We start from the raw sequence: 70,785 nt of genomic DNA, 5'->3' as shown, positions 1-70,785 counted from the left end.
AATGCTGACTTTTGGAGATGTAGAGGGTCTGGCATGTTTGCCTTGGAATTCATACTGTGTCAAACTCTTTCTTACCAGCTGGAATTAACTATGGAGAAGGAAGTGGCCAGCTTCTGGGTCAAAGTCCCATGTGTGGAACAAATTGGTAGCTGCACCTATGAAGACTTCTGCCAAATACTTGGTGCTTTAATCCCCCCTGGACAGCCCTGCCCGGAGCCCCTGCACACCTATGGGCTTCCCTGCCACTGTCCCATCAAAGTAGTAAGTACTTAGGGAAGGAGAGTATTATTTCTGTGGCTGGAGTAAAGACAGGGGTCCTGCATTCTCCTCCTGCAGATCTGGATGTCTGTGGCTGTAAATTGGTGTGATCTATCCCAAATTGCTTGTGTTTGGAGGGCCTTGGTTTATCCATCTGTGAATGGGGAGACTTGAATTGCAGTGTGCCCTCCAGTGCCTGTGAGCTGTAACATTCCATGCTCTGTAGACCTCCGGCGATCTCTAATCTCACGTGGCTCTTGGGAGAGTGGGAGGAGGGGCAGTTCATGACTGCAGTCTTACAGGAGAGCTCCAGGAGAGTCCCATCAGTAGGGTCCCACTGACTGTGATCCATTGGTTTTCCCACAGGGCATCTATTCACTGCCCAAGACTGAGTTCACCCTGCCCAGCATGGAGCTGCCCAGCTGGCTCAGCTCCGGGTCCTACCGCATCAAGAGCATCCTCAGCAGTGGTGGGAAACGCCTGGGCTGTATCAAGATCTCTGCCTCTCTGAAGGGCAAATAATGTAGCACCAGCCACAGCAGAATGAAGGGGTATGAGGAAGATGTCCCTCTTCTTCTGTCTTGCATTTGCCAAGGTCAAATTCTGACTCTCTGTCCCCCTTCAAGCCCCTTTCTACAATGATGCCACTTCCCTCACTGAAAATCCTTTTGTGCCACCTACGTTTTAGGCACGGGCAGGCAGCCCTAACCTAGGGAGGAGCTTGGCAGTTCTTGATAGCCCACGACACCTGCCAGGCCGGCTGCTTCATTTTCCTCATCAAACCTATGATTTTCTAAGAGCTTAACTCATTTTCTAAATAATCAAGGAATGGGACGAATATATTTTGTGAACCCAAGTTCAGACTGACCCAATCTTGGTTTCCTGAAGTACCTTCATGATTTTCTTAAAATTTTTTTTTTTTTTTTTTGGTCACTGACTTAAAAGCAGAATGAGAGTATTAATAGTTTTTGTTTTACTCCAGGCCCCTCTTACGATGAAGGGACTGAAGTAGTTCACCTTAGTCTATTCCTCCATTAACTTCTATGATTAATTCAGTATTCTTTTCTAGATTTGCCCAATGAACAGTGGGGCCTAGCGTATCCTAGGGAGGTAGGGCATGTGGTGGAGGGCTTCACTAGGAGAGGTATTTAAGAATGCTCTATGTATTTAAAATAGTTTACAAACTCAGGTGCCTTCTGGGCCAAGCACAAGACCTAAACGAGTGAGGATGACCACAAGGAACATATTGCTTCCAGGCATGTCTTTTTTCCCCCCTTTGTATAGCAGCTCATATCCACTGTTACAAGGCAGCTGATGTCCAGGCTTGAGCTTGGTAATATTAGCAGGGATGATGGGGCCTGAACTGAGTTAGAGAGGGTGCATTCAGCCCTTAGGGGCACCTGCTGTAGGGCTCTGGCAGTTGGTGCCACCTGAGGATGTTGTGGGCCCAATATTACCAAATAGTCTCCATTGTTTTTCCTTGGAGAAGCCAGAAATCCAGACTTTTATATGAAATCTTATAGTTTTTAAATATTGGCAACTAATTATTTTTTAAAACACTGTGCAGGCCAAAAGGGCCAAACAGACTTGTCAGTGAGGAAATCTGGCCCAATGTGGCCAGTTTGCAACCTCTGACGTAAGAACATGCATTCCTTGTCCTTTTGGTCTTGAGACAACTCCTCCAGTGCCGTTTCTCCCTCCCTAGGGCCAAATCCATAGTGTCTGACCCACGGAGCAGGCTCTTCCAGGGCTTGAGGAGGGGGAGGCAGCCTCTCAGAGATGTGAGCTGCAGGGATCACAAGGCTGCCTGCCCCAGCCTAAGAGTGTTGTTGGGGTGAATGGGGCAAACACTGAAGAGTTGGAACCCACCAGCAGCTGCTCTGTGGAGCAAGGATCCCACGAAGAGGGGTGGACTCACATCAGGTGCCTGGGTTTGTCCATCATCCCATCCTCCATGACAGCCTACTGACCCATGGATCGTCCCCAGTTTCTGGGCTCATTTGAAGCCTGAAATGGCAATAAAACTTTGACTTGCTGAGAATTCCTCCTTTGTCTTGGCTGCATATTTGTCCACCTTGGGGTTTTTGGAGCTTCTTCACGGTGGGCTGTTCCTGCTGGAAAGTTTTGTTGGTGGTACAGACGAGCCGAGGTGATTTCAGGGACTGTCTCTTCTGTTTCTGCCTTGTGAGCTGCTCGTTATCCCTGCTTCATTCGGCCTCATCACCATACAGTGTCCTTGGTTTGCTTTTTTGCTTTCCTATTGCTCTGTGACCATGCCAGCCTTTTCCCTTTTTGGCTTTTTTGACCTGATTCTCACAGTTGTTCTCAGTTCATATCCTATAATGGAATCTCATTGGCTCAGTATATCTTTCCATGTCATGCCAAGCTCTTGGGTCCAATGTTCCCCCCGGTCTCACTGAGGAGGGGATGAGAAATCTCAAAATCACAGGCAAAATAGACTTTTTAAGGAATGGTATTGAGCCAACTGGAAAGCCATTTGGAAAAAGTTGAAATTAGATTCATTCTTCACACCATATGCAGAATAAACTCCAAATGTATCCAGGGTCTAAATGTCAGAAAGTGAAATCATACAAGTACTAAAAGAAAACATAGGTGAAAAATCTAGAGGTGATAAAAGACTGATACATTTAGCTACATTAAAAAAAAAGTCACTTAAGAAATACCATAAAGTCAAAAGACTGGAAGAAAACATTTACAGCACATATCATAGACAAAGTGTTAATATTTCTACTATATAAAGAAAGAAACATTGAAGGGACTAAAAACCTGATAGAAAAATTGAGAAAAGACAACTCTCTCTCTCACACACATTCACACTAAAATGTGAAAATGGCCCTTAAACACGAAAAGTGTACACACTTACCCATGATTAGAAAAATGTCAATTGAAACAATAGAGAGGATGTCATGTCTCAGACTGGTGAACAATGGAAATACAACCACACTGCTAGGCAAAGCTGTAGGGAGACAGGTATTCCTACACAGCTGGTGGGAATGCAAAGTGGTACAATTCTTGACAAGGATTTGTCAGTACCTACCTAAACAAACCAAAAATGCTTACTCTTTGACCCAACATCTACCGCTGGGAATTTCCTCTGAAGTTACACTGCCAAAAATACAAAATTATGCCCACATGTTGATTATTCATTGCAGCATTGTGATTGCAAAGACTGGAAATGTAAATGTCTATAAGAAAGTGACTGAATAGGGGCACCTGAGTGGCTCAGTCGTTAAGTGTCTGCCTTTGGCTCAGGTCATGATCCTGGGGTCCTGGGATCAAGCCCCACATCGGGTTCTCTGCTCCACGGGAAGCCTGCTTCTCCTTCTCCCACTCCCCTTGCTTGTGTTCCCTCTCTCACTGTGTCTCTCTCTGTCAAATAAATAAATAAAATCTTAAAAAAAAAAAGAAAGTGGCTGAATAACAAATTGGATAATCTGGAAGAACTGGATGCATTCCTAGAGTTGTATAAACTACCAAAACTGAACCAGGAAGAAATAGAAAACCTGAACAGACCCATAATCAGCAAGGAAATTGAAGCAGTCATCAAAAATCTCCCAACAAACAAGAGCCCAGGGCCAGATGGCTTCCCAGGGGAAGTCTACCAAACACTGAAAGAAGAATTAATACCAATTCTTTGGAAACTGTTCCAAAAAATAGAAACAGAAGGAAAACTTCCAACTCTTTCTATGAGGCCAGCATTACCTTGATTCCAAAACCAGACAAAGACCCCACCAAAAAGGAGTATTACAGACCAATAGCCCTGATAAACATGGATGCAAAAATTCTCACCAAGATACTAGCCAATAGGATCCAACAGTACATTAAAAGGATTATTCACCATGACCAAGTGGATTTTATTCCTGGGCTACAAGGTTGGTACAACATCTGCAAATCAATCAATATGATACACTCCATAAATAAAAGAAAGGACAAGAACCATATGATACTCTCAATAGATGCAGAAAACACATTTGACAAAGTACAGCATCCTTTTTTGATTAAAACTCTTCACAGTGTAGGGATAGAGGGTACATACCTCAATATCATAAAAGCCATCTATGAAAAACCCACAGCAACTATCATTCTCAATAGGGAAAAACAGAGCTTTTCCCCTAAGGTGAGGAACACGGCAGGGATGTCCACTATCACCACTGCTGTTCAACATAGTACTGGAAGTCCTAGCCTCAGCAATCAGACAATAAAAAAAAAAAGGCATCCAAATTGGCAAATAAGTCAAACTCTCACTTTTCACAGATGATATGATACTTTATGTGGAAAACCCAAAAGACTCCTCCCCAAAACTGCTAGAACTCCTACAGGAACTCAGTAAAGTGGCAGGATATAAAATCAATGCACAGAAATCAGTTGCATTCCTATACACCAACAACAACAGAAGAAAGAGAAATTAAGGAGTTGATCCCATTTACAACTGCACCCAAAACCATAAGATACTTAGGAATAAACCTAACCAAAGAGGTAAAGGATCTGTACTCAGAATACTATAGACTACTCATGATAGAAATTGAGGAAGACACAAAGAAATGGAAAAACGTTCCATGCTCATGGATTGGAAGAAAAAATATTGTGAAAATGTCTATGCTACCTAAAGCAATCTACACATTTAATGCAATCCCTATCAAAATACCATCACCTTTTTTCACAGAGCTGGAACAAATAATCCTAAAATTTGTATGGAACCAGAAAACACCCCGAATAGCCAGAGGAATGTTGAAAAAGAAAAGCAAAGCTGGTGTCATCACAATTCTGGAAGCTGTGATCATCAAGACAGTATGGTACTGGCACAAAAACAGACACATAGATCAATGGAACACAATAGAGAACTCAGAAATGGACTCTCATCTCTATGATCAACTAATCTTCCACAAAGCAGGAAAGAATATCCAATGGAAAAAAGACAGTCTCTTCAACAAATGGTGTGGGAAAACTGGACAGCCACATGCAGAAGAATGAAACTGGACCATTTCCTTATACCATACACAAAAATAGACTCAAAAGGGATGAAAGACCTAAATGTGAGACAGGAATCCATCAAAATTCTTGAGGAGAACACAGGCAGCAACCTCTTTGACCTCAGCAGCAGCAACTTCTTTCTGGACACATTGTGAAAGGCAAGGGAAGCAAGGGCAAAAATGAACTATTGGGACTTCATCAAGATAAAAAGCTTTTGCACAGCAAAGGAAACAGTCAACAAAACCAAAAGACAACCAACAGAATGGGAGAAGATATTTGCAAATGACATCTCAGATAAAGGGCTAGTATCCAAAATCTATAAAGAACATATCAAACTCAACACCCAAGGAACAAATAATCCAATTAAGAACTGGGCAGAAGACATGAACAGACATTTCTGCAAAGAAGACATACAAATGGCCGACAGGCACATGAAAAAGTGCTCCACATCACTGGGCATCAAGGAAATACAAATCAAAACCACAATGAGATACCACCTCACACCAGTCAGAATGGCTAAAATTAACAAGTCAGGAAACGACAGATGTTCGTGGGGATGCGGAGAAAGGGGAACGCTGCTACACTGTTGGTGGGAATGCAAGCTGGTGCAACCACTCTGGAACACAGTATGGAGGTTCTTCAGAAAGTTGAAAATAGAGCTACCCTATGTCCCAGCAATTGCATTACTGGGTATTTACCCTAAAGATACAAATGTAGTGATCCAAAGGGGCACCTGCCCCCCATGTTCATAGCAGCAATGTCCACAGTAGCCAAAAAATGGAAAGAGCCTAGATGTCCATCAAGAGATGAATGGATAAAGAAGATGTGGTATATGTATACAATGGAATACTACTCAGGCATAAAAAAAATGACATCTTGCCATTTGCAACAACATGGATGGAACTAGAGGGTATTGTGCTAAGGGAAATAAGTCAATCAGAGAAAGACAATTATCATATGATCTCACTCATATGTGGAATGTGAGAAACAAGAGAGAGGATCATAGGGGAAGGGAGGGAAAAATGAAACAAGACAAAACCAGAGAGGGGGATAAACCATAAGAGACTCTTAATCTCAGGAAACAAACTGAGGGTTGCTGGAGTGGTAGGGGCGTGGGAGGGATGGGGTGGCTGGGTGATGGACATTGGGGACGGGATGTGTTGTGGTGAGCGCTGTGTATTGTGCAAGACTGTTGAATCACAGATCTGTACCTCTGAAACAAATATTACATTATATGTTAATAATAAAAAAAAAAGAATGAGGAAGATCTTTGAACTGATATAGAGTTATTTCCAGGGTATAGTGTTAAGTGCAAAGCAAAGTGCAGAGAAGTGTAATGTGCTACTTTTCACGTAAGGCAGAAGGGGTGGGTATAAATAAATATACGTGCATTTGCTCATTTGTAAAGATGAGCCAGGACTAATGAGATTAGTGATTTACAGAGTTTAGGTAGGAATAATGTGGAAAGAGGGGGAAATGATAACAGGGTGTAGAGGACGAAATGGGTGGGACACTTCTGAGTATATCTTTTTGTGTAACTGTGACTCTTAGAACCATAATAATGTTCCTCATGCCCAGAACATGAGTAAGATCATCCAGGAGATGAGGGGAATTCAATATGAAATACAAACAATAACCAACAAATGGTATTTCAAATGAGGAATGCAACCACACTGAAGGAAGTGATAAGAAATATAACTAACTGATGTTACAGTATTTTGATGGGATACTATACAGCTAAAGACCAATGGATCTGCACACAAATATTGGACTTAATTAGTCAATCTGTTTTTCACAGGAGTAGGGGTTAGAAATTCTGAAAATATTTGGAATTGAAGGATTGAAAAAATAAATATATTGTGGATAATGAGAGCATGGGGGCATACTGAAAGGACATAGGAGCCAACTTGAAGGAGCTCTCAATAGCCAAATCTTGGACATTTTGAGCAATAAAATAAATGATGACAATAATGTATTCTAATCCACAGGATAAAAAAAAAAATCCATGAGTCCATACACAATAGAATCCCAGTTAAATGTAGAAGGAATGTCAGGAAGAGAAAAAAAAATCACCATTAGGCAAATAGCATTGTAATAGCAAGGAACACCTATGAATGCTAAAATTATTGGGTCAAAATATGATTAAAAACAGGATTTCACAGGGCACCTGGGTGGCTCAGTCGGTTCAGCGACCAAGTCTCGATTTTGGCTCAGATCATGATCTCAGGGTCATGAAATCAAGCCCCCCATTGGGCTCCACACTCAGCAGGGAGTTCACTTGAGATTCTGTCTCTCCCTCTGCTCTCCCTATCTCCTCCCACTCTCCCCATTCCAGCTTGTGTGCTTGCGCCCTCTCTCTCTCTAAAACAAAACAAAACAAAACAAAATAGGATTTTCATGGTTTCAAGGTATTTCCTTACAAGATATCAGCTGCAAAGGGGAAAATAGTCACTATAGTGAGAAAACTGGCAGGTGCCATCTTAACCAAATGTACATCACCAAGTTAACATCACTAGTAATAAGACATTGACCATGTGCACCTCCTGATATGATGCACTGATAAAGCACAATGAGACTTCTGTGGGCTTGTCAAAAGTGGGTTAACCTCAGTGAGGAGGAAAGAGGAGACAAACCCAGATTGAGAGACCAGTACAAAATAAATGGCCAGTATTCCTCAAAAGTGTGGGGCCATGAACAATAAGGAAAGACTGAGGAACGGTCACAGATTGGAGAGAATAAAGAAACTGTGGGCTCTTGAATTGGTTGCTGGATTAGAAAAAGGCCCAGAAACAGGATTTCACCAATGTTAATTACTTGGCTTTGATCATTGTATTCGAGTTCTGTAAGATGTTAACATTTGTGAAAACAAGGTGAAAGGTATATTGGGAACTCTGTATTATTTTTGCCACCTTAAAGTTTTTTTAAAATAAAAAGTTGTAAAAATATATTGCTGAAGTTTCCATTTTGAGGGACAAAAGGGTATGAGCTAGCTCTCATGCAACTTCAGTCCAGGAAGGGAGACAAACATGTATGCAAATAAATACCACAACTGTGGTGGGTTACTAAATAGAAGTTCCTGGGGACCGCAGAGTCTGGGTCGGTGCATGAAGTCAGAAGAGGGTTTTCTTGAGGAAGTGGTAGCTGACATCTGAGACATGAGGAGGGATGAATCAGGGAAAGAGAGAGAGGAATAGTGTACGTGGAAGCTCTGCAGCAAGGGGCAACATGGTGCTTTTAGGCAACTGCATGAGGGCCGTTAGGACTGGAAGGAAAATGTGATGCTGGTGCAGGAAGAAGCTGGAGAGGTGGGGAGGGACCAGATCACCCAGGGCCTTGTAATTGGGTCCCAGTTTTTGCCAAAGCAGCACAGACAGCAGAGAATTTATCCTCCATTGTTGCAACTAGACTGATCAGTTTGGGTCCTATCGGTGATCTTCAGAGTGCTGATTGCAATCAGCCAGTGTACGTTGTACCCATTACATGGTGCCTGAGGTTCCTTGTCTGGTAGCTTACCTAAACTCCCTGACCTGTAAGTCCAGCTTCTTAAGTTGGAGTCCTCCTAAATATTTTCTCTTTCAAGAGTCATATCACCTCAATGTCACTTTTAAGTGGTATTGGCATACCAGGCAGAAGTTCTGCCCCCTCACCCATTTTTTTTTATCTTTGAACTCAGGGACTTGCTCGAGGCGCTCCTATGTAGGTCTAAGTCAGCCTGGACATTATTTGCCAAGAACAAATCTTGTGCGTCCTTAGGAATTTGCCTTTCAGTCTCGTTGCCAGGGCCACTGTGGCTTATAAACCGCTGCACTTGTGTCACTAATGTCTACTTGGAGTCAACTCTGAATGCCTCCATTTCACATGGGTGACTTCTGCTGCCCGCCACCCCCACCCACCCAGGCAGGGCTTGTGTTGCTTTAGCAATCTCAACTTGAGTTCTGTAGCAATCCCAGTTCTCTTATTGCTCCTTCTTTCAGTGGACTTGCTGAAGATCCAAATTAAGCCTCTCTTTAAAATGACTTTGTGTCTCATTCCACTCTTCGCCCCAATTGTAGTCCAGCTCTGTCATTTTAAGAGAGATCACATTTGTCCAGCAGAGAACTGCAATGGGAAATATCTCTGAAGGTCCTGGGGCAAGGGCAGGAATCCCCCTCCATCCTTGGTATCCTCTAAAATATCTCTATTCCAGCTACCAGGTCCCAGTTTTTGCCAAGGAAGCACATAGCAGTAGAGAATTCAGCTTACACTGATGCAACTGGAATGGCCAGTTTGGGTCCTATCAGTGATCTTCAGAATGCAGGTTGCAATCAGATAACATGTGTCGCGCCAGTCACATGGTGCCTGACGTTCATTGTCTGGTGGCTTACCTCCCTAATTTGATTTTGCATTGCTTTATTTTGCATGCAAACCTTTGTGCCAAGCTTGGCTATCCACTATCTGTAGATTGTTCAATGTTATGAGAAGCAGAGATTCTTGCATTTCTTTTTCCAGAGGTTCTTTTGCAACCCAGGGTCTATTAACTTCATGGACTTTTTGTTCCTCAAATTGCACGTAAAACTTAGCATGTGTGCATATGTGTGAATTTTATGAAAGAGGATCTATTATCCTCTTATATCCTATTATATCACTTCCATTAGAATTTCAACAAGGTGTATGACCATCCCCTACCCCAAAGTCATAAACCACACTGTCTTACCTGCATTTTATTGCTCTATATTCTATAGGAAGGCTTCCATATATTCCCCAAAGCCTCACTTTCTCCACGCTTGTGGTCTGGGTCTCAAAAGGGCAAAGATTTTATTATTGGCTTATAGTTTTCTTATCTAGTGATAGGATGCTCCTCTCTACCTCCCTCTCTTTCATAGCTACTTCACATCTCCTCCAGGAGCTTGTTGCTTGACATCTGACTATTGGTAAATGGATGGTGACACACAGAGGATGAGAGCTCTCCTGACTCCAGCTGGGATTTCTGGTGTTCCATAGCATCAATTATGTTATAGAAGGGGAGGTTGAAAAGTGACATTACTTACAAGTATTCACTATACTGTACATTTATGCTTTATGTACTTTCCCATATGGGTTAAAAATAAAAAGTGTTTTTTTTAAGATTTTATTTATTTGACAGAGAGAGACACAGCGAGAGAGGGAACACAAGCAGGGGGAGCAGGAGAGGGAGAAGCAGGCTCCCCATTGAGCAGGGAGCCTGATGCGGGGCTCAATCCCAGGACTCTGGGACCATGACCCGAGCCAAAGGCAGACGTTTAATGACTGAGCCACCCAGGCGCCCCAAAAATAAAAAGTTTTTTTAACATTGTGTTTCCATTATAGTGAAACAAATCATCATTAAAATTTCCCCTCACATGAAGTTTCTTTAGCTGTAAAGTCAATACATTACTATTAAAAATACAGTAACACAGGCAAGCAAAAAAAAAAAAAGCATAAAATTTCACTCCTAACTCAACCAACTTGGTGAAAATTCCTATAACGTTTTATGTTCTGCATACCCTTCAAAATTGCTTGACTATATGCAAATGACCTCTTTTTAAAAAAGAACCAGAATGGAATCATGCTTTACATTTTATTTTTAACAGCTGTATTGAGGTATAGTTAATATTAAACTGCACATATCTAAAGTGTATAATTGGTAAGTTTTGAAATATATACACATCCATGGGAAACCATCCTCACAATAAAAATTATAAAGACATTATCCATAACATCAAAAATTTTCCTCATGCCCCTTTGTAATATCTCCCACCCACTCCACCCACTCCTTCTCCTTTCAGAAACCAGATTTGCCTTCTGTCTCTACAGAACAGGTTGCATATTATCTACTATGATAAAGCTACCATGAACATTTATGTACAAGTGTTTTTTATAGGTATATGCTTCCTTTTCTTTTATGGGAGTTCCAGTTCCTCCACATCTTTGCCAACACCAATATGGTCAATCTTTTAAATTTTAGATATAAAGTAGTATCTCATTATGGCTTTTATTTGGATTTCCCTAATTACTAATGATGTTGAACATATTCTCATATGCTTTTTTACCAACCATATATCTTCTTTGGTAATGGGTCTATTCAAACCTTTGCCTATTAAAAAAATAAGTTGTTTCCTTATCACTGGGCTTTGAGAGTTCTTCATGTATTCTGGGTATGAGTGTTTAAATAGACGTAACTTTGCAAAGATTTTTCTCTCAGACTGTGGCTTTTCCTTCCATCCTTTTAACAGTGTCTTTTGAAGAGAAAAAGTTTTAATTTTGATGAAGTCTACCTCAGTGATTTGTTCTTTAATGGATTGTGCTTTGGGTGTTGTAGCTAAGAAATCTTTGCCTAACCCAAGGTCACAAAATTTTTCTCCTATGATTTCTTCTAAAAATTTTATAGTTTTAGGTTTTATATTTAGGCCTAAGACCCATAGGTCTATTTTGAGTTGATTAATAAATATAATGTAAAGTATGGATCTTTTTTTTTTTTTTGCATATGGATATCCAATTTTTGTAGCTTCATTTCTTGAAAAGGCAATCCTTTCCCCACTACTTTGCCTCTGCATCTTTGTCAAAAATCAGTTGACCACATATGGGTAGACTTTATTCCAGGCTCTATTCTGGTCTATTCATCTACTTGTCTATCTTGGCACCAACACCATGCAGTTTTGGTTATTACAGCTCTGTTATAATTCTTGAAATCGGTGTTAGCCCTCGATTTTTGTTCTTCTTTTTCAAAGATATCTTGGCCATTCTAGGTCCTTTACATTTTCATAGAATCAGCTAGTCAGCTTATAAAAAAAAAAAAAAGCCTGCTGAATTTGGTGAGAATTGATATCTTGACCACAAAAAATCTTCTGAGTCATGAACAAGGTGTATCTCTCCATTTTTTAGGCATCAATTTCTTTTAGCAGTATATTATTGTCTTTATAAAGATTATATATGATAGCCTTTAACAGGTGTTTCATATCTTTCATCAGATTTATCCCCCATTATTGCATATTTTTGATGCAATTATAAGTGCAATTTCGGATTGTTCTCAGCTAGTACAGAGAAATACAATGGATTTTGTATATTGACCTTGTGTCCTGAAGCATTGTAAACCAATTAGTAGTAGCTTTTTTGTAGATTCCATTGGGTTTTCTACATTGGTATCATGCCATCTTCATAAAGACAGTTCTTTCTTCCTTTCTGATCTGGATGCCATTTATTTCTTTTTCTTGCCTAATTTCATTGTGTAGATATCTGACACAATATCGAATAGAACTGGCTAGAATAAGTGTCTCTGATTGCTTCTGATCTTTCTTACAGGAAAAGCATTCAATTTTTTCCATCAAGTATGATATTAGCTACATGTATTCATAGATGCTTTTTACTGGTTGTGAAAGTTCCCTTCTATTCCTAGTTGCTGGGAGTTTTATATTAGGAGTAGATGTTGGATTTTGCCAAATGCTTTTCTGTGTCTATTGAGATGATTATTTCTTTTTTTAGTTTGTTAATAATGGTGAATTACACTGATTTCAAACATTAAACCAACCCTGTATTCCTAGGATAAATCCCATTCTGTCATGATGTATTACCCTTTTAATATATTATTGAATTGCTAAAATTTTGTTTACAATTTTTACATGTATATCCATGAAAGATTTTGATCTGTAGCTTTATTTTCTCATACTGTCTTTGTCTAGTTTTGGTTTGCATGTTTTTAATAAACCAGCCTTTTCCCACTGATCAATCACAAATATATTTGCCTATCGATAGATGCATTTTTGCAGTGTGGGGGGGCATCACACCATTTTATTTTGGATGAGTCATAATTTAACCTAATGTTGGATGTTTGTTTCCAACTTTTTAGTATTATAAAAAATACAAGCTCTCCTTTCACATAAACTTTTGCAAACACAAAATATTCTTAGGATAAATTCCCAGAATTAGTGGGTCAGAGGGCCACTAATTATCCCTCAGAAAAGCCATAACAATGTATACTCCCAACTGCAGAGTACAAGATTATCTGTTTTTCAAAACCCTTCCCAAAACTCGGTATAATTTTTTTAAGTAGGTCAGTAGTCCTTGCACATGATGAAATCCTTTCTCACACAAATCGCACAGCCTCTTCAGCCTAAATAGCTCTAAGTGGCCTTGAGATGTGAGAGAAAAAAGAGAGAGAAAGAAAGAGGTAATGTCCTTCTAGGTAGGGAAGTCACCATAATGACAGTTTGCTAAGACATATGTTTGTATCCCTTACCCTACTTCTGGTAGGCCCATATCTCCAGGGCAGTACTGTGGTTTGCTAGATGGCAAACACTTTGATTTTCACACATGTGGTTAAAGGATAAATTAATTTCTTGGTTTAATATTTGAAATCAGTGTAATTCACTCAGAATGTTAGATCTAGATGAATCCTTAACAACCAATTCGTCCAGTCCCTCATTTCATAGATGGGAAAACTGAGACAGAGAGAGGGAAAAACTTGCCCAAGATCCCATAGGAAATTAGTGGCAGAGCCAAATGGTTGGATAAAATTACTGCTAAGTTCTGTTTTTGTTCTGTCTGTGACTCTTCCACTTAGAAGCATATTCAAATAGAAAACCTCACTTCCCCAACATATACTTCTCTAAATCCCATGCTTTAAGAGAAGCAACTGTAGAATAGAGAAAAAAATTGCTTTTGCATTTACATGCTTGGTCTGTTTCCAGGGATATCATGGGCAAATGGCATCCCTTTCCCCAATAAATGAGGCTGATGGTACAAATAGTTGAATGTGGTTTTGGTTCATAGGTACAAAAGACCTCTGAAGAAATCCAAAACCAAAAAAGGCATAGTCTGAGAGGTGTGAGTACTGACTTGTGTCATGTACATTTCTCGTGGAAAGATAAAGAAGCCGCTAATTAACATAGAGATGTTGGGGTTTGATGAATGTATATAACATCCACAATGGAAGTCAAGTTGGGGATGAGAGGAAGGGAGAGCTATTAGAATAAAAATAGATAATTATGCATAGACACCTGTGGAGTTGGCTATGGAATGGTTGATGGGTTGGATCAACTCATAGAGGGCTTGGTATGTTCCAAATACACACCCCAACAGGCCCAGGATACTGATCATGATGTCCTTTGCAATGGTCACACAGCTCATGTCTTCAACATAAAAGGTGATGAGCTCCAGGAGGGGCGGGATGATGAGGGCCAGGGCACTGCTGCTCACGGAGCCCACAAAGGAGATGACCAGGTCCAGGCGGGGAATGAGGATGGCTGAGACACCTGCAGAGAGAGAAGAAATTTAGAATCACTGATTGTTTCTGCAGCAAGGAAGTTCAGAAACCAATCATTTCCTTGGAGCCTTATAATCCCACAGATGCCAGACTATTTCGGAAATGTGGGAAGGAGTCCCAGTGCAGATGTGGGCAGTAGGTCAGGTACTGTGGTTCTGGATTCCCCCCTGTTTTAAAGGCCAATATAGATGCTCTCCTTTTATGTTTTATCTATTGGGTTTTTCTCATATAATGGTTATTAGAAAGGTTCCTCTACCACCTATCTATTATCACCTTCTCATTAAAGAGATGGGAGAATCTAGAGCTCTAGAGGGAATGGGATGTGGCCAAGGTCACACATTCTCTGAGGTGAGAATCCATTGAAATGCCTGTCTAAGGCTCTTTCCACTCTACTATGCTGCCTCCCTTATATATGAAAGAACTTGTACATCATAGGTGCTCTTACTCAGACACTGAATCTACTGTGAATTTGTACTACTCTACAAAATACAGCAACCGTCTAGAAGCAAGAATGAATAAAAAATGAGAGATTTTTTTTTTGTCAGAATCTCAACTACGTGTTTTCCTACTCCTAGAATGATCCTGGTAATTAAAAAGAACATAAACATGAAGACAGCAATAGGCTGCTCCCTCCCCATCTCTTCTAAAACACCATTTTCTTAAATCTCCATCTTTTATACAGATGATGAACATACATTATGAATTGTCCAGGGGAGTCCAATTTCAATAATGTATGAATGAATAACTATACCACTTATGTGATTTCACTTTGCACAACGGTATGATTTTCCTATGAACAAATTAGGGAAAAACTGTCCTGGAAAGCACTCATACTAGCTTGCTGGATTTGAAGAAAACTTCACCTCTTTCTGAAATTGCTGCAGCACATCTAATTCAGAGAATGAGAGAGACTCATCAACTCTCGCAGTTGAGAATTTGTCACCCCTCTGATAGGATGGTCCCGTCCACAGCTTTCCCTTCTCAGATATTTAATAAATTGTTTACTGGACAAGGCACAGAGAAGAATCTGTCTGTTCTCCAGGAGACCTCACACTGACAGGGCAGAGAAAATATTTTAAAGGAAAACTATAATGCAAGTTAGACTGGAGGAGTTCTCTAGAAAGATCCTATCTGGTGATGCCAGCCCATTGCTCACAGACGTTCCATGGCTCCCCATTTCCAGATCTCCTTAGCCAGATGTCTCTGACAACGTGGGCCCCGCAAGGTCCTCTGGCCTCATGTCTTATCTCTCCCCACTGCTTTTAGTTCTCCAAAGAGGCCATACGTAAGTACTTGCCTCTGATCTGTGCACAGCCTGCTTCCTACACGTGGTACATTTTTCATTCCTCCATCTACCTTCTACTTAGCTCTTAGGTCATTTTTAAAAAATTTATTTATTTATTTGGGAGAGAAAGAAAGAAAGAGAGAGAGAGCACAAGAGGGTGGAGGGGCAGAGGGAGAGAGGAAAAACAGACTCATTGCTGAGCAGGGAGCCTGACTCAGAGCTCCATCCCACTGGGATCATGACCTGAACTGAAGGCAGATGCTCAACCAACTGAGCCACTCAGGCGCCCCTATCTCTTAGGTCTTAACTGAAATATCATTCCATTGAAGAGGACTCCCTGATCTGGCCTTGGCTAAAGTATAGGACCTTCTAATGTGCTCTCAGAGCATCCTCTTCTTATCTGAACCATCATATGGTACATCATTAGGTACTATCTTAACATTCATCACAATGTGTTGTAGTTATTTCCTTGCATATATTTCTTACTCAACATGTCTTCTTTATTATTCATTATTGTAACCCCAGTGCCTAGCACAATGCCAGGCATACAGTAGGTGCTCAACAAATGACTGTTGAATGAATGAAGGATAATGGAATTGACAGCTGAATAAAGGAGGAGGAAGTGGTCATCCGGCATATAACAGAAACAGAGCCTCTCATTAGATGGTCGGCTCTGTCTAGCACTGCCTTCCCTGACCTGAAGTGGCCTGAACTACTCAGTTTTTCTCTTCAACTTAGACCCTTCCTATTAGGAATGATCTCAAAACAATAGAGCTACAGGTCCCTAATGTCTTGGTACAGACCGGAAACTCTGTAATACCTTAAACCAGCAGGTGTGTTGTTTCTGTTTCTAGAAATCCATTTATGTGAAGCATAACATCTGATAGCATATTCTTCTGCTGAAAGGCTCCAACAATTACACACTTTCTCCAGACCTTGAACTGAAACTGCATTTCCTCAACTTTAAACTCCTGGAAACTTTAAGACTAAATTTTCTCTCTCTCTTGCACAATATACCACAGGTGTTTTGAGGACAGATAGAGAAGTTCCCCAAGCCTTTGCGTCTCCAGGCAAAACGTCCCTAGTTCTTTCCCTCTTTCCTCAGGAGGCACCTTTTCTGATGTTCTTTCTCTGAACATGCTTCAGAGAAAAAAGTCCCCAGCCCTGTTCATGATGTTTCCCAAACATCTACAACAGTGCCTAATGTAGAATGAATGAGTGAATCAGTGAATGAAGGAAGCCTTAAGGAAGGAAGATGAGAAGAGGAGAGGAGAAAAGATTGCATCCAAAAAATGATCGCCAAGACTTTAACAAATCAGCCCCTTGTTTTCTCCTACAGTTCGAGGCCACTTTATGATAAGGGACTCAATCTTAATTTATAATAGGAAGGAATATGGCACGTGATGGAAAACAGGCTTAGGTGCTCTACAACCTGTGCTCAATTCCCAGCTCTGTCACTTAGCAGCTATATGATTTGAGTGTGTTACCTAAACACTCTGGACCGTCGTTCCTCCAGTTGGTAATATTACGTTGCTAGGCTGTCATGAGTATAAGGCAATGCCAGTATGGCACCTGGCGTCCAGCAGGCACATGGGAATATGATTGAATGAATGGTACTTCTTTCTCCCATAAACCAGCCAATGGAGACTTTCCATGTGTAAGCCCATTTTTCAGGTGGAAAGTTGAGGTTCAGGGAGGTGAAGTATCTTGCCCAAGGTCACAGAGACGGTAAGTGGCTGAGCCAATGATAGCGGGGTAGATGTCAATGCGACTAGCAGCCACAGCTTTGGGCAACGAGTGCCCTTTTATCCTACTCACAGGTCAGACAGACCAAGGCTGTGCGGACAGACAGGTCTATAAACAGTGTCCAGCTCTCTGACCCCTGGGAGATGATGAAGGGGATGATGATCTCGGCTGGGACGTGGAACTGGAGGGCATAGGTGAAGAAGATGCCGATGGAGTACATCAGCTTGACCGACTGGTACAGCCTGCAGACAGACGGATAGGACGTGAAATTTGACGTGGCTCCTGGGCAGGGCCAATCAGGATTCACTCATTGCTCAGAAGTTGGTCCCTACCCCTGAGTTACAGAACCGGCTCAGGCCTGACCTGCCATCTGGGCCACCTGGGAAGCTCGTTAAAAGTGCACATTCCTGGAGATTCTGATTCAATAGGCCTGTGGCTCAGGCATCTGTGCCTTTTATTCTTTTACTTTCTAAAAGGGTCTATCTGTATAGAGTAAAAGTTCTAGCTCAAAAGTCATACAGTGAAAAGCTTTCCTCCGACCCTTGATTCCCATTCTTCTTTCCATAGGCAGCTCCTCTAAGAATTTTCCTGTAGCCCTTTCAGAAATAACCAGTGTATATAAAAGCTTATAGCAATGTAAGGTACACCTACACACACCGTAGCATCCTTTATGCACTGCTGAGTTCCATTTTTGTTCATTAAATATTTCTTGGAGATTGTTTCTTATCAGTACATAGAGATTTGGCTCCTCTATTTAATAGATGCTTGGTATAGATAGTTACCATAGATACACTATAATTACATAGATAATTACATAGATACACTATAATTTTTTTTGACCAGTCCCCAATTAATGGATATTTAGATTATTCCCAGTCTTTTGCTAGTAAATGATGCTGCAAAATATATCCTATTACACAGATATCTACGCACATTTAGCATACAACCTGAGAGGTAAAAATGCTGGCTAAAAGTATAGGTGATTTAAACTTTGGTTAGCTACTGACATATTTCCCCTTTGTTGTTCTAGCATATTGGGATGCTTGCTTCCCCACATCCTTGTCAAAACACAATGTGTGAACATGTGTTGGTCTTTGCCATTCTGTTTTTTTCTGGCATTTCTGTTATTATGAGGGAAACAGTATTTTTTCAAATATATAAAATGCCATTTAAAAAGTCTGCCTGTGAACTGTGTGCTCATGCTCATTTTTTCCTTGGGTTGTTGGTTTTTTTCTTATTGGGAAGGGGTATTTGTCTAAGGCTCCTCTGGGGAATCTGGTGGCCAGCCAAGTTCAGAGCAGATGTGCAGTCCTCATGGTACCTGATGCCCACGTTTTCCAGCTGAGGCCCCCACAAGGAAAGTGCCCTGCCCAAGGTAGCCAATGGCAGCCCGAATGGCCCGGAATAGGAAGAGCATATTAGAATGATATCTTACTTGCATAAAGTAAGTTGTGACTTCAAAGAAATTCCACATTATTATAGCACCTAGTCATTACCACAACACAATGAGGTGGGTGGGGCTGGTGGTATTTTTTCTCATTTTATAGCTGTAGCCTTGTGGGAAATGAATACCCTACCACTCTATTCACCTCTGAAAGAATAAGGCTGTGGGGAGACTTAACAATGACAATAGCTAATCCTTGATGAGTACTTACTATGTGCCAGGCACTTTTCTTTTCTTTTTTTAAGTGGACTCCACACCCAGCATGGAGCCCAACGTGGGTCTTGAACTCATGACCCTGAGATCAAGACCTGAGTTGAGATGAGAGTGGGACGCTTAACCAACTGAGCCACCCAGGCATCCTTGTGCCAGACACTTTTCAAAGCATTATATATATATTAAAGCAGTTAGGGTGGGGCGCCTGGGTGGCTCAGTCGTTGGGCGTCTGCCTTCAGCTCAGGTCATGATCCCAGGGTCCTGGGATCGAGTCCCGCATCAGGCTCCCTGCTCAGCGGGAAGCCTGCTTCTCCCTCTCCCACTCCCCCTGCTTGTGTTCCTGCTCTCGCTGTCTCTCTCTGTCAAATAAATAAATAAAATCTTAAAAAAATAAATAAATACATAAATAAATAAATAAAGCAGTTAGGGTGCCTGGGTGGCTCAGTTGGTTAAGCGACTGCCTTCGGCTCAGGTCATGATCCTGGAGTCCCGGGATCGAGTCCCACATCGGGCTCCCTGCTCAGCAGGGAGTCTGCTTCTCCCTCTGACCCTCTTCCCTCTCATGCTCTCTATCTCTCATTCTCTCTCTCTCAAATAAATAAATAAAATCTTAAAAAATATATATTAAAGCAGTTAATCCTCACAACCACCCCCGCCCGAGACAATGAGACAACCATTTATTTACGATGGTCATCAATACTTCCTGTTCTTTCAGGCAATGGTAGATTTTCATTTCCTTGCCCTTTGGAGTGGGATGTGGCCATGGGACTTGCTTTGACCAATGGATTGCAAGCAGAGGAGATGTATGTCAATTCCCAGCAAACCTTTAGCAGCTTCATGGTGAAGGGCATGATTCACTGCACTCTCTGCCATGGCAACATTTGAGGGAGCGGCTGTCATCATTCTGTGTCCTTGAGTGGGGATGGTGCGGAGCCGAGCCCCAGCCACCCCGTAATGGGCATGTAGCATGAGCATAGAATTAAGCGTTTGTGTGTGTTCAGCCATTAAGATTTTGGAGTTGTTTATTACTGGAGCATAACCAAGCCTATATACACAGGCATTAGTATTATCCCCATTCTACTGATGATGGAAATGAGGTCTGCAAGATTAAGTTGCTCGTGCAAGATCATGCAAGAACCAGGATGCAAATGCCTTTACCTAGCTTTAGAACCTGGGCTCTTCAACACTTGGCCCTACTGACCGCTTAGTCGCAATGCACTCCGTGTACTACCAGCATGATGACAATAGCTAATACTCAATGAGCGCTGCGGGCCGGCCCTGGAAACGTTACCGGGATGAAGGAGGGGACAAGCAAATGAATGAATGATCAAATGTAAGCACTTCAAATTAAATTCCAACTGGGGCATAACAGTGGCAGCCTAGGTCCTTTGCTGGAACTGGGGCCTGAGGAGTGGTCCACCTGCAGGACTCGTGATCATTATTCTGGCATTATACTTTTTGTTGTTGCTGTTTGTGTTTCCCAAACACTCCCAGATCATTCTGTTTTAGGGTCTCTGAACCGTAGAGTCAGACAGGTTCAGTGTCAAGTTCCAGCTTCTCACAAACAAGGTGAGCTGGGAAAGCTCCACAGAGCTTCTCCAAATAGCAACTTCCTCGTCTAGTGAAAGGACTTGATAATAATCATGCTGACTCATAGGGCTACTGTGAGAGCTTAACCAGATAATGCACAATGCCTGGATTATCAAACCTACCTGTTATCATCATACCAATATTGACAGTTAATATATGGTGCTAGTGACAACCCAAGGGAATGCCACATTCTGTTGCTCAGGCTCAGATCCCGTGACTCTACTCCCCTTGTCACCCAAGGCAGGCAGGGACGTACCAGCAATTGGGCAAGTTGAGGGTGATGCTGGCCTGGGTGTTGGACCCAAACTTCATGTAGCCCAGTGTCCCCAGGCAGATGTAGAGGATGATGACAAAGGACATCCCCAAGTACAGAACAAAAGAAAACTGTTGTGGATGCTTCATCTGATTTTTGAGGGGTAGAACCTAAAGGTGAAGGAGGTTGAGAAAGAAGAGGTAGTCAGAAATGTGGCTCCTCATGAAGAAGCAGGCTTCCCCCTCAGGCACAGACAGCCTTCTCCGGGTGGCCCAGGGTCAGGAAGGGCCACACTCCTTTTTATTTTCTTCCATGCTCTTTTGCCAGGAGTGCCCTACTCCGGCTGGACTAATGAGTACATTCGCACTCAGTCTTCAGGGCTTAGTGTGGTGCATGGAACAGTTGGTGCCCAGGACGGGTCCTGACTTTCCTTTCCACTAGGAGAAGATCATATCCTACACTTTTCATAAATACTTTAAGACATCTGGAACAACTAGCTTCCCCGGAGGGCACCAGGGACCGTTCACACAAATCCCTCATCCATCTTACCGTACCGACGCCTTCAAATGTGAAGATGGCTGTACCAAAGAACAGCAAGAAGGTCTTCCAGCTTGCCATCAAGGGGAGGCTGCTGGGATCTGGAATCTCCTGAAAGGAAGTAGAAGAAGGGCGTTGGTTTTGCCATGGTATAGGAGTCATCCTCAAACTTTTCTTAGTAGAAAGCTGGACCACACCTGCCATCATGGGTGTCATGAGCACCTGTGAGATAGGCAGAGCTGAATCAGCCTTCTTATCTTTAAAAAAGTTATTGGGGCACCTGGGTGGCTCAGTAGGTTAAGCATCCAACTCTTTTTTTTTTTTTAAGATTTTACATATTTATTTGACAGAGAGAGAGAGCATGAGTACGGGGAGCAGAAGAGGGAAAGGGAGAAGTAGGCTCCCCGCCCAACAGGGAGCCTGATGTGGGGCTGGATCCCAGGACCCTGAAGGCAGATGCCCAACCAGCTGAGCCACCCAGGCGCCCAAGCATCCAACTCTTGATTTCAACTCAGGTCATGATCTCAGGGTCCTGCAATCGAACCCCACGTTGGGTTCCATGCTCAGTGGGGAGTCTGTTTGAGACTCTCTCTCTCTCCCTCATCCTCTGCCCCTCCCCTATTTGTGCTTTCTCTCTCTCTCTCAAATAAATAAATCTTTAAAAAAATAAAAAAGTTGGGTGCCTGGATGGCTCAGTTGGTTAAGCGACTGCCTTCGGCTCAGGTCATGATCCTGGAGTCCCAGGATCGAGTCCCACATCGGGCTCCCTGCTCAGCGGGGAGTCTGCTTCTCCCTCTGACCCCCTTCCCTCTCGTGCTCTCTATCTCTCATTCTCTCTCAAATAAATAAATAAAATCTTTAAAAAAAATAAAATAAAATAAAAAAGTTTTCTTTTTATTGTGGTAAATTACACGTAGCATAAAATTTACCATTTTAAACATTTTTAAGTGTACAATTCGGTGGCTTTGAGTACATTCTCACTCATGTACAACCCTCACCACCACCCATCTCCAGAGCTTTTTCATCCTCCCAAATTGAAACTTTGTATTCATGAAATAATAACTCTGTATTCATGAATAATAACTCTGGTCACTCCTATTTTACACCGTTTCTATGAATCTGTCAATGCTAGGTACCTCATATAAGTGGAATCATATAATCCCTGTCCTTTTGTGACTGGCTTATTTCGCTGAGCATAATGTCTTGAAAGGTTCATCCATGTTGCCGCATAGATCAGAAGTTCATTCTTTCTTAAGGAATGCATTGCATGTATTTAGCACATTTTGATTTACCACATCTTTACCTGTGGGCAAAGTGGGACCCAGGGGGGAGAAGGGAGTTGCTTAAGGCTACTCTGCAAGATGGTGGCCCCGCCCGGATGAGAATTGAGGTCTCCCGTCTTCCCATTCTCCAACGCCTCTTTTTCATCACTTCTGCTACAGCAGCAACGTGCATGCAGAGAGAATGGTTATTTTAAGAGACTCCTGTGGTGGGCAGAATAATGGCTCTTTCCCAAAGATGTCCATGTCCTAGTCCCTGGAATCTGTGAATACGTTACGTTACACGGCAAGTGGGAATTAAGTTTTCAGACTGAATTCAGGTTGCTAATCAGCTGACCTTAAAAGAGGGAGATTATCATGGGTCATCTGGGTGGGTCCAAGGTAGGAACAAGGGTCTTTAAAAGTGGAAGAGGGGATCAGAAGAGAAAACTAGAGAGGTGGTGGTGTGGGGAAGACTCAGCCTTGCATTGCTGACTTTGGAGATGGAAGGCGGCCATAAGCCAAGACATGTGGGCAGCCTCTAGAAGCTGGAGCAGGCAAGAAAACAGATTCTTCACATAAGCTTCCAGAAAGAAACCCGGCCCCTGCTGATACCTTGATTTTATCCCAGTAAGACCTCCAGAACTGTGAGATAAATTTGTTTTAAATGGCTAGATTTTTGATAATTTGTTACAGTAGCAATAGGAAACTAATATAGCCCCAAAGACTTTCAGATTCAAAGAAATTAAGCTATAATGGTAGAATTTCAGGGCCTGTGATAATAACAAAGCATGGGCTTGGGAGGCAAACTGATGGGAATTAGTGAAAAAATTACTTTCTGTTTATCAGTTTCCTTGTCTGTAAGCTGAGTAGTTACAAAATATAAAACATATAAAACAGTATCACTGGAAAGATTCAATGAGTTAATATATGTTAAGAACTTGACACCAAGTCAATAAAAAATTCTTTATCATACATGTATTCCTTGTCAACCTTTTGTTGGTTATTAGTTGAGGTTTATCTCCTCTGAATGAATGTGACCTCCATGAGCACAGATATGCCAGCAGTTTCACCTACCACCGAATCTCAGTGCCTTGCACCATGCCTGGATCACAGAAAGTATTCAATAACTAATTGTCAAATGACTCACTGTTATCCAGCGTGACAATGATGATGATGTCGACTAGCTCTTATAGCTTGTGGGGCTGAAGCATTCACGGATGTCACTTTAGCAGGGGACCTTCCTCACCTTCACCTGCCCATAATGATACTAACCTTCCCCAGGTGTCTCAGAACCCCTTCTGCCGTCAGTTTCAGGCACAGACCTGTATGATATATTCAAAGATCAGAGCCATGCTCCCCAGGGTGGTGATATTGGCCAGTGTCGAGAAGATGGACAGCATCCTGAGGTTCTGGATAAACACCAACAGGACCAGGAAGGGCAGGATTGTCAGCATGTAAAAGCGGATGTCCAGGATGGGGGTCAGCACCAGGATCTTCCTGGGTTGGCAGTTGTTGGAGGTCATGTGGGCATCTTCCACCATCTGGTGTAGACATAATGAGGGGCAGTGTAGTTAGAGTTGTCAGATTAAATACAAAAGACCCAGTTAAGTTTCTTCTTCCGATAATTATCAAGTGACTTTTTAGAAAAGTATGTCCCAAATATTCCACAGGACATACTCACAGTAAAAAAAATATATATATATATTTGCTGTGTATCTGAAATTCCAATTTAACTGGGTGTTGTATTTTTTTTGGCCAAATCTGGTAACCCCAACTGTGGTGCCCATGACTGTGACAATAAGAAACCCTTAGAATCTTAAAATCTCCTTTTGTCATCTAACCCAGCCTCTTCTTCCCTGTCAAATGGTTTCCTTTCATATACTCAGAGAATGGAAGTTGACTACACGAGAATATCTTCTCGAACTTTACATAGCCCTAAAAGTTAGAAAGCTCTGAACACTGAGCAAAATCTATCTGCTTGAATATTTCATCTACAACACTTGCCATAGTTCTGGGCGTTTGAATGCACAAAACCAATTATGCTCCCTCTTTTCCATGAAGCCAAGAAAGAATGCTATGATTGATTCATAATGCCTCTTGGGAATGCAATGAGGGCAAGAGTGCAGCTTGTTTGTCTCATATGTAGTTAGTCATCTTCTATGTGACAACCCTGAGATACATAAAGTGAATCTCACCAACACTTTTCAGGCTAAAAATTCGCAATTATTTCTGATTGGACATGATTGGAAGCCTCTCTTTCCACCCTGGCTACACTCCTCAGATGTTGCTTTGGTTTCTCAATAATCCTCTTTTTTAACAAGTGATTTCCAGGACTGAGAGAACTCCCAGGTAGTCTGATCAGGAATGACAAATGAAACCATCTCCTCCCAAGATCCGAACACTATACTCTTGCTAATGCAGCCCTAGCAGTGGGATGTCTGCTTTTCTCCCACTCTGCCCAGAAGAATCCTCTTCACCTGTTGTAAGTTGTCTGCCACAAACATAAAATAAACGCTGCAGAATCCCAGTTGGGTGGTGATTAATAAGAAGTTGACGGTGTACCTGAACAGGAAAAGAAGAGACAGAGGGAGAAAACAAATTACCTTTTAAAATGTATCTATTTTTATTTTTTGAAATGATTATTTCTGTTATTATTTTTCATACTTTGCTACATTTTTTTATTTTGAAAAATTTCAAGCCCACAGAAACAGTTGAAAGACTGGTATAATTAACATCCATATGTGCTTTAACTAAATATGCCATCCACATGTGCTTTATTTTATTTTATTTTTTTAAAGATTTTATTTATTTATTTGAGAGAGAGAATGAGAGATAGAGAGCACGAGAGGGAAGAGGGTCAGAGAGAGAAGCAGACTCCCTGCTGAGCAAGGAGCCCGACATGGGACTCGATCCCAGGACTCCAGGATCATGACCTGAGCTGAAGGCAGTCGCTTAACCAACTGAGCCACCCAGGCGCCCCACATGTGCTTTAACTAATTGTTAACTTTTGGCCCTAACTGCATTATATAAATATGTGTGTGTAGATGAATGTATGTATTCATCCACACACACATGCATTCTTTTTCAGAACCACTTGAAAGTCAATTGCAGATTTCATAGTACTTCAGCCTTAACTCCCTCAGCATATCCCTCTTGAGACTATGATATCCCGAATATCAACTTCAATGTCCTCAAATATATAGTCCATATTTTAAATAACTCAACTGTCTCAAATATATCTTTCAAACTGTTATTTCTTTTTTGGATTCAGGATCTAATCGAGGTTTATATATCGCATGTGGCTATGTCCCTAGTCTTTATCCACATAGACCAGCGCTATGAACACACACGTTCTTTGGTTTTCCATGACATTGGCTTTTGGGGAAGAATTCAGGCCAATTGTCTTGTAGAATATCCCACACTGTGGACTTGGATGATTGCTTCCTCATGATTAGATTCAGGTAAGTATATTTGGCAAGCATACCGCACAGGTGATATTTGGTACTTTTTCCATCACATTGGGAGGCCCATGGTGTCCTCTGGCCCCACTGTGATTATGACTGTCAGATGACTCCGTTGCAAGTGCACATTTCCCTCATTAAAATCTGGAAGTAAAGCCTTGAGATGTATGAATATTCTGTTTCTCTCCAACCAAGGGTTTTAACATTCATTGGTGATCCTTGTCTGAATTGGTTATTTCATCGGTGACAGGGTGATGGTTTTCTCATTCTATCTGGCATTTTTTTCTAAATTTATCAGTTGGCATTTAAGAAGGATATATTCTTCCTCTTTTTTGGTATCGCAAAAAAAAAAACCCTCACATTGATTTTTTTTAAATTTAGTATATTATACTCTATTATTGTCATTATTCTTTTGAATTCTTCAATTGTCCCAAATTTGGAGATGCATTTGTTGTTTAAGGGAACAAAAATATGTTCCTCTACTTAGATGAGTTTAGATGAGATTGAGTGCGTTCAGGGTAGTATGGCCTTAGATCAGTGGCTTTCACAGTTGGTTTGCAGTACCACTTGCATCAGCATTACCTGAAGTTTATGCAAAAAATACAGATTCCTGACTCTCGTGTCAGCCTATCAAATCAGAAGCTTGGTATCATGTGAGACCAGAACAGAGATGGTTTCTCTCTTTATTATGGAAATTTTCAAACATATACAAAAGCGATGACAATAATCCTTGACTCCTCATCTGCCAATCGTAGCTTCAACAATCATTAACTTTTTGCCAGTCCTCTTCTATCTATGCCTTTACCCCTACCACACATATGCTTATTTGTTGGAGTATTTGTAGCAAACTAGAGAATTTGAGGCACTTCATCTGTAAATAATTCCATACGCAACTCTAATGGATAAGGACTTACTATATATATATATGTATATATATATATATATATATATACATATATATATATATAATATATCCAACATGCCATTATCATCCCTTGCAAAATTAGTAATAATTTCTTTATATCATTTAATAATAGTCCATATTCAGATTTCTCTAATTGTCTTAAAAATATCTATTTTACTGCTAGTTTCTAAACAAGTCTATACATTGCATTTTGTTATTTCTATTACATCTCTTAAGTTTTTAAAACTGCTACATTCCCCTTGCTCTGCTTTCTTTTTTTTCCCTTGCAACTTTTAACTTTTTAGGGGGTGTTGAAGATACCAGATAATTTATCCTATAGTATGTCCCACTTCCTAGATTTGGTTGATGACTTCCTCATAATGTCAGTTAATGTGTTTCTCTATCCCCCGTCTTTCCTCTAAACTGATACTAGATCTAGCAGCTTGACTACATTGAGGTTCTTTATTTATCTCTCTGGCAAGGATATTTCGGGGGCGATACTCTGTACTCCCTAGTGTATCCCATTATAAGACACATTGTGTCTGGCTATCCCATGTCTAGACATGAGATGCTATGATTAATACCTGGGGTCAGGTGGTGTCAGTGTTGTCTTCCTTTATAAAGTTTCCCAATGACCTTTCACCTAGAAGCTTGAGCATCCATTGATGATTGTTGCCTGCATCAAGCTCCCAGGTATCCCTTAGCATACTAAAAATTACAAATCATTGTTTAAAATATGTTCCCAACTCTTTTTCAGTTACTGGGCCTCTCAAGAAATGGTACAGTGTAATGGGTGGGAACTAGATGTTCAGGATTCTAGTTCTTGCTCTACCACTCAATTCCTGTGTAACGTTGGGCAGCTTTATTGCCCTATCTGGGCTTTATATTTCTCCATTGACTAGGCATGGATACGGTGGTCTCTAAGGACCCTTCTTACCCACAAGTTTTATTCAGGAGTCATCAGAAACAAACCTCGGTGAGAAAGGATGAGCATTTGTAAGTCATTCATTATTACTGCCCCATGACCTCACCTGTCTGATAATCAGAGTGTCTCCTGATCAAGAGAGCGATGACCTACTGAGAGTCCCAAGAGAGGAGCTGCAGAAGGGATCTTGGCAGCCACAATACTGACTCACTACCTCCTGAAGGGCTCTGCTGGGAAAGGCTGAAATGTTAGGTTTGGGTCGAATTTCGTGTAACCGCTATCTCTAGCTCTTTGTGGACATGTTATTTTTTTCCCTTATGAGCCTTGGTCATCTCATATTTCCAGGACAATAAAGACCCTCCCTGCATATCTACAAAGTCAAGGAGATGATCAGAGGAGCTAAGACACAGAAAAGCATCTTGTATACCAGGCACTTTTTATCAAGCAAGGGAGCAGCCTGAATGCTCACCATTAGGGGAAGGCTTACATGAAACTATGGCACATGTCCCCACTGAGGAACATCGTGAGACTTAAAAAATAACCAGGTAGGCCCAGGACCATCCTAAGCTGCCACAGGACACCATGAAGCTGCTGCCAGTCTTGGAGCCTGGATACAAGCCCAAGAAAGCGACATGGTATGCCTTGACCATACCCCCCCCACCCCCGCCCCCGAGATAGCTCCTGTGCTCGGGTTGGCCCACGGTTGCTCATATTCACCCCCAGCTGGTGATGCCAAGAGAGGGAAGGTCTTCATTGCTGTGGGGGCAGATCCAAGCAAGAGCTTCTCAGATGTGCACACCACAGGTCCAGGAACACACCAGTGGGATTAAGCCACCCTGGAGGGCCTCTTACCCCATTACAAGCATGCCAGCTCCATTTCCTCTTATGTACCTCATAGCACCTGGGTGTTTAGAGGTGTTGACTAGTCAGGAGACTGAAATTGCCTACAAGTTCTGAATCCTGAAACTAGGACTTTGGACCATGCCAGAGGTAAGCACCCCCCACCACCCCTAAGAACATTCCACACAACATCTGCAGCCATTAGAAACCAGTTGTATGTCTTTGTGGGTGGAGAGAGAGGTGCCCAGCCCATCCAGGGTGTGAAGCTGCATGTGTTTCACACAGACTCTCTGACCTGGTCCCAGACAGACACACTTGAAAAACCTCCATCCCTCTGGCATGGTCATGTGATGGCGTCAGCAGGGGACAAAGCTCTTGATCCATGGAGGCTTGGCAGGGGACAAATTCTATGATAATGTCCATTGCACTGATAAAAATGACATGAAGTGGCAGAAGCTAAGTTCCACCGGGGCACCTCCCATAGACTGTGCTGCGCACTCAGCTGAGGTTGTGGGGAAACACCTGTATATCTTTGGAGGGGTGACTCCCCCCTGGAAGCACTGGATACCATGTACCACTATCACATAGAAAAGCACCCATTGGATGGATCTTGCTTAAATTTGAAAATTTTTTACCACCTGGATGTTCCAATCATTCTATGTGTGTCATTCCATAGTCAGTGATATGTACTTCTGAGAAAGGAGATTCAAATTCGGTCACTCTGAACTGTGATACTAAAAAAGGGGCTTCCACTGACAAAGGAGTGACTCAAGGTGGTGACTCTCATGAAGAAAGTCAGACTGACACACTGCTCTGTTTTGCGTTTGGTGGGATGAATACAGAAGGGGAAATCTATAGTGATTGTATTGTGACTGTGGGTTGACTAATAAATCCCATATTTTTACTAAATGACAAAAAAAAAATAGGTAGATCTCTACGTCCCAGTGTGGAAAGAAATTAGAGACATATTGCTAGATGAAAGAGCAAATTTCAAAAAAAAAAATTCTAATTAGTGTACAAGAAAATGCAAAATGAAATCCGTATTTCCACTCACACACATATATTCATGTACGTGCAGAGACAAAGTCTAGAAGAATATTTACTAATTAGGTATCAGTGGTTGCTTATCGGATGAGGAGTGGGATGGGGATGGAGAGGATTGTTCGATGGTTTGTAGTAACAACATATTCACTTAACCCTGTGTAACTCGGAACAAAGGAAGATCAGGTGAAGATTATTATTGTTCTTACTACTCACTCCCACCACTACTGCTACAACATCTATGAGTACTACCTGCCCCACACTGAGTGGGTCCTCAGCCAGGCGTTTGGGCAGGTTTCCAGGCTGTACATCATGGCCTCTCCGTAGTTCACAAAAGTCTTTTGCGATCTAGGGGAAGGGCAAGCAATGTATAACTTAAAGCATTTTTGTTAAAGGTATACTTTACTCTCAAGGTGAGTAATTATTATATATATATTTGTGTGTTAGCATGGAATGTCCTGGAAATTTTCCAGCAACGGTATTAACAAGATATTTTATGATACACTTTCACAACTTTCAGGAGGACTGCCTTTTTTTCTTTTTTGTAGTTGTCTTCTTGAACACTAATATTTAAGTGAAAAAAGATTTTTAAGGAAACAGTAGCTTTGCATTGACTTAAGTCTACAAACGAGGAAAGAGGGGTCATGAAAGTTGTGAGGTGTGCAAACCAAGTCAGGGGAGGAAGTAGAAGAGGGGGTGTGGGTATGGCCAAGCCAGCGATGGTCTTTTCTGGACTTTATTCCCTCCCTCCCACTGCGGAGGGCATTGGAACATTCGAGAGGCCTGTCTCAGACAAGGTCCCATGCAAACGTGGTACTTAGGCTTCTGCCCAGCACCCCTGTAGGATGTGACACCCAAGCTGCCGTCTGTCTTGTCCCTCTGCCCTAGATGGCCCTTCCTAAGGGCAGGGAAGGCCCTACTGAGGAACCATCTGCGGGCGGTGGAAGCAGCAGTGGGTGGTCGGGGGACGGATCCCCGCTGCTAACTGCGTGACTGAGGGGAGTAGCTGGGAGAGGGAAGGACACCCAGACTTGGGTCTTGGGTTTAAATCCCAACACGCCCTCCCCTCTCAGATGACTGAGAAACCTTGAGCAAATCTCTTTAGACTTCTGAGCCTCAGTGTTTTTCACACACAGTCTGGGTTTGAGGGAGGAGCCAGTGACCGAAAAATGTGGAGATGCCACTGGAAACAGGGCATAATCCTTCTATTTTTATTATTGTTCACTGGGCTTGGCACTCCCATATAAATGAGGTCATGTTGCATAGGAGTGGCAAATTTATTAGTCTGAGGGTTACAAATCCAAAAGCTATGGGGCCAGTCAGGTATCAGTGATATGGGGAGAGGGCTGGTGTACCACAGAAGGAGGAAGAGTAGAGACCATGGCAAGCCCCTGGTACACATTCTGTTCTAAGAGGGATCGACCGGGATTCGGTTCCCCCTGAGCAATGAAGGAATGAGACCCCAGAGGTGCCAGACTGTCTAACTGGCAAGGAGAAGGTGGAGTTTGATTTTTTCCCTAATGGGAAATCTCCAGGTTTGTAAACATAGGCTAAAACAAAACAAAACAAAAACTGCAAAGCTCTTAGGCCATCAGTCTGTAACCTTTATATTAGAAAAAAAATGAGTCAAAAAAAAATCAGGGGGCGCCTGGGTGGCTCAGTTGGTTAAGCGTCTGCCTTTGGCTCAGTTCATGATCGCGGGGTCCTGGGATCGAGCCCCTGCATCGGGCTCCCTGCTCAGTGGGGAGTCTGCTTCTCCCTCTCCCCCTCCAACCCCTCATGCTCTCTCCCTCTCTCTCATAAATAAAATCTTTATTTTTTTATTTATTTTTTAAAAGATTTTATTTATTTATTTGAGAGAGAGTGAGAGAGAGAGTGCACGAGCGGGGGTAGGGTCTGGGACTCCAAGATCATGACCTGAGCCGAAGGCAGTCATCCAACCAACTGAGCCACCCAGGCGTCCCAGAATAAATAAAATCTTTAAAAAAAAAATCAGGAAAAGGCTTATCAGGAATGGCTTAGGCATCAGAAACCTACAAGGTGATATAATTGTCCCAGCAGGTGTGAAGGGAGAGAAGATTTGCAGAATGGTTGGAGTGGGTCCCACAGGCCTTTGAATACCAGCTCTGCCACTTCCTAGCTGTGTGACCCTGAGCAAGGCATTTAATTCACCTAGGTCTCAGTTTACTCATGTGTAAGATGGGGATAATGATAGTGCCTGCCATAAAAGTTTACTGTAAGGAGTAAAGAAAAGAAGACTTGTAAAGCTCTGGCCAGGTATCTTGCACATGTAATGTGCAATAAATTTAATTGTTGAATAAGTAAATGCTCTTAAAAGTGTTTTGTGAGCTGGAAAGTGCCCTACAAGTTAGGTGTGACTGATGTATACTCCAGACACACCAGTTTGGGTTTGATAATTTGGCTTTATGAGGAGTTGCAGTTACTATCTCTACTTTGACCTATGAGGAGTCTCTGTATATCTACAAGGACCCCTTTTGATTTGCATGCCTTGGGAGCAGCTAAGTGTCGCAGATAGAGAGCCACCAGGCAGTTGGCTGTAAGGAATTACTAATCATACACAAATTGTTGGTTTGTAAATATGAAACTCTCAGCATTGTTTGTCTTCATTGCATTTGTCTTCCCTTTTGGGAATTTTTTTTCTTTGTGCTGGAGTTTCAAATATGGAAACATTGAGTATTATATGTATGCTTTATTAATGGCTGGAGCCATTGTGAATTATTCATTTCAACTATATTTTTTTTTGCTTTTACTAAATTGTCCCAGAGAGGGTTTACCTGGGACAAATTACTCTAACAAGGTGCGTGTCTTGGAGTTAGGGGGAGGGTGGGTGTAGGGAGATAAGGGGAAAGAAGGACATCCTAAGTCTCTCGCATACTCATGGCAGTTTATAAAGCATGCTTGCATCTTTTATCACTTTTGATCTTTCCAGGTACAGATATTTAGGGTCAGAGGGTGCAGGAACTCGACAAAGTCATCCAGCAGGTTAGCAGAGCTGGGCCGGGACCTAGGAGTTTCCAGTTACGATTGTATCACCCTTTCCACCACCTCCATAGAATCTAGAGCAGTAGGTGAGGTAGCTGGAGAAGTGGTTGGTTAATCGGGTCAGTGGCCAAAGGAAACTCAGCACAGATGGGGCCTGGCACTGGGGGGAGAGAGAGAGGCAGGATTCTCACCTCCGACTGAGGTGATGGGCGCAGTTCAACAGGATGACCATGCAGTGCACAGTGAGGATCCCAATGGCCAGCAGGCTGATAGGACCCACCTGGAGGGGAAAGAGAGTGGGGACAGTGAGCCATACACTGATTATTCCCATAACTGGCGCTCTCCCAGTCTGGGTGCTAGGGCCCCTCTCATCATAAAGCTGCCTCTGGGATGGAGGTCCTTGCCTGAATATCCCTGGGTCCCTAGACAGTCTAGTTGGAATGCCCTTCTTCCCACTACCTCCACAGATAGCCCACGTCTTTCCTCATCTGTCTTGGGTTCTGCCTTCTAGATCCCTCTTTCCTTCTTCACACCCTGGCCCTCACCTCCTCCAAGATACTTGAAGACCAAGGTTTCTCTTAGGACTTGGTTCTCTTCCTCTAGCATAGAGTTGCCAACAGGGGCATTAGTGAAATTTTGGACCAGATGATTCTTTGTTGTGGAGGCCCTCTTGTGCACTGTAGGATGTTTAGCATATTCCTCAGCGGCACTCCCTCTCCCCATGAGTTGTGACAGCTGAGAATGCCTCTAGACACTGTAAATGTCTTGGGAGGTGTGTGTGCAAAATTGTCCCCAGTTGAGTATCATTGTCATTAATCCTATTATTATTATTTTTTAAGATTTTGTATTTATTTATTTGAGAGAGAGAATGAGATAGAGAGAGAGCATGAGAGGGGAGAGGGTCAGAGGGAGAAGCAGACTCCCTGCCGAGCAGGGAGCCCGATGCGGGACTCGATCCCGGGACTCCAGGATCATGACCTGAGCCGAAGGCAGTCGCTGAACCAACTGAGCCACCCAGGCGCCCTAACCCTATTATTTTTTAAAGATTGTATATATTTAAGGTGTACAACATGACAATTTGACATACAGATATATAGTGAAATACTTATACTGCAGTCAGGCTAATAAAACTATCTTATCCTCACATAGTTTCCATCCTTTTGTGTGATGAGATTAAAAAACAGAACTCATTATTAATCCTAATCTCTCAGATATTACAGGGGCATAGAGTAAAGGGGGACTCCCTCACCTCCTCTGTGCTGGACACCTGTGCCTTTATAGATGTGACCTGATGTAACATTATCACAAAGTAACACATGAGAGATCAAGAGCACCACTAGATTTCACTAGAACATAGCCTCCATATAACAGAGACTTCTTTTGATCTTGCTTACTTCTACATTCTCAGGGCCTAAGAATGCACATAGTAGGTGCTCAGTATGTATTTCTCAAATGAGTCATGGTCAGAAGTTCTGGTGGGAGATGGAGGGCAGGGAAACCACCGAATGAGTCTTAGGAAGCAAAAATCAGAGGATAACAGAGCTGTCTTCAACAGCAAATATCACATGGCTGAGGGCCATGTGGTAATAATACTCTTCAGAGGTTCTAGAACTCTGAGGATTTCAAAGGCGGAGAGTCTCATCTGTGGGTCGGAACTGCTACAGATTACAAGTCACGTCAGAAGAAGCCAGAGTCTTGATATGCCTTCTTTTGACATGCGGGCCACTTACGAGGCCTGGAAAGGAGAAATTAGCATCATCTAAATGGAAGTCATATATTTGGCATGAATTCAATTCAATAGACATGAATTGGGACTTCCTGTGTGTCAGTCTACAGCAGGTATTGTGAGGAGGTGTAAAAATACATCAGAGAGTTCCTGCCCTCAGGGCTTTCAGGTAAGTGAGGAAGGTAGGTATTCTAAAAAATTATGTCTCATCTTTTTAAGAATTCCGGGTGCAGTAGATATAAGTTCTAGAACAACACAAGGGGAAGGTGGCAGTAATTTTAGTAGGAAACAGTAAAGTTTCACAGAGGAGGCATATTTCAAAAGACAGAAACAAGGGAGAAGAAAGAGCCGAAGCCAAGAGACAGAGGTGGGATGATGCAGGGTGTCAGGGGACTGGCGAGGCCTTCACTATCCTCCTCTTTCCAGACACTTTCTCAGTCAACCTCAGGGTTTGAAACAAGAGCCAGCACTCACCTGTCTGCAGAGACCAGGCTGCTAAGGTAAGTGAGTGAAATGGGCTGGGGACAGTTCTAGGGAGCGGGGAGGACAGTGGCAAAGTGGATTGCGCATCAGTATGTGAGTAGGGTGGGTCTTTAAGAACAGTGGTGGGGTGGGGGAATTGGATGAAGGGGGTCAAGAGGTACAAAATTCCATTTATGGATAAACAGGTACAACATGATGACCATAGTTAACATTGCTGTACGGTATGCCTGAAAGTTGCAAAGTATATGATAAATTATATATGTGTATATATGAAGATACAGATGTTAACCAAACTTATTGTGGTAATCATTTTGCAATATGTGTATACCAAGTCATTATGTGGTACACCTTAAGCTCACGTATGTCATTTATATCTCAATATAAAAGTGTGGTACAACTTAAAGTACTGTATGTCATTTATATCTCAATAAAACTGGGGGGGGGAGAGTAATGGCCTGTCCCCTCTAGAAACACTCCATTTGGCTCCAGGCTTGCTCCAGGGGATTGATGCCAAGAGGCACATTTGCTATTGCAGAGGGTACCCCCAAATCGCCCACTGATGAACAGTGCAGAGGCCTTAGGGGTCTACTACCTTTTTCCCTTTTTCCCCGAAACGGATAAACCTAGTTTCCATTGCACAGGTCCCTCTTACCAATAAGCCGGCATTTTTCATGGCCAGGGGAAGCCCCAGGAGCCCTGTGCCAATGTTGCATTTCAATAAATGGATCAACGTTTGCATGATCCTGTAGGAGGAGAGTAGGGAGACAAGAGGGTATGTTAGTGGATGGGAAAGGTGACCCAAAGCTCAGGTTCCTTCCAGCATCTCCAGCACCCTCAGCTCGGAAGAGGGACAGAGCCTGATGAAATGGACCCTGGAATATCTGATCCAGGGCTGGTGCTAGTTTAGGTGACCCAACAAATATTTAATACACAATAGGCTCTAATGAAAAGATTCACAGTTGCTACCATTCTGGGTAACTCCCTAGAAGCAGTTTATGCATTGATTCATCCAGTGATCTCTTTCACAACTTATTCACTCACATAATATTTATTGAGACCTACTAGCTGCTTGGCGTTTAGATGAACAATGAGAAAAACCTGATAGTAATTTTCTCAATTTCTAGAGTAATTATTGATGCCAGGTCACTTGTTAATTTCACTCACTAGAAAAAACATAACTTCTCCTGACATACAGAGTATTTTAAGTTCACTCCATCCATTTACTCAACCAACATTCCTTGAATTATTCCATGCTCTGCATTGGGTACAATTTAATAACAATTGTTACTGTGCATAAGGAATACTTACTACATGCCCGGCTGCGTGCTGGGTACCAGGGTTCTAAACACTCTCCATGCCTGTGCTGGCAGCTTCTGCCCAGGCACTACCCAGCCATTGGGAAGGTGGGACAGGCTCATGAGAAGAGAAGCAAGAAGGAACTGAAATGAAAAGCTGAGTGCAAGAGCAATAAACTCAGAGGTAAGGAGCACTGAGTTCTGAGTTCTAGCTCTGCCATTAAGCTATGAAGTTTGGTCACTACTTTGGAAAGACCCTCAGCTGCTTACATCTTCTGTTTCTTCATCTGCCAGGAAAGAGAGAGAAAAGGGGAATAATTCTTGCCTTTACTTCTAGGGAAGTGGTAAGAATCACAAGGGGTATTGACATGACGAATCTTGGAATCATGACGTGCTTCTAAGATGTGACCATAGCCACCATCATCACCATCCTCTTCATCATCAGCATCACTACCACCTTTGGTCTGAGCTTATGGGGCTCACCTGCTAGAAGGGCCCCCATGAAGGGGAAGCCGAGCTGGGCTGATAGAAAAAAAGGCAACTAAGGGCTGCTTAAGCAGGTAGAGGTGTCCCCTCCTCTTGGAATAAAAGGCACCTTGAGGAGGCCATTGCAGGTACCTCCTTGTGCAGTCTTAGGACTGTCTAGAGGCAGCCTGTCTCGGTCACAGAGCGAGTCCCTTAGAGACTGTGCTCACGTCTCCAGGTCTTTGTCCCATCGGTTAGGGAGTTAGGGCTGCGTCCAATTTTACAATTCAATACTGACCTGGGAGAGGGTTGGGGCTGAAAGAACAGGGTAGGCCTTGGGACCCCCCTGACTTCTTTCTTCTTCATTAATTTGGTCTATTCACCTGAGGATGGTGGTGGGGGGCACCTATTGTCCCTTCACTTCCAAGAGGACATTTTTATGACTTTTATTTCTTGAAAACTGTAATTATTGGAAAACATGTCAAAGCAAAAAAAAAACAAAACAAAACACTACTTTTCATGTTTTGTCATTTCTTAGTAGCGATTTCTCCAACAGATGTGCTCTTCTCCCCGCTTCCTGCCCTCTGTCCTACCATCCTTACTTCTGGCCTACAGCACCATCTTATCCAAGTTGAATCACATCTCTTGGAAAAGGTGAGATCAACTTTTGGGGAAACCAGACGCCCTAGCTAACAGCATTATAGATCAGGGCCTTGGAGAGTAAAACACATGTTGGGATTAAAAAAAAAAAAAAATTATTCTTCTTTGAGAAATGATACATGGCCATTGTAAAACTAAATACCAAAATTCCACTAATTGGAAATAACCACTGTTAGCATTTTGACTAGCATTCCTTTGGGCATTTCTGTTTGTTTCTGAAGGCACAGACTTTTAAACATGCAGGACCATTATAATACTGTATCCTAAATTAATTTTCTTTGTGAATAGTATGTCCTACACATTTTCCACAGATTTCCTTCATCACTTGTAATGGCCATATTGCATTCTACTGTACATGTGTACCATACTTTATTTAAATAATGTCTTATTGTTTCCAAATTGTCAATATTATAACCGGTGCTTCAATAAAATTATCATGCGTACCTGTGTTATTATCTCATTAGGAAAAATTCCTAGAAGTGGTATTTATTGATCAAAGGATATATTTACATCTGTATTTAAAAAATACCTAAGTAACACACAGTATGAAATTTAAAAAGTAAAATAAAAACCAGAACCAAAAAACCTTATTAGTGAATATAAATCTCTCTACCTCTCGGTCTCCCAATTTTCTCACCCCCAAGCTCTGTGTGTGTGTATGTGTGTACTTTCAAAGGAAGCCTATGCCAAGGAAGTATTTGCATGTTCTATATAAATAGGTGTTAGGATTTGACATACATTACAACATTGCCATTTGGAAAGGTACAAGTTTAATTCTTCCTAGAAGGACACGAGTGACGGCATTTCCTGACATCCTTATTGACCCTGGCTATTGTCATTTACAATCTCATTACGCCCAAGGCTATTATCTCATCTGATTACTGGATAATAGTCTAATGGGCAATAAAGTTCTAAGAAAAAGTTCCATGTGTCTGAGTTTACGGCAGTAAAAGTAGGGAAACGGGGCTAGGAGGTGTTGTTTCCTGGGTGGGTTTGTAGGACGGAGGGAGGGAAGGAGAGAGAATGAATAGTAGCAGATGCAGAAAGAGGAAAGCCACCTCAAACTGTGGACAAGCACAGAGCCGGCCTATGATAAAAATCATTCCTAGAACCAAGTTCACGTTGGGATGGCTACTGTCTTTGGGTTCTCTGCAAAAACTGGGAGACAAGTGTAATAATACCCAGAGCCACACGAATCAACCTTCTTAGATTTGGCTTTCATCTTTCCTCCACGCATCTCCTGTTCAGTGGGGCTATGGGGGTTAGGAAGAAAGAAGTAGGCTGGTGTGGCCCGGAGCTGTGAAGGCAGCGGCGCTTGGCCTCAGGTCGGGAAGGGCAGTGCGGCCACTTACGATAATCCACTGGCTTCCTCAGCAGGATGGACGTTCTCTGAAGCTAAGCTGCCCCTACTCTCCGAGAATGACTTGGACCTGTCGTCCAAGGAGCTGGGCTCACTGGTGAAGTCCTTTCCAAGCAGTGACGTCTTCAACATGGTGGGTAGGTGGTGCCAACTCAGGGTGAAGGCCTATAACAGCCTTGAACCAGCCTCCCATGGGTTTTTCTCCAGAGAAACTAGGGCTGCAGGCCCAAGATGCTGGTTCCTGTTTCCCGAGGGTGCCCGACCCAGAGTGAAGCCCAAATGTGTGAATCAGTGAAGCACTGGTGGCAGAGGAAGCTGATGTTGACTGTGCCTCACGTGGCTTTTGGGGGACTTAGGAGAGTCTCATCTCAGCATGACCCTCAGTGCCCCTCAGAATTGGTCGGCCACAGGCCAGGACTCACCTAGGTCAGCCCTAAGTGCTATAGGGCACAGTGAACAGTGTGACTGGGAGGAGGAAGTCACCATTGGACTGCAGGTCCTGGTGCCTGGACGTGGGGCCAGGTTCAGTGCTTGTCTACCTCTGAGGAGGAAGCCAGAGCTACCTCACAATGAAGGCTGCCCGGCCAATAAGGTGCTACAGAATCCCAGGATGCAGGTGTGGCCCAACCGAGACTGATCAGCCACCACCTTCCCTGGGTGGCTTTTAAGCCCAGTTCAGGTGCTACCTGCTCAGAATTCTTGTACAAGAAGGGCATATGTTCTGCACCTACTTGGAAGGGACTAAAAGTAAACTTTAAAAAAAAAAATCATTTATTCAACAACTATCTATTGAGCACCTAAGGTATACTAGACACTGTTCTCCCTACTGGGAATATATTAGGGGAGAAACTTATTAGAATCTCTAGCCTTATGGAACTACATCTAGTGAGGAGACAGACAATAAACAAATATGCCAAGTTATGTTAGTTGGTAGTAAGTACTATAGAGAAAAATAAAGGAATAAAGGGGAATGGGAAGTGCTGGCTTGGGGGGGTTGCAATCCTGGATGGGGTGGCCAGAGAAAGCCTCACTGAGAAAGTGACAGCTGGTAAAGGGCTGAACGGGATGAGGGAGCGTGTCTCCTGTATGTCTTGTGTAAGAAACTTAAAGCAGAGGGAACAGTAAGTACAAAGGTCCTGAGGGAGACCCCCAAATGCCTGGGCATTTTGGGGCTGGTAATAAGGCCATGGGGCTGGCTTAGCATGCACAAAGGAGAGGGGAGATGAGTAGAGCGGATATATGTCTGGTTTGCCCAGAACTGTGCTGGTGTGTGTTCATTGCCCTGTGATAATTACCAATAGTGCCTCTTTTCATTATCAAAATTGTCCTGGTTTGGATGATAAATTACATGGTCACACTAGAGATGCAGTTTAATGTAAGTAGAAGTAACGGAAGAGGGATGGAATGGGATGGGTAAGATCTTATAGGCCACTGTAATGCCTTTAATTTTTACCCTGAGATGAGAAATCACAGAGGGGTTGAGAAGAGAAGTGACATGACTTGCATTTTAACAGGATCTCTCAGGGCCATTTGGTTGGGAGCAGACTGAAGGAGGGCAAGGGCCAACTCGGGGAGATAATTAGGAGACCGCTGTGATGAGCCGGGTGCCTGTAAACAGTGGTTCAGACCAGGGTGGTAGCCAAAGAGAAGCTCCTGAAGTCTGGGTACCTTTAAAAGATAAAGCCAAGAGGATGTGCTGATGGACAGATGAGAGGTGGGTTATAGAAGAGAGGGAGGGGTCAAGATGACGCCAAGAACTTTCACATAAAGGGAAAGATGGCGTTGGCACGCACAAGCCTTGTCTTGAAGTGCATTTTGCAGAGCAAGCCCAGGCACACTGTACTTGGCCCACATGTTCATTTGGGATGGTCTATACAGGCCAGTTATGAAGATTATGGGAGCCACGTGCTGCCTATGTCAACTCAGTACTGCTGCAAAATCTGCTCCAAGAACCACCTCCTTCCTCCGAATGTCCAATGAGACCTCTCCTTCCTCTGACATCCCAAAGGCTTTTCCTCAAGTTGGAAAGAGTTTCCCCTCCCCCACCGCATTTATTCACTGCTTTAATACTTTCTAGTGAATGTCTACTCCATGTTAGGCACTGCAGCCTTAGCAATGAACACTTTCAAGGAGTCTGCACTTGAGTGGAAAGCAGGAAGATGACACTACACATGTAATCTAACAGTGAAAGATTATAGTAAATCTCCCCACCATCCAGGGAGGACAACTGTGAACATCTGGATGTGCCTCATTATTTGCACACATCCCACCACCGACTTACCGTGTAATAAAAATAACTGTGTTATGCATGACGTAAAATTGATCATCTTAACCATTTTTGATTGTACAGTTCAGTAATGTTAAATAATCCCCAATGTTGTGCGACTAACCTCCAGCCCTCTTTTCTTCTCACAAAACCGAACCTCTGTCCCCATTAAACTGCTGCCTGCTCCTCTCTCCAGCCCACCTCCACCATTCTATGTTTCTAGGAGTCTTACTACCCCAGGTACCTCATAAAACTGGAATAATGCATTATTTGTCTTTTTGTGACTGGCTTATTTCACTGGACACAGTTTCCTTTTTCACTTTGACCATCACCCTTCAAGGTCCCTCTTGGGCCCTACAAAGTGAAGGGTGTTGGTGCACAACTCTGAGTCCTGAACCCAACTACATGTTTGACCATCAGCCACTTACTTCCTATCTCTCAGCTGTTTCCTTATCTGAAAATAGGGACAATGACAGTACATATCTCCTAGCATTGTTGTAAGGATTAAGTGAGACAATCCCATGCAAAACACAGGAAGTGCTTGGTGAGGGAAGTTAAGAAAGGATTTTCTATGATTCTTGATTCAAGAGCAAGCTCCAAAAGTTAAAGAATCAGTTGGGATGGGGAGGGGGTGGAGGGTGTGTGTGTGTGTGTGTGTGTGTGTGTGTGTGTGTGTGTGTGTGTGTGTGTGTGTGTGTGTGTGTGTGTGTGTGTGAAACAGACATCAAAATTTAATACCCTCACCGCTCAAACACAATTCCAGCAATTGGTATTCTTTAGTGTTGCTGACAATTACTAATGAGTCTCCCCAGCTTACTTTTCTTGGTTACATCTGTTACTAAATTTATTTTTTTCTTCCCCAAATTGAACTTTAGCCAGATTAGTCTAAATGGTAAGATTGACCTGAGCATCCTACATGGTAGGGGCTAGGCCCTGGACAATGACTGTGACCATTTTTTAATAACGGAGGACAATCTTTTTTTTCTTTAAATTTTTTATTGTTATGTTAATCACCATACATTACATCATTAGTTTTTGATGTAGTGTTCCATGATTCATTGTTTGCATATAACACCCAGTGCTCCATGCAGAACGTGCCCTCTTTAATACCCATCACCAGGCTAACCCATCCCCCCACCCCCCTCCCCTCTAGAACCCTCAGTTTGTTTTTCAAACGGAGGGCAATCTTAAACTGAGCAAGCCTGGTTGGGGTGATGGAGGAATATGGCGGGAGAGGCAAGCACAGAAAGAGGAAGGAAGCTTTGCCACAGCTCTGAGCCCGTCAGCAGAAGTGCTTGGGGTCTGCTGATGAAACAAGTGCAGGGGGGAAATGATCAGCCCTCTGGCTAGGTGGGCTGTGGACCACTGCATAGGCTCTGAGCGCCCTGATTCCCAGCAGGTACTCTGCAGTCTAGGGGATCTGGGTGCGGTCTGCTGGCCCTTCTCTCACCTAAGCAGGGCTGGTGCACATGAAGTACCGCCTTGAAGTCTAGCAGGTAGAAAGTAACACACAAAAGGAGCAGACCAGGATTTAGGAATTGGGACAGACACTCTCCCCAACATCTTCCCTAGGCCATACAGGAAGGATCACGGTTGAAAATAAGCAGGGAAGGGCTTTTTCAAATATTCTCTTAAAATGGAGGCAGAAACAAGCATGGGGCATTCCCATAAATTATGGAGTATGATGTGAAACTCTCTCCCCTGGGATTATAGATCTGCCCTGTAATATCTACTCGGTTATTTGGGGACACTTTCCTAATTTTAGTGATTTTAGGAAGGACCAAACACTACCTGGAAGGTTGAGATGGTGTTTCAGGTTGGCTGGCTCCTGCTGCCAGCCAAGCTCAGACATGAGAAAAGGCCCAGGACTGTCAAGGAAGCAGGTCGGAGTGGAAGGAGGGCAAGATTCAGTGTCAGGAGACCCAAGTTCTACTCGAAATCCAGGTCAATGGCGCCACCTGTGGAAAGCCATACTCAGTACTCCAGAGCAGTCAGCATCCCTCTGCCCTTAAAAGGACCAATGATGCTATCGACTTAGTTGATTACCTCTAATTCTTCCCCAGTGGATAGTGAACTAGCTTTTGAGGGCAGAGATGCTGTTCTCATTGGTATATCTCCTTTAGAGTGAGTATCAGTTAACTTTTGCTGCATAAAAACTCCCACACTTTATGGCTTAAAACCACATTTATTATTTCTCACAACTCTGTGGATCATCTGGGCAATTCTTAGGATCTGGGTCAGCCTGGCTGGGGCTGGGTGTAGTCTAGGAGGCTTCCCTCATGTGTCTTGAAGTTGGCAGGCTGGTTGATCTGAGGGATGGGTTTAACTGGGATGATTCGCTTCTGCTCCACATGGCCTCTCATCCTCCAGTAGGCTAGCTCAGGCTTCTTCACCTGATGGTCGTGGCTCCACAGCATAGCGAGAAATGAAAGTCCTGATGCACAAGCTATCACCAAACCTCTGCTTGCATCACATTGACTAAAGTCCCATTGGTCCAAATAAGTCATGAGGGCAAGACCAGATTCAAGGGGTAGAGAAATAGATTTCACCTCTTGTTGAGAGGAGCTGCAAAGTCACATTGTCAAGAGGAATTTGTGGCCATTTCTGCAACCTACTCTTAAGAACCTTGAACTATGCTTGACACACAACAGGTAGAATGCTTGTTGCAAGAATTAAGAGGTAAATAGTGTCAGATACTGTAATGGTATTGTCCGCTCCCCTCCCCCCTGCCACTGACACATCTACCGCCACACCTCCTATCTACTGTTGGCATCTCTGAACTGGGCCAAAACTTTATCCAGTGGTTTAGAAAGTTTACTGCCCTTGACTTAAATATGATGGCTCCTTTCTGAGAGTTGCAGCTCACACTGGACCTCCTTGCTGTATCTATTTTGTCACAGGAGTTGTGTATACCTTGAATCCCCTAGTCTATGTTCTTTGAAACCCTTTGTCTACCAGCTCACAGTCAGCATTAGCCAGCTGCACCTCCTTCCGCCTGTTGCTGTCACTTGGCTTCCCCCTGGTGGCCTCTTCTTGCATAGCACCACTCAAGGTACAAAATCCACCTTGTAAATTGCCAAGAAGTTGGATGAATCAAGAGCCTTCCATGGGAGACTCTCAACTTAAGGGAAAGCTAGAGATGGAAAGAAAAGTAATAAAAACAAATCTGTAAATTACCATCTAGACCCTGTAGCTGGTGAGTCCTTGTTTGCTTCACTGTGACTTGGCCCAGAAAAAAAGATAAAAAGGTAAAATAAAGATAAGGCATACACAAGATATCCATACCAGCAAAAGTCAGGTGCTGGTGGGGAAGGAGCAGTGCCATTCTCACTGAATAAAAACGGTGGAGTTGGAAAAGTTGAGGGCTTGTCCCGAGAGGATCAGCTCGTCCAGGGCCTGGTAGGTCCCCACCACAAAGCCCACGAAGCCCAGGATGCTGATCAGGGCGTCCTTGGCGATGGTGAGGGGGCTCATGCCCTCCGAGTAGTAGGTGGTGATCTCCAGGAGGGGCGGGATGATGAGGGCCAGGGCACTGCTGCTCACGGAGCCCACCAGGGAGAGGACCAGGTCCAGGCGGGGAATGAGGATGGCCAAGGTACCTGTGGGAGATGATACGGGATATATGGATCTTTGGGACTCAGTCAAACTTCCCAATCTTTGTTTTAGGATCCTTTTCTTAAAACATAAACCAGTTTCTCGATTTTAGTTACGTAAGGAAAACACTGAAAGTCCTGTAATACTCCGATCACGTCAGTAGAGGCTATGAATTAAAAATCTGGTGTGTCTCCTCATCATTTTTCCAAAATAAGCATTCATATTGTTGGGAAGAGAAATCTTCCCTCTGCCTACTTAGGTTCAATGATGGGGGGCGCAGGGAGGGGCTGGGGATTTACTGACAGTAGACAAAATTAACATGACAAAAGACAGTTTGCTTAGGGCTAGGGAGGCTTCAGAGGAGTTGGCTCCCAGAACAGCCAAAGATAGGGGATCATGTGCCCATTTCATAAAGGGAAAGGAGGGGGCAGAAAGAGCATACATAAGAATGAGTGGAAGCTATGACTGGTTCGGAGAGTTTATGTACGGAATTAGTCTGTGATGATGGTTAGTCTCCTTTCTGGCAGAAAACCTTCCAGAGAGATTTGTGGAGGCTGTGCTTTGTCAGAAGGTCCTGCTTAATTCAGCAAAGGAAGTTCAGATAAGGATTTATTTTTCCCCTCCTTGTAGCTGCTGTTTGTTCAAATATTTTTTGCTTAAAATAATTTTTATGCCACGGAGGCGCACTTCAAATCCCCACATTATTCAACAATGATTAAGGGGTGCTTGGCGGGCTCAGTTGGTTGGTGTCCAACTCTTGGTTTCAGCTCAGGTTGTGTCTTGGGGTTGTGGGATCCAGCCCCACATTGGCCCCCCTGTTCAACAGCAGTCTGCTTGTCCTCCCTCTGATCTCCCCTGCCCCTCAAATAAATAATCTTTTAAAAAAGACAATGATTAAGCTCTTACTTAATAAATAACATTAAATAACAGTGCTGGGAACTGTCCCATCTGTTTGGGACACATCAATGTACAGGAGATACAAAAACAAAACACAAAAAAAAAGCCTTTATGGAGCTAACATTTTAATAATGAACATGACTACGTGTACCTTTTACTTGCAAATGATTAGAATGTGAAATTATTTATTTATTTTTTTTATTTTTTAAAGATTTTTATTTATTTATTTGAGAGAGAGAGAATGAGAGACAGAGAGCACAAGAGGGAAGAGGGTCCGAGGGAGAAGCAGACTCCCTGCTGAGCAGGGAGCCCCACGCGGGACTCGATCCCGGGACTCCAGGATCATGACCTGAGCCGAAGGCAGTCGCTTAACCAACTGAGCCACCCAGGCGCCCTAGAATGTGAAATTATTTATAGGAGAAAGGGGTCTTCAGTTGGAACAAGATCGCAGGGTCTCCTTAAAAGAATGTCTTTTCCAGGTTTTACATACATGTTAGAAAACAACAAACGCCAGAAGCTAAAGATTTTGAAATTATCTATTTTTTAGTAGGATGCTTTATAGGCCTGGGCTCCCACATTTTTTATTTGACTTGTTGGGAGACTTTCACCAAGAAGGCCCAGAAGCCTTCTCCCAGGCCTCCTGTGGAGGAGGAGTGTGGTATAGCAGAACCAAAACAGGTCTGGGAGGCAGGATTCTGGCTTCCCCTTGTGGCCTTGGGTTAGGTTCCTATCTCCTCCTCAGCTCGTTTCCTCCTCTGCAAAATGGGGATAAATGCTATCTATCCTTTTAGGTGTTATGGTTCACACTGCAAATGGTGTTCAAGTTTTAAACTCATTTATATGCCCCAAGATAACTGAGTTAATATAAAGCACTGAGTTAATATAAAGCACTATAATATAATATAACTCAGAAAAGTTTGTTACTTCAATTTATTTCCGCATTTGTCTGGATTGGGGCAATGCATGCAGAAGCTGTAGGCTTCAGGGATTATTATCTTCACATTTAGGACAAACGCCTTGATCTCTCTGGAGTCTCTAAGGTTCCGGATGGCAGTGTCCCTGCTTCCTGGGCTAAACTGGGAACAAATCATTTCAAAGAAAGAAAACTGGTGTCCACTGAACTGCATGGGTTGGTCTAGTGCAGCAAGAAGCAAGAATCTCTGTGAGGGGGGCACCTGGGTGGTTCAGTTGGTTAGGCGGCTGCCTTTGGCTCAGGTCACGATCCCAGGGTCCTGGGATCAAGCCCCACATTGGGCTCCCTGCTCAGTGGGGAGCCTGCTTCTCCCTCTCCCTCTGTCTGCTGCTCCCCCTGCTTATGCTCTCTCTCTGTCAAATAAAATCTTAAAAAAAAAAAAAAGAATCTCCCTGAGGAAGAGTCTTAGAATCGCAATTAAAAGGAGCTAGGGACAGCTGGGGAACGCCACACTCCATACAGGAAATCTCTATCTTCTCCTTCACCCCTGCTAAAAACACTTGCACAAGTGGGGCGCCCTGGATTATGGGGCCTGGGGCATAAGGACGACTGTGAGGGGGTGAGCGGGGCCAGCTGAAGCCCAGGGGGCAAGTCCAGCTCACTGCTACCAGTGGGGAATGTGATCCTAGGCTTGCCAAAGCATTTTAATTGAAAACGTTAGAAATCTGGATTTGTATGTGAGATCTTGGATGTTTTAAATGTTGGCACAAGTTTATACAACACTCTGAGGCTCAAAAACACACCCCTCTGTTAGATTAGACTCACTGGCCACTGACCTCTGTCTCGGAGGTGAAGGGTGCTGACTCTGGACTTAGATGACGTGGGTTCAAATCCAAGCTCTGGCACTTCCTGGCCAGTTACTTATCGCTCTCTGCTTCAGTTTTCTCATTTAAAAAGGAAAGTTTATCATAGTCCTACCTCCTAAGAGTTCCTGCAGGGCTGAATGAAATACTATGAAATATGGCCTAAAAAGAACACAGTGGCTGGTACACAGTAGGTATTTAATAAATATCAGGTATTATCATTATGATTATTGTTCAACCAGCTGTGTCACTCCCTCAGGCTGGACACCTGTGAATCCGACTAATTAGGTACATAGAAAAATTAGTTTGTCCCCGAGGCTTACATGAGTTATACTTGTAAAGCCTTAGTGCAGTCCTTGAGACACAATTAGCACTCAATCAATGCTGGTTATCAGGACATCATTCACCATCTGGCGGATTCCTGACAGCCTCCGGAAAAGAGCAACATTTCACTCCGCCTTGTACTCACATGTCAGGCAGACCATGGCGAGGCGGATAGACAAGTCCAGAAGCAGCGCCCAGCGCTTTGATACCTGCGAGGTGGCGAAGGGGATGATGATTTCTGCAGGGACATAAAACTGCAGGGCGTAGGTGCACAGGATCCCAACAACGTACAGCAGCTTGACTGACTGGTACAGCCTGCAGGACAAACCACAGCAATGCTCCCTAAGGCCACCACGATCAGGCACCTGGCCTCCTGGAAACATTAACCTCTGATGGTGGAATCGCCCCCTTGGGCTCCAGTTTCCTTGTCTGAAAATGATGGGCAGGGGACTTCCCAAAGCCAAGAGGGAGTCACGGCAGAGCACGCGGTGAAAAGAGAGTGAGGGATCATGGATCCAAATGGCAACAGGGGGTCATCTCTAAAGAAAAAGAATCTTGAGCATGGCTACATGCAACCCCTTCACAAACCACTATCACTTGATGGTCAAGGTTAGATTGAAGACCAAAAAACCTGGATCTAAAACATGTTAGTCCCTTGTGATCTAATGTCAGTCCGTAGCAATTCTCTGGATTCCCCCCAAAGCTCGTGGCACATAACAGGCCCCCAGCGATGCTTCTAGTAGGTTGAGAGAACTGCAGAGTCCCGAATCCTTGGGGAAGGAAGCAGTCTACAAACAGGGTTGCGAGGGGGTTGGGAGGTAAAAGGAGAGGCAGGGTTACCTGCAGGCGTTGGACTAGAGGCAGAGACAGGGTGTGAAGTTTTACCAAAGCCTTTTTTGACCTATGGAGATAGGATTTTTTCCTTGATTCCACTAATGTGGTAGCTGCATCTCACATGTTTGGTAAACCTGTATGTGTATGGGGGCTGGGGAGCCATTCCTTAGGAAGATTAACTTCCACATTTCTGAGTTTCTGGCTCACACTAGTCCTGCTGTCTGAAACACCACTTTAGTCCCTTTCCATCTGTCCCATCTTTTGAGGTATACTGCATGCCCAGCTTAATCCCCATGGTAACTCTGCTTTATAGATGAAGACACTGAGTGTAAGAGAGGTTAGGTAAGTCATCCATGACCACAAGGGTGGTGCAGCGAGGACTTGGGCCCATGAATGGCAGAGTTGTCCTTGTCTGGACAGAGTTGTCTTGTTGCACACAAAGATTCTCATTCTGATGGATTTCTTTCCTCAAAAGTCCCCAACGCCTCTTTGCTACTCTGGAGGGCTCCCTGTTCTGTTCTGTTTGTGTGTATACACTATCCCTCCCCCATTGTCACTGGATCATGAGCTGGGGAAGGTAGTGAAGTTCAAGATCATCGCCTACTCAATCAGTACCCTCCATGCCCCTGTGTGACTAGACCGGTGTCCGCACATAATTGGCATGCAGTAAATGCTTGATGAATGACATTTAGCACCTTGGGAAAGGAGCCCCATTTAGGCAAATTAAGCCTCCAAGTGACCCTTAAAAAGACAGGCATCCTATAATTAAAGACATGCCGCCGTGTGGGAGAGTGCTGCACAACGCATTATGGGTTCATGTGTCTATTTAAATATGGTACTGTTGAAGTCTGGGTCAGCTAACTGTTGCATGAATTAAGTACATTTGAATATAGAATTTTTACAGTGGTCTTCCCAAATTGATTCTTGTTTTACTACTTTTTTATCCTAGCTACTCTAACTTGGAGGATGCGCGCCCTTGTCTGTGGCAAGCAAGGCTTGTAGCACAGGCCTCAGGAAATGTAATCAGAGATGAGTGCTGCCACCCACCAACTCCTCTCTCTGCCTCTTGTTCTCCCTGAGGGCCCCTTCCTTCTCTCCTTAGGTGACCAAGAACTATCACTTCTCTCTCTTCCTAAATCCTGTCCTTCTTCATCCTAAGCTACCAAGGCTTCATTCAACATGGCAGGCTATTGGAGGAGGAGCTCCTTGGACAGAGAAACCAGAGTCCAGCGTTCTAATTACAGCTCCACCTGTCACTGCGGAGGCTCTCTAGACCTTAGTTTGCCATCTATGGAAGGGAGGAGGCAGTCACCCACACATTCCCACCCGGCCCTGAGTCCCCACCACCTGGGGGCCTGTGAAGTTACCAGCAGTTGGGTAGGTTAAGGGTTATGCTGGCCTTGATGTCATTTCCAAACCGCAGGTAGCCCAGAGACCCGATGCCAATGTACAAGGCAGTGATGATGGACATTCCCAGAGACAGGATGGCTGGGAAGTGGCGGGCATCCTTCATCTTGTTTTCCAGGGGCAGAACCTACAGAAGGATCATAGTGTAAAAAGAGAGAAGGAGCAAGAGGAACATGAACAAAAGAAAGGCATGCCACTTCTGAGTATATCACAAAAGAACCGGAAGCAGGGACTTGAATAGATATTTGTACAACAATGTTCATAGCAGCATCATTTACAATAGCCAAAAGGTGGAAGCAACCCAAGTGTCCACTGATGGATAAATGGATAAACCAAGATGGTATATACATACAATAGATATTACTCAGCCTTAAAAAAGAAGGAAATTCTGACCCATGCTGTAACATGGATAAATCTTGAGGTCATTGTGCTGAGTGAAATAAGCCAGTCACAAAATGGCACATACTGCACGATCCCATTTACATGAAGTACCTGAAGTTGTCAAATTCAGAGAGTCAAAAGTAGCATGGTGGTTTCCAGGGACTCATGGAGGGACAAATGAACAGTTATTGTTCAAAGGGTACAGAGTTCCAGTTTTGCAAGACCAAAAGATGGATGGTGGTGATGGTTGCACAATAATGTGAATGTACTTAACGTCACTGAACTGTATGCTTAAAAATGGTTAAGATGGTAAATTTTATGTTAGCTATATTTTACCACAATAAATGAGAAAAAAGGGAAGAAAGGAAGGCAGGCCTGGAGTCACAGGATGAGCCCTGGACCATCAGAGCTGGAAGGGCCCTTCTTCAGGTTGTACAGATCAAGGAACTCAGCCCCCCGGGGGTTGGGTCAGGCCTGACCTGGCCAGCAGAGGCATTTTGTTTGGCCAGCATTGCCTTTTAGACAATTGAAGACGAACGCCTCTGGGCACACTATTCTTGCCCCATTCACCAGTCCCACCTCTCCCCCTCACAGGGACATATACCTGGTTTCTTCACTCCCATTGCCTTCTAAAGGCATTTGAGTTTGAGACTTCCAATTCTAGTTCGCTGCTCTCTGTTCAGATGGGAAGGCTGCGACTCAGGTTTACACAGCAGACTGTGGCAGAGCTGGGACTGGAGGTTCCTGGTTCCCCAGCAGGACATTTCCCTACACACCATGTTCTCTGGATCCTTCTTCCCCAGATGTATACCTGGCTCTGAGAGAATCCAAGTTGAGACAGACTACCTGGAGCCTGCTGGGCATCCCAAGGTCACTTCTGTTTTTGGAACCAACCTTCTGGCCTCTCATCCCATAAATCCTTTCTTAGGCTTCTATTGGCTGAGAGGCCGCCCCCCCCCCCCACCTTCTCCTTCTCTTTGATCAGGCCATGGACTAAAGCACACTTTGCATGCATCATTAGACTGATCTGTGCCTCAGTTTATCTGAAAACTCACCTACTGGATTTTTTTTGAGATTTATATGAGCACCATAATGGCATACAGTAAGGGCTTAGTAAATGTCAACTGTTCTTATTTTTTAATACTGTGAAGACTATATCTCTATGAAGATGGTGCTTGTATAATTCTTATTTTACAGATGAGGAAAACAAGACTCTGAAGATGGAGTAACTTGCCCCAAGTTACAACGCTTGAAAGTTGCAGAGTGAGGCGGCAGACTGCGGCTGTCTTCCAAAGTTCAAGTACTTGCTTCTCCCCAATCTCCAGCACTGGATATATTTATTACTCAGTAGGACCTGGGTGTCTACTCCCTTTTACTTTTAACTCCTTTTTTGTCCTACAAGCATCTCAACCCCATGCAAATGGAAATGCTTGAGGGGAATGCCATGTCAAGGTCATCACCGTGCCTTTCCACTTTCTTCCAGATTAAAGGCAGGTTCCTAGTAGCAGCTGGTGCTCAGGAAAATGTCTGGGGGGATTATATGGAGAGTGAATGATCCAACCTGAGCTTTCCCACCCTGCAATACATTTTCGCTGCATAAATTCTCCAGGCTAAAAATTACCTTTTTTACTCGGTAGCTGGCTTTCTTCTTCTCTCCTTCCCACAATCAGTCAAATTGATAAATTGATAAATTTACATAAAGTGCTAAGGTCTCTGGAAGTAGCACCAGGCTTTAGCCACAGCTGCAGCTGTCCCCAGCTGGTGACCTGGCTCAAGTCCCTTTCCTTCAGGGCTTAGGCTCTTCGGAAAGTTCAGAGACTGGGCTAGAAGGTCTCTAGAGCTAATGTGAACTCTGATACTAATCATCATTAGCACATAGTAGGTGTTCAATACTTACTGAAAAATTACTACCATCATTTAGTGGGGAATTAGAGTGCAGAGAGTAATTCATGGCCAAAGTAAGATTCCAGCATATTCTGCTTCCAAAATCATTTGCTCAACGATTGCACTCCGCTTTTTGCCATGAGTATCCAGAATTCTAAATATAAAGTGCTTCTACTTCCATTAAGATGGTGTAGGCACATTCCACCATAGCTCTCTTACTGATTAAAACTAAAAGCCCTGGACAGAATACATAAAACAACTATCCATGGACTCTGAAAAGTATAAAATAGCACATGGATTGATCAAAACCAGTAAAAATGACCATTATGGTACTGGGTTTCTTGATTTTTTTCCTTCCTGTATCTCCCAATTTAGACTCAGGAGGACCTCAAATCCTAGAATCCTGTGCAGTAGATGGAGATAGAAAAAAGTCCAAGAGAAACCCTCTTTCTGGCCAGAAGACATAAAACAGAGGCCTCTGTGGGACAGACAGTATGGAGAGGGCCCCTTTTTTACTCTCTCAAGACCACACTTCCAAGGCAAGTCACAAAGCAGCTTACTCGTGTTATCAGTGACTGTGGTGGTCACACAGGCACCTAAACATCTGACACAGGGGCGCCTGGGTGGCTCAGTCGTTAAGCATCTGCCTTCGGCTCAGGTCGTGATCCCAGGGTCCTGGGATGGAGTCCTGCATCGGGCTCCCTGCTCTGCAGAAAGCCTGCTTCTCCCTCTTCTACTCCCCCTGCTTGTGTTCCCTCTCTCGCTGTGTCTCTCTCTGTCAAATAAATAAATAAAATCTTTAAAATAAATAAATAAATAAAAATAAAAATCTGACACAAATTTTTCTCTTTGAGCAAAAGAACTAGGAAACAGGGTTTGGGAGTCCAGAGAATGTGGAGATAAATCAGCTCTGCTACATGATTTATAGGGTCCTATGCAAAAAGAATTTTCATTTGCAGGGCTTCTTGTTCAAAAATCAAGAATTTCAAGATGATGAAAGCAGAGCATTAAACCATGAGTAGGATCCTTCCAAAGACAGGTCCCTATGTAACTGCATAGGTTGCATGTCTATGAAGCAGGCCCTGGAAGGAATTGCTGTTCGTTCGTTCGTTCATCCATCCATTCATTTTTATTTTAGTTTTTCCTTCTCTCTTTTCTCTCAGTGCTTAACCCCAGTCAGACTCAGTCACAGGAAGTGCATAGCACTATAGGGAGGCTATAACTCTGGCCTTCTAGTCAGAGAATCAGAAAAAGAATCCCCTGGAAGCTGGTGACTGTGCAAGAAAACATGGATAGGAGGATGCTGGAGAAAGTGATCCCCTAAATCTATAAGTGAAGTCCTGGGCTCTGCCCTAAGTTGTGAATGTGTGGGAGTGATGTGAAGCATCAAAGAAGACCCAAATAAGTGGAAAGACATTCCATGTTCATGGATTGAAAGACGATACTGTTAAGTTTTTTTACAAAGATGCAAAGGCAATTCAATGGAAAATGGGCAGTCTTTTCAACAGATGATGCTGGAACAAGTGGGTATCCTATCAAAAAAAGAACCCCAACATACAAACACTTTTATCAAAAATTAACTCAGAATGGATCATAGATCTAAATGTACAATGAAGGGCACCTGGGTGGCTCAGATGGTTAAGCGTCTGCCTTCGGCTCAGGTCATGATCCCAGGGTCCTGGGATCGAGTCCCACATCGGGCTCCCTGCTCGGCAGGAAGCCTGCTTCTCCCTCTGCTTCTCTCTCTCTCTCTCTCCCTCCCTCTGTCTCTCATGAATAAATCAATAAAATCTTTAAAAAAAATAAATAAATGTACAATGAAAACTATAAAATATTTAGAAGAAAATATAGGAGAAAATCTTTGTGAACTTGGGTTAGGCAAAGTGTTTTTAGATAAAACACTAAAAGTAGGATCCATAAAATGAAAATTTTGATATACTGGACTTCATCAAATTTAAAACTTTTGCTCTATGAAAGGCACTGTTAAGAGAATGAAAAGACAAGCTACAGACTACAGAAAATATTTGCAATTATATGTCTAATAAAGGACTTGTATTTGTAATATATAAAGAATTCTTAAAACTCAACAGCTCAGTTTTTTTAAAAGTTTGCAAAAGATTGGAACAGATACTTCACCAAACAGGATATACAGACGACAAGCCCAGAAAATGATGCTCAAAATCATTGGTCATTAATAAAATGCAAATTAAATCACGACACTACTATGAACCTATTAGAATGGCAGAATAAAAAATGCTGACAGGACATATAAGAACTAGCGACGATGAGAGGAACTGGAATGTTCATCCATTCCAGTGGGAAAGCAAAACGGTACAGCCATTATGAAAACCTGTGTAGCAGTCTGTTATAAAGTTAAACAACATACATTAATATGTGACTAGCAAACCTACTCCTAGAGAAATGAAAACATATGTTCACATAAAATCCTGTACACAAATGCTTGCTTATAGCAGCATTATTCATAACTGTCAAAAACTAGAAACAACCTAACTGTTCTTCAGCAGGTGAACTGATAAACAAATCATGGTGTTGCCTGTTCAGCAGATGCTCAGCTGGAAAGCAAGGAGTTACTGATGCATGCAACAACACAGGTGATCTTACATGCAGTCTCAACAGGTTACATACTGCATGATCCCAGGTATATGACATTCTGGAAAAGACAGAACAATAGAAACAGAGAACAGAAGGCGGTTGCCAGGAGTTAGTGGGAGGTGAGGGAGCTGTTCTGTATCCTGATTGTGGCACATCTATGATTCTATGCATTTCCAAAACTTACAGAAATGTATACACTCCCCCCACCAAAGTGAATTGTACTGTATGCAAATTTAAAGTAAATAAAATCAATTACACAGCACTATCCTTCCTCAAGTGTGGAAACACAAACTATGTAATAATCCATTGTAAATATATAGTACTTCCCAGCTTAAAACTCCTTTTGTTTGTTTCATTAAATCCTGTAAATTGTATGCCTCCACTTGTCTTGATTTTAAAAGATTAGGAAACACATGTTGGTATGAAGATAAATGTTTAATAGATGTATTGAGACAAGAGGTTACTTTCCCCTATGTGCACACAGAAACCCAGAAACCTAGAGTTCCTGGATCCTGTTCAAAAGGCCACCCACAGTACGGGGGAAAGATCACCCCAATGCAAACCTTACCACACCAATGCTTTCAAATGAAAAAATGGCTGTTCCAAAGAAGAGAGGGTAGGTCTTCCAACTTGCTATCAGTGGCAACCGGCTGGGGTCTGGAATTTCCTACAGGAGAGAGAAGTGTAGTAAGACCTTAACTCTCAAAGCACATTTCAGTCCATTTAAAAGGGGAGTATTCTGAGAGTAGACCTAAATTAAAAAAAAAAAAAAAAAAAGAATGTCAAGAAATTCGGAAAACTTCAAAAGGAAGCAGGCATCAAAGTTGATTTTAACACGTACAACACCGAAGAGCCAGAGGGCAGAAACATTGAGGTATTGTCCAAGTACTGAAGGGTCAGTACCTCATGGGGGGAGTATGGTTTACCAGAATCCTCCAAAAGAAAATCTCACACACCACAGGTCGGTACCAGCCTGAAGTGCCCACGTACACTTGGAATGTACCAGTGGTTATGGGTGACAGAAATTGCTGTGACTGTAGTTAGTGATATTCTTGGGAGTCCAGAGTAATTAGTTAGATATGAAAGTCCCCTTTTCTTCAATGAGCTATAAAATGAAGGGAAAGAAAGTGTGTGGAAAAAATATCTTATGTACCCTGTGACCTGAATGGGACAATAATTATAGAGCCATTTCTCTAATTGGACAACTTCAGGAATGGTCCAAAAATGAATCGAAGGTAGCTATCTTACTAGGAAATTCAATTTTGTAGAATTTATTGATGTTGCCTTAAGGAAGATAAGACCTATTTGTAGTTATCCTAAAATATTTGACTAATTTGTCATTTTTACTAAATTCCATGGACACAGTAACTTTTTTCATGTGACTTCTGAAATATAAAAATATCTGAGTGATATGAGAGATATGCCAAGGGCCTTCTGGGTTTAAATTTCTATGTAGTCTTGTCCAGTAAATAAACATTAGAAAGGATAGAAAAGTAGGAAGTTGAGGGAAAATCAATATCCACAACTCAACCTTGAAGGCGTTGTAATTTGCATTGTGATATATTTGCTTGTGGTCTTCTGAGACTATGCCTCTGTGACTAAGTATTATTATTTTTTTCTCTGGAGTTCCTATGGGTAATTTTGGACACCTGGAATTGTAGCCTAGAGGATGTAAGACTATAGGTAATTTGGTAAGTTTCAGCTTTAGTAGGAGATCCTGCTTTTCATTTGCCTTTGCTGCTATCCAACCCTTACAGGAATGGTCTGTGGTTCACCCATCAAGATGTTTTCCTTGCAAAGCAACATTTTTTTCAAAGGCCAGAATTTGACAAGGACTGGAGCAGCAACATAAAAGAGGACCTATCCAGAAGAATGAGATGGCACAGAGACATCTTTGTGGAAATAATGGTACAACAGTATGACGAGGCTGAAGAGTGAGGTACACACCTACCCTCAGGGCTGGCCCTAGGTAGGTATCAGTCTATTATTGATAAAAGGCTCTGCCCACTGGAGGAGTCGGGTGTGTCGTGTGCACTAACCTGGACGATGTACTGGGTGATGATGATCAAGCTAACCAGCATGCTGATGTTGGCCAACAAAGAGAAGACGGTCAAGACCCGGAGGTTCCGGATGAGGACTAGCAGCACCAGGAAGGGCAGGAAGGAGAGCATGTAGAGTCGTGAGTCCATGGTCGGCGTCAGAAACACTGTCTCATTGTAATGGCAGTTGCTGGTGGTCCCATTAACTGCTTCCACTACCTGAGGAAGGAACGGGAAAAGCAAGAGGGGAAGATTCAATACATCTACTGGCCACAGGATTTGCTTAGTGCCCGGCCCATAACTCCCTCACAAAAAGCATGTCTCACATGCCAGGGCCTCACAATGAGGTAGTTAGAGTTTCTTTTGCTTATAACCAAAAAACCCATCACTTACTGTTTCTCAATCGGACTAACACTGTCATTTGAGTGAGAGAATTATTCCTTATGAGGACTGGACCATTCACTGCAGGACATTTAGCATACCTGGACCCCACCCAATAAGAGCTATTTGCATCCCCCAATCATTGTGACAAACAAGAAACACCCCCCCTGCACACAGTACAAACACCACCTGGCAAAGTCAGGGGGGAAGGGGAGGAGAGGAATGGTACTACCCTTGTTCAGAATCAACCTGACTTAATGGGTACAGTCTTACTGTGCAAGCAGTATTGCAAAACATTGCAGAACAATCCACTACAGAACAATTAGAGACTACGATTAGGCAAGAAGAAGATGTAAAAACAATGATGATCTCAGTACACACTGGCAGCCAGGGTGATGTCCTGGAATATATTCACCTATGCATTTTCTATACCGTATCACAAATTACATGTATTATACTCATTTTTTTTTTTTTTACAAGATTGCAATCACAGCATATACTCTTATTTGGAAATCTCCTTTTCACCTAAGAAGATACCATGCTTACTTAAACGAACCATTAAGTCTTATTTTTTTCTGATTCCTCACCTTCTGATTCCTTTCAATAGGAAAAGTACTTGAAACATTAGCAGGCATTCATGACCCTCCATCATGGGCCCCATTCAACCTTGAAGGCTCTTCTTCTCCCAAAGTCCACACCTTCTTCTACAACCAATTTTATTGCATCTCCGGAGCCAGGCCTGTACATTCCTGCCTCCAGGTGTTCACTCCTCCCTTCTTGGCTGCCACCCCTTCTCCTTGAACCTGTCCTTCAACACCCAGCTCAGATGCATCTCTGCTAGGGAGCCTTCCCTTGCTGCAATGATCTTTCCTGCCCCCTCACATTTTTGCCCCTGAAGTTCACCATGAAGCGGCCCTGCCTTCAGAGAGTTGTTAGTGGTGTCCTGACCCAGCACCAAAATATATTGAGAGCTAACTTGTTTGTTTTAGAACACATCCTACTTAGCCTGCAAACTCTTAGAGAGAATGCTTGCCTTATCTCTAGACAGATGATAACGTTCTTCTGATAGCTGATTGATTTCCAAGCGGCAATCTGGCCCTGTTTAAGAGCCTTCAAACAATCAAACTCTCTGTTTTGTTGTTGTTGTTGTTGTTGTTTGTTTTTAAAGGTTGTATTTATTTATTTGACAAAGAGAGATAGAAAGAGCAGGAACACAAGCAGGGGGAGTGGGAGAGGGAGAAGCAGGCTTCCTGCTGAGCATGGAGCCCGACGCGGGGCTCGATTCCAGGACTCTGGGACCATGACCTGAGCCGAAGACAGATGCTTAATGACTAAGCCACCCAGGCGCCCCATAATCAAATTCTTTGACCCAGTAATTTTACTTTAAGGAATATATGCCAAAAAAACAAAGGGGTGTACAAAGACTTCCACGGATTATAGTAGAAAAACAAAGGGAAACAAATAAAATATCCAACAAGAGAAGACTACGTCCTGGCCAATCTGTGTGATTAAATATTATGAAGACAAAAAAAAAAAAGTAACGACATTACAAAATGCTAACCAGTTAATACTAACTTAAAATAATAACCACGAGTGGTTGAATTAATAATCATTTTCTTTCTTCCTTCCTTCCTTTCTTCTTAATTTTTTAAGTAGGCTCCATGCCCAGCATGGAGCCCAACATGGAGTCCAACATGGGGTTTGACTCACAACCCTGAGATCAAGACATGAGCTGAGATCAAGAGTCACATGTTTACCCATCTGAGCTACCCAGGCACCCCAATTCTGTTTCATTTTGAAAAGTAATATAGCATAGTGTTCAAGAACTTGAGCTCTGATGTCAAAAGGCCTGGATTTTTAACCTTGGCTCTGTGATCTTCTACACATTATATAGAGTTTATAGCTTCGGTTTTCTCATCTGCAAAATAGGAATAACCACAGTACCTATAGTGATACGGCCACAGAGAGAATTAAATGGGAGAACGTATATATAATACTCCCTGTTCCTAACATAGAATAGCAGCTAACTCTGAAAGCATGCTATTTTTTTCCTTCTAATTTCTTTACGTTTCTAAATTTCTGGTATTACTATAAGCGGGGGGAAAAAAGAGAGAGAGAGAGAGAGAGCCCTAAAGGATAATTTATTTTTTAAGCTTGCTGATTGACTAAGGATGGCCTTTGTCATTACCAACAATATTTTGCTTAAATTGCTACAAGATAACTTCTGGGCTAGATCAAAACAACTTCCTGGAGACAACTGTTAAGCCAGAGGTTAAGCAGCTAAAGGTAGATAAAGATGGTCCAAAGATTAAGTATCATCCAAAAAGAGCCTATCAGTCTTAGGAGAGTTAAGGATGATTAAGCTCCAAGACAGGACAACTGACAAAATCCAAGGTTTCTTCCAGCTCAGTTTTAGAGACCGGCTTTGTGAACAGGTCCAAGATACCGGAAAAAGTAACCACTTGTAGAACAGATAAGTGAACTGGGGAAGTCTGGATTCTTTCATAACATCTAGTTTAACTTCCTTTGTTCTACTGTTGAGGAACTAGGGGCCCAAAAGAAGCAGCCACATTTGCTGAACAACTCACAGAGGACCCTCCTTTGCCATGTCCTTTCCCTTTCCACCTTCTCTAGAAGACTCTACCTGTTTTAAATTATCAGCCAGAAACACAATGTACACACAGCAGAAGCCCAGCTGGGTGACTATAAGGAAGAAGCTCACGATATTCCTGGAAGAGAGGAGAGAGAAAGAAAACATGTTATAAAAGAAGAGTTGGTTTGTCATTTCTATTTCTGTCCCCAGGGGTTGGTGAACCTGTACCAGCACCCTTGCTTCTGCTAACGCAATCAACAATGGGGCAGTAAGAAGGGAGGTAACAATAGTTCTTTAAAAAAAAAAAAAAAAGTTTCTCAACCACCCTCACACTCCCAGCTCAGCAAGTGGAGGAATTCTTTATGGTTGGGAACCTCCCCCCAACACCTGGCTCTGCCGCATTCCTCATAATTGATACTAACTGATGTAGGGAAGTAAGCACACCATTTTTATTAGCTATCATTAACATGAAAATTTGTTCTACCATGTACCAGACACCGTATTAGGCTCTGAGGAGACACAAATAAACACATGGTCCCCTCCTCGAGTGGTTCATAGATTAGTGACCAAAAAAGAATATGGCACTAAGGGCCACAGTGAAAAGGATATTTTATCCTAATTATAGAGCAGACAGCCTTCATAGAAAAACCAATTAATACCTGAGCGGGAGTCCCTTGGGAAGAGGAAGAAAGAGAGAAATTTTTAAAAAGACGAGGAGGAGAACATGGAGAGGAGTGAGGAAAGCATTTCAGCAGAGGGATTAGGCAGATTTCTCTGGCTGTGGGGAATCCACTGGAGGGGGCAAGACTCTGGATGGGTAGACCGCATAGCAGATTCTTACAATAACAGAGGTGGCCAGTAGCCTGGACAAAAACGTGGTCATTGGGAGAAGAGAATTAAAGCAATTTAAGAGGTACTAGGGAGCTAGAACTTAACAGAACTTGGTTACCACTAACATCTGGGGGAAAGGGAAAGGCAATGATCAAAGGTTCCTAAAGGCTTTGGCTAGGACAATGAAATGAACTGGAAGGAAGGAACAGGTTTTAGGGGAAGGGGAAGAAGTGACACAGTCAGTATCTGAATTGTTGAGCCTGAGGCTCCTACAGGAGACATTCAGGAGATGACTGTGTATGAGGGTCTGGAACTATCGATCTGTCAGAAATGGATAAAGCCTTGAGAAGGCAGTCAGTGTTGGGGAGCGTGCAGAGGGAGAAGAGGAGAAGGTGGTGTTCCAACCCTAGAGAACACCAACATTTAAAGGGAAGACAGGCACAAAGGAGCCTGCAATGAAAGCCAAGGACTGGCCAGAGAGGCAGGTGGGAAACTAGGGGCGGGGGAAGGGTTTAATAGAAGCCAAGGGAGGAGAAAACATCTGAAGAAGAGAATAGTTCTTTGTGCCCACACTGTTGAGAGGTTCTCTAGGGCAAGAAGGTGCAATAAGGAGGTCTTTTAGGACACTGGTGGAAAGAACTTCAAAAGCAGTCTAAGGACAGAAAAGCCAGGTGACCCACAGAAGAGGTGCGAACCAGATGAATGGAAGTAAAGTCAGAGGGTGTGCTGTTCTTTCACAGAACTAAGTGTGAGCTCCAGTCTTGATGGTGCCCATTCTGGTCATCATTGTAGACCCATTGCCATGACACATCCTGACACACTGCAGGTATTCAATAGATATCTATTGAACAAGCAGCTGCTGAATAGAAGATTGTATAGTGGCTAACGGACGGTGTGAGGCCCAGGAAACCTTGAGTTTATATTACTATTTTTTAAGATGGAGACACGTGAATGCATTTAATTATTGAGAGGAAGAGCCCACAGATCCAGAAAGAAGTTCAAGTTATAGGAGAGGAGATGATTAGTGGAGCAAGGTCCCTAAAAAGAGCAGGAAAAGCTGCTTTATATGTCCAAAGGTCTGATGCGTAGAAGGATTTGAAGAGTAAGGGACAGTTGCAAAGCCTCCTCTTGGGTCACACACTGGGAAAATACTGGTTATCGTCCCAAAGCCGCCTTCGTCTGCTCAGAGGCTCAATTTATTGATTCAGTATGTGAATGGGCTTTGGGCCAAGGGAGGTGCCAGAGCCATGATGCTCTGCAGACTGCATTTCGTGAGAGGGCACACAGCAGGGCCGTAATGGTTCAGAGTATCACAATTCAAGAGAGACTTTGACCTAGATGGTACTCAGAAAAGTGTATGCAGATGGAGTGGGCACAGGCCTGAAAACATAGACAAAAGAGCAGATTTGTTCCAAGTACTGAGGATGGAGGGGGTTGACTTGTTCTGTGTCAGTCCTGAAAGCAAAAGTCAGCAGTTGCAGGAGGACGACGTCAGCTCAGCAAAGTGCCCTTAACGTCTTGTGTGTTTTGTTTTTTTTTTTTTAAATACACTTTTCTTCTTACTATAAACTCTCTCCCTAAGGGACGTCTTCTGCCCCCTGGCTTCACGGCTGATGACGTCAGTTCTGTATGTCCTGCATGAAGATAGGTTCAAACCTAAACATATCACTACCCACTTGACATCTCCATTTGAACCTCAAACTCAACTTGTCTAAACTAAAAGTCATCAGAAATCTGAGTCAACCTTGATTTTTCTTTTTCCCAGAGTCCTGGGATCCAAAGCATAACCAAATTCACTTTTCTCCATCCCCACTGCTACCAGCTTGGTCCCAGGTGTCATTGCTATCTGCCTGGACGTTGCCAATAGCCCCCTCATGGGTCTGACCTAATCTATGATTGCTCGCTTACCATGTATTCTCCTAACAGAAGCCAGAGAGATCTTTAAACAATGCAAATATGATCACTTGCCTGATTGAAACCCTCCAGTGGCTTCTTTGTTGTTTTAAAGAAAAAAACAAAAACCTTTAGGAGGGTCTAAAATATACAGTTTGCTTGAACCCCTGGATTCTTCTTCAGCCTCATCTCCTTGACTCTGCCCTCAAGCTCCCTGTTGTTCTGTACCTTGGAAACTGTCACACATTCCATCTTGCTTCAGACCTTCCAGCTCTGTTCTTCCATCTTCCTGGAAGGCCATCCAGGCTCCTGCCCACTTTCCCCTAGGTAATTCCTTATTCTTAAGAATTCCTTCCTTCAGGGTTCATCTCAACTGTTCCACCCTAGGAAGCCCACAGAAGCCCACACACATTGATTACCTGCTCGGTAGCAACTAGTATTTCCTTCCTTCATCACACTCATCCCGGTGGTTATGAAGTGACTATCTCCTAAACTGTGTAATGCTTGTCTTTCCCACTGGATTATGGGTTCTGTGAGAGCAAAGCCTCTTTGCCTTTCTCCCCACAGTATTTCCAGGACCTGGTACATAGTACAACAGGATAAATACAGTTTCATAAGTAAGTCAATAATATTAAAGCTGCATAACAAAGGAATGAGCACGCTGTCACTGGAGGTATACAAGGAGGGGGGCGGGGTCAGGAAGGTTGCCAGTGAACCCCTTCCATGTGGAAAGCCCAACATTCTGTGCCACACGAGTCAGCTTTCCAGGAAAGAAGGCACCCGACAGCCGCATTTCCACCTCCTGTAGCTCACTCCACTTCCGGCAGAGCAAGAGCAAGGTACCTTCCCCAGTGGGCATGGGTCCGGAGCCAGGCGCTGGGGCTGGCTTCCAGGCCGTGCATCACCGTGTCGCCATAGTCCATGAAGGGCTTGTTAAGCCTGTAGGAGAAAGTGCACATAGAGTTACCAAGAGAGGGTTTAACCTCAGATCCTGTACTAAAAAGTCAGGAGACACGCAGCAAGGCAGGACCCAGCTGGAGTAGAAAGAACACTGGGGCAGAGACCCAAGTTCTAGTTCAGACTTAGACACCTGGCAGTACTTCCTGGGTGGCTTGTTTTCCTTCCTTACCTGTCAAGTGGGGTGGTTCCTACATAAGCAGGGTAATAAAGCACACCTCGCATGGGCACAGTTTTCATATCCATGATCCCAATGGGTTCCATCACAATTCTCTGAGGCAGGGTCAGGCATGGATTGTTTATGCCCCATGTACAGATAAGCCAAGTGACCTGACTGAGATCACCTAATGAGTCACATGGCAGAGCCTCATCTTAGGTCCCTATCCCAAATGCTTTTTCTCTTTTTCTTAGCCTTGTTGGAAGAAAGAAGTAAAGTGTTGTTTCATGTAGGATGTTTCTGCAACATCCCTGAGAACCAAGTACCAAAGCAAGCAACATGAGGATGCTGTTTTCCTCACCTGTGGCAGAAGCGCTGGGCACACCTGACCAGGATGTGCATACAGTGGCAAGCGATGAAGCCCATGGCCAACAAACTGAGGGGGCCCATCTGAGGGAAGGGGGAGCCAAGGGAAATGGGAAGAGAGAAGAGAATGGATTTATGAAGAACATTGCAAGGACAGATGTGGTAACACAGATATCATTTGGCATTCAAGGAACTTTCTAGCAAACTGCTTTCCAAGTCCTTTTTGGCAGCAATACCTATTCTTTCAAATATAATCTCAAGTAGTACTCCAATAAAGTACATAAAGCAATTACAATGGGTGTTGTGGCGGGAGTGGGGGACTCAGGATTCTGACCCATAGTGGCCTCCGAGGTGTCCCTGAGAACTAGTGCTTCATAGGGCACAATAGGAAAACTCATCATCGTCCAACCCCTGCATTCTCCAAGGGAGAAAACTGAGCCCCAGGTAAAGGATAAATGACCCGCCAGGGCCACTCAACGTCTGTGGCTGAGCCAGAATTCAAACCCTGGCTAGTCCAAGTCTGGACCAAGCTGTCTCCTAGAAAGACTGCTTCTTGCAAGCCATTATAAACTCTGAGAGGCTCTCCTCCTGCTTCCCTGCTATAACTCGGTCATGCTGGCCCCACCTGCAGCAGCCCCTCTTACCAGGATGCCCGCATTCTTCACAGCCAGGGGTAGTCCCAGGATCCCTGTACCCATGTTGCCTTTCACCAGGTGAACCAAGGTCTGGAACGCTCTAAAGGAGAGGAAAGAGACGTAAGGGTGTAGGTGTGTGAAGGTGAGGAGGTCCAACCGGCATTCCCTCACAGCATGCCAACACCTGAGTTCAGCTGGATAGGCGGGCTCCTGGCCATCTCTCAGTCCCTGTGGCCTTGATTGGCACCTCTGGGTCTCCTGTAGGGTGACCAACCATCTCAGTTTGCCTGTCCTGGTTTTAGCAGCTAACACTCAATATATGCCATGCTAATATTTACTATATAATAGATACTATGCTAAGTACTTTACCCGTTATTACCTCATTTAATCCTCTCGTCAAGACTAGGAAGTAGGTTATTGCCTTTGTTTTGCTGATGAGGAAACTGAGGCATAGAGATTTTTTTTTTTTAATGACTTGTCCAGAGATACACTGGGGAGTCAGGATTTGAAACCAGAAATGCCTCAGAGTCCCTGTTCTTCACCCCACTTCTTCTGGACCACTTCCCGGAAATAGGCCCAGAGAGATATATAAAAGGAAAAATCCCGTTTTGTAATGAAGGAAATGGAAGCTCAGAAATTCGGGCATGGCCCAAGGTCATAAAACTAGTAGCTGAGACAGGGTAAACTCAGAGAAAAGGGAAAAGGGCCAGCAGCAAAGACACTTCAGATACTTCATGGTGACTTCTGAATTAAATAGGTCAAATGATTTGGGTCCCCAGATGGGGTCTGTTGAGACAGTGTCATTTGGTGATTGGGCTCCAGAATTTTTTGGGCCCTCAGGCCAGGATCTCAAGCTGGGGGAAGGCATGTCTCCTCCGCCCCACCAAAAAAAAAAAAAACAAAAATAAAAACTCAGACCCCCTTTAAGACAGTTGGGAAGGTGGTCTGAAGGGCACCTTCAGGGATAAGTTCCAGGGAGGTACCCTCTGTGTTGATGAATTACAGAACAACTTATTACTATATCCCTTTGTACCTGGACCAAGTTCGACCAAGGTGAGTGTGGGGTTCACATCCACAACTTTTGAAACATTGGAAATTCCCTGGGAGAACCTTTCAGTGAGGACACCGACTGTGAGGGGCACCAGAGGTATTCTGAAAGGAGCCTGGTCTCTGAGGTTGGACCAACCAGAGATTAAATCCCAAGGCCACTACTTTAACTAGCTGTGTCATCTTGGGCAACAGGTCTACTTTGCTGAGCCTCTGTAAAGGTTGGGAGGAATGATATTTTGAAAGAATTGCCCCAGCCACCCTTATCTTTATGTTAATCCCTAGATCTTCTAGCTTTCTGAGGATCGGCCCATCGATTTGTTATGGGTTAAAGAGAACAATTGAGGGAGAAAGTGGGCGGAGAATCGCGTGCCCTTCTCTCCCCCTGTGGGTGTCAACATCGCTGAGCGAGCACTTGAGCCCTTGTGCCCTACGGCCCTCCAATAATGGGCTTGTTTTGCAACAAGAAAAGGGTCAACAGGTCACTTTAGAAATTTCTAACCGAAGGACTTATGAAATCAGAATTTAACTTTGGGCCATGCAGCCAAACATAAAAACAGTGTGGTGAGTTGGGCACAGCACTGGGCTGGGAGGCAGGACACCGGTGTTCTAGCCCCAACTCCTTTGGTGACCTTGGACCTTCAAGGTATCTGCAGTGGCCAGCTTTTAAGGTGCTGTGTTTGGGGGCTTTATGCACAAATCACCTTTGCAGCCATCCTGGGAGGAGTGAAATGTCATTTCACAGAGGAGAAACTGGGGCAGAGAGTTCTGTCACTTGCTCAAGCCAGTTAGCAGCTAAGTGGGCATCTGAACCCGGGTGAGCTGACCCGAGTTCCATGCTTGCCTGACTTACTTCTCTTCTGCTCCAAACTGGGAGGGCCCCTCTAGTTCTCTCATGCTTTATGTCTTTGATTCTTAAGTAGTTGAAACTGCCACCAAACCATATGTCAGTTTAGGACACGAGAGCTATTTGGTTCCCCCCAGGCCTCTGATTGAGAAATAGCTCTGCCCCGCAGTGGATGGCCCCAAGGCCTGGAGAGGTCATTCTCAGTGTCAGCAATTCACAGCCCCCAGGACTAGCCCCTGGGGGCAACCAAACCCTGTGGGGGGCCATCCTGGTGCTGACAATGGAAAGGGATTTCGCCTGCCCTTGTGGTAACATCTCCCTCCTAGCTGCACACCCCCATCCAACAGATGTAATGCCCACAGGCAGCCTCTTTAAATTGGCACTGCCACCTGTTTACCCCTGTTTTGCATCTGGGGGACACCGAGGCTGGGGGAAGGGAAGGGGCAGATCACTCACTAGTTGAGTGCAGGTGTTCTCTCTACTATACCAGTGCTGTCAGCATTTTCTTCTTAAAGCAGCAGCACGCTCCAGGAGGCCACCCACCCACATGTCCTAAGTAAACTGGCCACTCTGCTCGAGCAGTAGAAGCGGAGGTTGCTGAGCCCCGCCCGTAGCACGGCTCCCCCACCTAAACTCCTTCTGCAGACCCTTCTTGGCCATGGTTTGCAAGCCTCCCCCACCCACCCCCCCACACACACCCCAGGGAGGTGAGAGAGAAGTCTTCCACATGCTATGCTTTTGATGTCCTCACAAATGAAGTACAGGCCCAAGGCCAGGCCAGAGTAACTGGAGGAAGGAGGCAGAGAGGAGTCAATGCCTGGCTGTCAGTGAGGCCACAGTTTTAAGCTCAGATCTCCCCTCCTTGGAGAAGTTAGGGATTCTGCCAATGATCAGGACTGACCAGGAACAAAACTGACTTAGGGCCAGCACTGGATTCCAGTGCCCATCCTGCCAATGACCCAGTGCATGGCCTGGGGTAAGTGGGCCTTTGTGTCCCCATCTGCACCTGTTTGAGTACAGGACCGTGAGAGCCTAGGGCTTTCTTGAGTCTCCGCTCCTACCCCTGTAAGCTCTCACCTTGACTCAGTCTCTGCCTGCACTTTTTTTGACCTTGGTTTTTCCATCTGCATAATGGGCTGGGGGTCAGACACCGCCGCGCCAGGGTTTTAGTCAGTGCAAGCTTGCAGGCTCGGAGGCAGAAATGGGGGTGGCAGAAAAAAGCACTCACGTTATGCCCTTGGTCTTCTCTAAGCCTGGTGACTCCGAAGGGCGTCCATCCCAGAAACTGGAGTCCTTGTTCTGCATCTTCTTGGCACTTTTGGGAGGGGACCTGAGGTCCAGTTTGAGGTCAACAGTGCCCTGGGGGCCCCCAGCACTCTTTGTCACAGGCATGACTGCTTCTGAAAGAGAGGGCTCTGGGTGTTGAGGAGGTGTGCTCTGGAAGGAGGCAAGCAGGAAGGTGTCCGTCAGGTGCAAACTCCAGCTCAGCAGCCTGTGCCTTGCTCTGGCCCCGCTGGAATGAGGCTCCGCCTACCTCCCTCGGAGAGTATGCTCCTCCTGCCCAAGAAGAAGCTCTGTGCAAGAGAAGCTGGAGCAGGAGAGGCTGGAAGGGGTTTGAGAGGAGAGTCATCCACCTTAATAGGTGAGGTGACTACAATACCCATCATTTTCCTAATTAACATGTATGAAGCACTTCACTAAGAGACAGATGTTCTCCTGAGTGCTTTACCTATATTTTCTCATTTAATCCTATAAATTAAATAATGAGGAAATCAAACTCTGAACTAAAGGGACCTGCCCAAGGTCACACAGCTAGAAAGTGATAGAGTAGGGACCAGTGCCCAACTCAGCAGGCTTTTTAACTAATACCCTATTTCTGTCTCCAAGAGAATACCTCCATACCCCATCTCCTGTTCATCCCAGGTCAGGGGCTCCACTTCCCACTGGCTGACATCTGTCATAAGTCATCCTTCCGGGAGACCCCTTCCCTGGGAAAAGTTGGGGGGAAAAGGAGCAAGCCCTCACTTACCTCTAGCTGCTTCTTAGCTTTTGTGTGGCTCCAGGGAGAAAGCGGTGGGGGTTCTTTGGGAAAAGGGCAGAGATTGTACAACCCCCAGCCACATTTCACTGGGTAGGACACTGCCACCAGGAAAGCACGTGATTTGCCTAAGGTCGCACATGACATTCAGGATAGAACTCTGCAGCTAAAGAAGGCCTTGCGGGGGTTTCTCTGGTGTTTCATTCTCTGTCATTATCTCTGCTTCCGTGACAGATGAACGGGCCAAGATTTCCTCCTTCCTCAAAATTATAGCATTTCACTCAAGCCAGACCACTCTCCGTACCACCATCTTATGTGCCAAGGGCTTTACTCCAATGGTCTCTCAGCTAACTGGTAGCATCCAAGACAGATTTGTCTAGCCCCTCCCTTACGTGGGACCCCTTCCAAGGTCCTGTATGCAATTTTGAATTTGTAATTTTGTATTCCTTTTCTTAAAGAGGCCCTCTCCACCCCTTACCGGTACCCCCCACCCCCACCCAAGTGGTATAAGCTTCAGGCTCCAAAAAGCCTGGCTACTTCTCTGGATAACATGTCATTCTGTTTTTACAGATGTGGAAACTGAGGCTTAGGGAGGTATAGAATAACTTGCCCGAGGTCACCGCTAATCTTTGGCAGAGCCCCAAATCTACCCTAGCCAGATCTTTCTGTCTCTGAAGCCTGTGGCTGTGACAACCACAGTGACCTCCTGGTTTGAATCCTGGCCCCACCCTTCTAGTTTCTTGCCCTGAATTAACTGAGACACTTGCTGTGGTTTGAGAAATGTCCTCTCTTCACTGGCCTGGCAGCATTACGTGGCGGCATTCCTGGTCTGGGGGGCGGCAGGCTTCATCCTCGGGTCTGCTCGCTCGCAGCACTGAGATTCTATAATTCGATTCTAATCTCAGCTCTCATCCCACCAACAGATCTTTGTTCCCGCTTAGGCAACAAGATGGATGAATAAGATTGTCAAGGAGCTTGAGATATTTAGATATGGGGCTAGGTCCTGTTTTCCTCCCCAGTTTGTGAGAAGCCTGAGTTATCTTCAGACTTTTGCTGGAATACGGGAATTTGCTGGGGCCCTTCCCCCCAGATGTCATCGGCCACAAGGAAACTAGCAGAGCACTTCCTCCAGACATCCAACTTGCCGTAGCACCTGTCAGCACGCAAGAGGGCTCCATCCAGGTGGGGGCCTCCAAAGCAAGCCCTTTAACACTGGCCCAGGCATCTGTAGCTCTTGGTTCCACTGTGGCTCTTCCCATGAAGCTGCTGTGACCCTGGGAAAGGTATTGCTTCTCTCTCCCCCAACTTTGTGAAATGGGTGCTAGGTTGTAGGGGACTTCTGAAACACTGAGGACCCCTGGCCACTGAGCTGCAGGCCCAGTCTTCCTTGTGTCGGAACCCATGGCACTTGTATGAGCACAGCCTACTCACTCGCCATTGCCTGGTGGGTGGAACAAATGGGATTTAAATAATGATAATCATCTTTTATGACCCTTTAGAGTAAACAGAGGGCCTTGTTTTTTTCACTCTTTGATGGCTCTTCTGAAAGCTAGCGTGTATCAGAATCATCTGGGAAGGTAATAAGGCACAGAGAGACTCTGACTCACTGAAGTACGGGGAATCTGGGCCTTTGCATTTTGACCAAGTTCTCCGGGTGGTTCTGACCCTGGCCAGAGTTTGAGTTCCACCGTGCTGTGGGGTAAAAGTCATTGCCCGCCTTTAATAGATTAGAGGCTGGGAAGTGCTTTGCCTGAAGGTATAGGACTTGGCGGGAATGAACACAAAGCACTCCTTTAGGCAGGAAGTTGGAGACTTCAGAAGCAACACTGAAACCCCTTACCCAGATGGGAATTCATGGCCCATCCTCGTTCCCTGGGGTAGCTCTTCCCAGCCTGTGGCTGATTACTATGACTCTCTCCCTGACTGCACAACAGTGGCGATAATCATAACTCACTGTAGTGAGTCTCTTCTGTGTGCTAACTCGAGACTAAGTGCATTACACAAAGAAGGCACTGTTATCACCCCC

General features: G+C 43.8%; 3 protein-coding genes, 1 long non-coding RNA gene and 1 pseudogene across 9 annotated transcripts in view; 3 read left to right on the top strand and 2 right to left on the bottom strand.

Moving 5' to 3' along the window:
• The window catches only part of GM2A (GM2 ganglioside activator), a 12,496-nt gene extending 10,197 nt beyond the window's left edge, over positions 1 to 2,299 (top strand). The window contains exons 3-5 of one of the 2 annotated variants that reach the window (XM_027606917.2): positions 79 to 261; positions 625 to 809; positions 1,964 to 2,299. In XM_027606917.2, the coding sequence (XP_027462718.1) occupies positions 79 to 261; positions 625 to 780 (339 nt within the window). In that variant the 3' untranslated portion in view covers positions 781 to 809; positions 1,964 to 2,299. Of the gene's footprint in view, positions 1 to 78; positions 262 to 624 lie in introns of both variants that reach the window. The other variant, XM_027606916.2, reaches the window with a different exon arrangement.
• An 11,849-nt stretch (positions 2,300 to 14,148) lies between these two features.
• SLC36A3 (solute carrier family 36 member 3) lies at positions 14,149 to 39,536 on the bottom strand. The gene is made up of 10 exons (XM_027606602.1): positions 38,992 to 39,536; positions 35,872 to 35,962; positions 33,202 to 33,290; positions 30,260 to 30,355; positions 25,314 to 25,398; positions 24,159 to 24,377; positions 21,587 to 21,685; positions 21,041 to 21,207; positions 17,610 to 17,779; positions 14,149 to 14,495 (listed from the first exon to the last, which is right to left on the bottom strand). Exons 1-10 carry the CDS (start codon positions 39,129 to 39,131, stop codon positions 14,227 to 14,229), a joined length of 1,425 nt encoding a protein of 474 aa, XP_027462403.1. The 5' UTR covers positions 39,132 to 39,536; the 3' UTR covers positions 14,149 to 14,226.
• LOC113929169 lies at positions 28,709 to 29,849 on the top strand (annotated as a pseudogene).
• Positions 34,536 to 53,089, top strand: LOC113929597. Of its 3 annotated transcripts, none has more exons than XR_003522255.1 (5): positions 34,536 to 34,905; positions 35,163 to 35,236; positions 37,518 to 37,633; positions 39,017 to 39,132; positions 51,676 to 53,089. It is a non-coding gene; the product is annotated as an uncharacterized LOC113929597 (long non-coding RNA). The 3 variants fall into 3 exon arrangements; XR_003522254.1 differs by having other exon boundaries at positions 39,014 to 39,132; XR_003522256.1 differs by having other exon boundaries at positions 36,852 to 37,633.
• On the bottom strand, positions 42,469 to 68,862 carry SLC36A2 (solute carrier family 36 member 2). 3 transcript variants are annotated; one of them, XM_027606601.2, is made up of 12 exons: positions 68,751 to 68,777; positions 67,950 to 68,158; positions 64,837 to 64,927; positions 64,188 to 64,276; positions 63,556 to 63,651; positions 60,040 to 60,124; positions 57,015 to 57,233; positions 55,544 to 55,642; positions 50,058 to 50,224; positions 48,002 to 48,171; positions 44,551 to 44,864; positions 42,469 to 43,223 (listed from the first exon to the last, which is right to left on the bottom strand). In XM_027606601.2, exons 2-11 carry the CDS (start codon positions 68,111 to 68,113, stop codon positions 44,593 to 44,595), a joined length of 1,452 nt encoding a protein of 483 aa, XP_027462402.1. In that variant the 5' UTR covers positions 68,114 to 68,158; positions 68,751 to 68,777; the 3' UTR covers positions 42,469 to 43,223; positions 44,551 to 44,592. The 3 variants fall into 3 exon arrangements, with proteins under 3 accessions (XP_027462402.1, XP_027462401.1, XP_027462400.1); XM_027606600.2 differs by having other exon boundaries at positions 42,469 to 44,864; positions 67,950 to 68,121; positions 68,751 to 68,862; XM_027606599.2 differs by having other exon boundaries at positions 42,469 to 44,864.
• Positions 68,863 to 70,785: the final 1,923 nt, after the last annotated feature.

This window comes from Zalophus californianus, chromosome 5 (genome assembly GCF_009762305.2).
Source record: "Zalophus californianus isolate mZalCal1 chromosome 5, mZalCal1.pri.v2, whole genome shotgun sequence".
In the NCBI taxonomy this organism is placed as follows: Eukaryota; Metazoa; Chordata; class Mammalia; order Carnivora; family Otariidae; genus Zalophus; species Zalophus californianus.
Note: the sequence above shows the minus strand (reverse complement) of the source record. Positions and strands in the feature narration are given on the sequence as shown.

What these genes read in the sequence shown, in the direction of transcription:
- SLC36A3 (XM_027606602.1), bottom strand. Translation starts at nt 39,131, where the DNA reads ATGTTGAAGACGTCACTGCTTGGAAAGGACTTCACCAGTGAGCCCAGC. An exon ending in TGGCAGACAACTTACAACAG is followed by an intron (nt 24,378 to 25,313) that starts GTGAAGAGGATT and finishes TGTCTACACCAG; the next exon opens with ATGGTGGAAGATGCCCACAT. An exon ending in CATTTGAAGGCGTCGGTACG is followed by an intron (nt 21,208 to 21,586) that starts GTAAGATGGATG and finishes CTTCACCTTTAG; the next exon opens with GTTCTACCCCTCAAAAATCA.
- SLC36A2 (XM_027606600.2), bottom strand. Translation starts at nt 68,113, where the DNA reads ATGCCTGTGACAAAGAGTGCTGGGGGCCCCCAGGGCACTGTTGACCTC. An exon ending in TGGCTGATAATTTAAAACAG is followed by an intron (nt 57,234 to 60,039) that starts GTAGAGTCTTCT and finishes TTCCTTCCTCAG; the next exon opens with GTAGTGGAAGCAGTTAATGG. An exon ending in CATTTGAAAGCATTGGTGTG is followed by an intron (nt 50,225 to 55,543) that starts GTAAGGTTTGCA and finishes ATCCTTCTGTAG; the next exon opens with GTTCTGCCCCTGGAAAACAA.